The sequence below is a fragment of the Trachurus trachurus genome (assembly GCF_905171665.1).
Source record: "Trachurus trachurus genome assembly, chromosome: 3".
NCBI classification, from domain to species: Eukaryota; Metazoa; Chordata; class Actinopteri; order Carangiformes; family Carangidae; genus Trachurus; species Trachurus trachurus.
The window spans coordinates 14,706,337-14,773,477 of NC_139893.1; the positions used below are offsets into that span (position 1 = coordinate 14,706,337).

The 67,141-nt window shown below is 40.6% G+C and overlaps 6 protein-coding genes across 6 annotated transcripts in view; 5 read left to right on the top strand and 1 right to left on the bottom strand.

Moving 5' to 3' along the window:
• The first annotated feature begins 438 nt into the window (after positions 1 to 438).
• Positions 439 to 6,970, top strand: srgn (serglycin). Its single transcript, XM_083969355.1, has 4 exons — positions 439 to 666; positions 2,363 to 2,504; positions 6,456 to 6,679; positions 6,765 to 6,970. Exons 1-4 carry the CDS (start codon positions 612 to 614, stop codon positions 6,857 to 6,859), a joined length of 516 nt encoding a protein of 171 aa, XP_083825481.1. The 5' UTR covers positions 439 to 611; the 3' UTR covers positions 6,860 to 6,970.
• Positions 6,971 to 8,601: 1,631 nt separating this feature from the next.
• vps26a (VPS26, retromer complex component A) lies at positions 8,602 to 17,490 on the top strand. Its single transcript, XM_084001680.1, has 9 exons — positions 8,602 to 8,706; positions 9,996 to 10,145; positions 10,673 to 10,748; positions 12,449 to 12,605; positions 13,258 to 13,422; positions 13,543 to 13,649; positions 13,898 to 13,999; positions 14,104 to 14,213; positions 14,939 to 17,490. Exons 1-9 carry the CDS (start codon positions 8,704 to 8,706, stop codon positions 15,053 to 15,055), a joined length of 987 nt encoding a protein of 328 aa, XP_083857806.1. The 5' UTR covers positions 8,602 to 8,703; the 3' UTR covers positions 15,056 to 17,490.
• Positions 17,491 to 18,330: 840 nt separating this feature from the next.
• On the top strand, positions 18,331 to 26,134 carry supv3l1 (SUV3-like helicase). Its single transcript, XM_083994754.1, has 16 exons — positions 18,331 to 18,741; positions 18,953 to 19,030; positions 19,414 to 19,521; positions 19,611 to 19,725; positions 19,920 to 20,088; positions 20,236 to 20,347; positions 20,757 to 20,834; positions 21,073 to 21,164; positions 21,265 to 21,445; positions 21,748 to 21,841; positions 22,000 to 22,119; positions 22,230 to 22,329; positions 22,900 to 22,980; positions 23,558 to 23,734; positions 24,562 to 24,710; positions 24,911 to 26,134. Exons 1-16 carry the CDS (start codon positions 18,462 to 18,464, stop codon positions 25,341 to 25,343), a joined length of 2,367 nt encoding a protein of 788 aa, XP_083850880.1. The 5' UTR covers positions 18,331 to 18,461; the 3' UTR covers positions 25,344 to 26,134.
• Positions 26,135 to 26,554: 420 nt separating this feature from the next.
• On the top strand, positions 26,555 to 36,787 carry LOC310984123 (hexokinase HKDC1-like). Its single transcript, XM_083969249.1, has 21 exons — positions 26,555 to 26,738; positions 27,860 to 28,022; positions 28,142 to 28,299; positions 28,397 to 28,519; positions 28,608 to 28,703; positions 28,956 to 29,055; positions 30,451 to 30,634; positions 30,744 to 30,899; positions 30,981 to 31,214; positions 31,768 to 31,909; positions 32,214 to 32,370; positions 32,522 to 32,670; positions 32,831 to 32,950; positions 33,086 to 33,181; positions 33,425 to 33,524; positions 33,828 to 33,910; positions 34,028 to 34,191; positions 34,385 to 34,540; positions 34,641 to 34,728; positions 35,826 to 35,971; positions 36,065 to 36,787. Exons 1-21 carry the CDS (start codon positions 26,676 to 26,678, stop codon positions 36,198 to 36,200), a joined length of 2,814 nt encoding a protein of 937 aa, XP_083825375.1. The 5' UTR covers positions 26,555 to 26,675; the 3' UTR covers positions 36,201 to 36,787.
• Positions 36,788 to 41,479: 4,692 nt separating this feature from the next.
• Positions 41,480 to 62,241, top strand: LOC310984122 (hexokinase-1). The gene is made up of 21 exons (XM_083969248.1): positions 41,480 to 41,838; positions 48,833 to 48,995; positions 51,735 to 51,883; positions 52,001 to 52,120; positions 52,404 to 52,499; positions 52,668 to 52,767; positions 52,900 to 53,083; positions 54,316 to 54,471; positions 54,610 to 54,697; positions 54,979 to 55,124; positions 55,265 to 55,457; positions 55,560 to 55,671; positions 55,771 to 55,919; positions 56,530 to 56,649; positions 56,834 to 56,929; positions 57,484 to 57,583; positions 57,668 to 57,851; positions 57,974 to 58,129; positions 58,398 to 58,485; positions 59,128 to 59,273; positions 60,319 to 62,241. The coding sequence occupies exons 1-21, from the start codon at positions 41,776 to 41,778 to the stop codon at positions 60,464 to 60,466; spliced, it is 2,757 nt and encodes a 918-aa protein (XP_083825374.1). The 5' UTR covers positions 41,480 to 41,775; the 3' UTR covers positions 60,467 to 62,241.
• A 1,743-nt stretch (positions 62,242 to 63,984) lies between these two features.
• tacr2 (tachykinin receptor 2) overlaps positions 63,985 to 67,141 on the bottom strand; it is a gene marked incomplete at its 3' end in the record, with an annotated part of 7,723 nt that continues 4,566 nt past the window's right edge. The window contains exons 4-8 of the mRNA XM_084001536.1: positions 65,795 to 65,989; positions 64,751 to 64,901; positions 64,529 to 64,648; positions 64,376 to 64,452; positions 63,985 to 64,294 (exon numbers count right to left, since the gene is read on the bottom strand). Of these exons, the coding sequence (XP_083857662.1) occupies positions 63,985 to 64,294; positions 64,376 to 64,452; positions 64,529 to 64,648; positions 64,751 to 64,901; positions 65,795 to 65,989 (853 nt within the window). The remainder of the gene's footprint in view (positions 64,295 to 64,375; positions 64,453 to 64,528; positions 64,649 to 64,750; positions 64,902 to 65,794; positions 65,990 to 67,141) is intronic.

The following is a 67,141-nucleotide window of genomic DNA, read 5'->3' on the forward strand; positions in this document are numbered from 1 at the left end:
GTGACTTATGATGAGAGAAACAACTGAGTGAGGTCACTGAGCTATAATTTGTTATACAGCAGGTATCTCAGGAGAGGGGGCTGCTGACTCCCAAACCGGGTTCATCCACAGCCTCAGTGAATTACCTGCTTTTTTCAGCGGGGAATCAGCTTTATGCACGAGCTGAATAAAGTGAATAGGTCTGAAGTGAATTTAGCTGCAAGCAGACAAACACTGTCGTTTTCTTTTCGCGGCCAATTAAAACAAATTGTCTCTTCCTTCATTACATAAAAAAAAACATACAGATTGAATCTTAAACCGCTATCTTCTGGTATTTCCTCAGCCCAAATGCGCTGTTACGCAAACTCGGGAGTTGATATCGGATATTTAGAGTCAGCTAACGCAAAAGTTTCCACTGAGGATGTTCTGCACTTTCTACACCAGAAGACTTCAGGAAACCGTGACGCACTCTGAGGGCTGAGCTCTTCTAGGGGGAGTTTGACTCTCAGATACTTCACAGTCAGTATCTTCTTCCCCGCGTAAAGACGTGCACGCTTTGTGAAAGGAGATCCTTCATATTCACGGTATTATATATATAGCCTATATATTATTATCAGAGACGCATTTTGAGGATGAAGCTGCTTCTGCTCCTCGCCATCTCCTGCCTCGCCTTACATAACGGAATGGGTAAGTCCGGACTGTTTATGGTAGTGTGTGTTTTTGAGGTACAGGTAGTAGTAGATTACTTTTTACTCAGGTTATTATTTCATACAGAATAGCTAACACAAAAGTCAAACTGTGCTCCTATAGACTCCACCCATCTGAATGACCAGTAGTAACCAGGGGTTGTTATTGTATGCCTATTTGACTCTGTGTGTCATCATATACAGTAGTGATTCCCGACAGCTTCTGACTCATACAACTCCAACCTCAGAACTGTGTGTCCTAGTAGTTGGGTTGATGGCAGCTCAACATCCTCACACCTGTAGCTATACTCCTGGAACAGATTGTCAAAAACCCAAACCTTCAAAACATCTAAAATCACACAGCAGGTCATTGTTCTTTCTTCTGAGGTTGACTGAAGGTTCAGCTTCTCAAGGGGGGAAATATCTGAAAAAGTCCTGCCTTCTTTCAGATTGAACCAGAAAGAGCAAAGGCGTTTCAGTTCCGAATTAAGTTTCGATGTGCCTTGTTGAAAGCTTTGTACATGTAAAGGGGTTTTTTGGACTCTCAACCATGACATAGGGAGGTTAATGTCCCTTTGTTGATGTAGTGGGAGGAGATGACGAAGGGAAACTTTGGTACAGGTTAAAAGAATAACAACAATATTTTTGAAGTTTTAGAAAACACCCTTTTTTCAGTTTCTTTTGCAACAGGCTACCACCAGGGGATAATAAAGATAAGATCACCAAAAACTGAAAAATCACAAATTTCAATCAATAAGAATTTGGTCGACTTGCACTTTTTATGTGCTAACGGAAGTAGGATGCCTTTAAAGTTATTGTAATGCAAACAGTTCAAACAAGTTTCCCTGAATTAGATTTTTCATCACTTACATCACTTACAAATTTGTCTATCTGGGGTCTGTCTCTAGTATGCACTCATTTTTAAGACAATAATGCACAGGAGGAAGTTGTTGCTACTGTGGCGTATTGTATATTGCAATCAGAATGATGAGAAAAACACAAGCAGCAAAGGAAGGCAAAGCGGTTGGTCAGGGTTCATTCTACAGTGAGACAATGAGCCAAAACCAGTAGAAGAAAACAACCAGATGGCCGCTTCACATGATGGAAGAGCAGCACAGACTCTACACTTGAAGCTGGTTTTGTGATGAAGGAGACAGAAGGCGAAAGCAACAGTACACAGTGTAGACAAAACAGGAAATAGATTTTGATAACGGATTTGTACAAATGTGTGATGTGCGACTTATGCGACTAACACAAGTTTTTTTCATTGAAGTGCTTGCTTAATAAGTGCAATCTTCCTATTGTTAATTTTTACTTGCTGTTTTTGACTGTCATGATATTTATTGATTTAGTTTCCTTACGCAGTTTAGTTTCTTTACACAGCACCAGATACCCTTCATAATCAATTTCCTTTGCAGTCTCTTGAAAAAGTTTTGATATTGTAACACATTACTGAGGAGAATGAGAAGCTCTGAAGGCAACAGACCGCCTGTTACATTAACCTGTTGCAGAATCATGTTGTAATCTCCTGTAACTCTCCAAACATGGAACTAGTAAACCTTAATTATGGCTCTGAACTGATCCAGATGAGCAACCAGATGTTGCTCAAGAAAACTGACTGAAGTGAATTGTTGCGTAAAAAAAAACTACACGACAAAAAAAAGTGAACATCAATGACCCTGTTTCTCTCCCCCCAGGCGCACCGAGGACTGCTTCATACAAGTTTGTGAGATGTAACCCTGTGGGTGACCAGGCCAACTGTGTGACTCACCAAGGTCCAGAGATGGAGTGGAATCCAGACTTACCAGCCAAACTGCCTGCATCAGCTGCACAGTATCTGTATGTACCCATATGTTGTGTTACGTATATTTCTAAGAGAGTGCACATTAAGCTTGGGATGTAATGGTTTATTTTCTCTGCGAGTTGCTCAGCGTAAGAAAGACGAGTGTGTCTTAGTGGCAGCACGTTCACTTCAGTGTTGAATTGGGCCCAGAAAGGCAAAACAAAGTAAATCAACCAACTCTGTGATAGTGTAGTATACTAACTGTCAGATAAATGCAGACTTTAAATATAGAAATGCCGATTCTGCTTTGGATCTCTCACTTTTGGTCAACACAACTCCAGCAGCACGGCCTCTATCTGGGTGTATCTCTGTGTTTGAGAGAGAATGTGTAAGTGTGAGGTAGATGGCCAAGAAAAGCCAAAATAGGAGTCAGCGTGGAGGGAGACAGAGGGGACAACAGAGAGAGGAAGCGAGAGAAAGAGAAAAAGAAAGAGAGCAGGGTAGTTAGAGCTGGAATAGACCAGAGGAGCTCTTTGTCTATTCCACATTGTCCCAGAACACAGAGTTAGAGGTTTCTAAAAGTTAAAGCAGTAAACGGTGATCTGTGGCCAGTTTTGCTTCACTCCCTAGTAGTTAGGAATGACAGTGAGAAATGTTGATAGTTTCTCAGCAAAAAAGGGATGATATCATCCAGATTATGTCAGTTCATTCTGATTTTATTATCATTAAATTATTTAAACTCGATTTTTATATGGATGTCATGAAAAGATGTATAATGAGAAAGATGATGAAATTAGAGTGGTAATGTGCTGAAATCTGAACTATACTTTCAACATTTTTGAAATTAATTAAGCTGTAAAGAGTAGAATGATAATGAAAACTTACTTTTGGCCATGAATATCAATATATGAACTCACATACATTTCCTCTTAATGCTGGTCTGTGGGAAAGGGACTGGTCAGTTTAGAGTTCTTTGTGGAGGCATACTTACGCTCTGTGTACTGTAAACTAAAGTAAAGAGGGAGTGTATTTGTTTCGAGGCATCTTGCAGAGACAGCCAGAGATACCATGATGTGATGGTATGTGAACGATGTGGGTGCAAATTCACTCGCTGCATGACTCACTTTTATGTCTCTTGCAGGGTTCATTCTTACTCTGCTTCACGACGTGCAGATAAAGCACCTATGCAGTTTTACTTTTGAAATTGTAAATCCATTAGATGTTATGCTAGCTCAGTAGTTCATGCAATGATGGCATCTAAGTTTTAACATGACCAGACTTATACGGTGCTTTACATCGTTTCTGCTGGTGACTTAGCTCTAACATGCAAAAGTTGCCTCCTTTGTGTTTTAATAGAAGAAAAAAGATTGTGAATTAAGACAATTCTTATTTAATTTTAATAAATAGTTGCAGATCTTAACTTTAATCCCAATAGGAGTATCCTTAGGCAAATGCTTGAGGGAGTGAGTCACATTCACTTCAAATTTTAAAAATTAAGTCTATTTTTCATGGTAAGTTTTCATAGAAACTGAAGGAAATAGATTGCATTCAGCACAACTCGTATCTTTCAGGACCATGGAGCTGTCAACACAAGCTTCATGCTACAGTAGTTTGACATCATAAATAAATCTCCATTACTATTTTGTTCAGAGACACATATTTTCATCTTTCTGCCTTAAATAGTAAAGCATTTTTAGACACTTCTAACCATTTCAGTTCATTTGTTTGTGTGTTAAAGCAGCAGCCTGCGATTTCCTGTTGTTAAAGCTGACCATATTTCTGTTCTTTTGATATCTAGTAGGAAGGAGCTCAGAAGTTACCCTGTGTCTTAAGGGAACATACACATCTCACAGCCACCATAGACAAATTTTTTTATTTCCCAACTTCGTCAGTTTCACTTACTGCATAAAAACAAAACTCATCTATGTCTTCTTTAAGAAGACGTAGAAGTTGTGAAGGTATAGGAGATATTGTCATGCTGAATCAAAGAGGAATTCAGATCATCCTGTTTATTTAGACTCTTGGTCCAGATCGTTCCATTTAGATGAACTTCAAAACAGTGAACTTCTGGAAGTAATGAGCTGGTTAGGAAGCGCGTGTGTTCATGGGTTCGTGTGTGTGCGTGTGGCATATGGTTCGTGTAAAAGACCTTATGTTTTAATGCATGTGACTGCCGAGACGGTATCACAGTCTAGGTCTTAGCCCTCAGTTTCCTCTTTTAGAGTTCCTCTTAACTGATTTTGATCATATCAGGTAATGATGTTTTATTTTCAAAGAGGGAAAGTTTTCAGAAATGAATTCCTCAAATCATATTCAGTTCTTTCTCAATCAGATCCGAGGAAATCACACAGTGTCTTGGGTGTGTTGAAAAACGTACAGTACATAGATGTGTGCTGTATGTTTCTCCCCTGAGCCTCCCCGTATTTGATTTGACCAAAAAGATGAAGTCCATCTGAAAACGTACTGAGATGTTTGTGAGGCTTGAACAGATAATGCTGTAAATGAACAAGGATTGTTGAGCCTGAAAGCAACAAAATGCCGACACGAGCAGGTGACAAGTCTGGATGGTTAGAGACAGAGTAAAAGAAAGTGGATATTTGTTTTAAAGAAGGTCTGTGTTGTTAGTATGTGACTCTTTTTCGGCCTCCTTTATCACTTTGAGCTAGTTTGGAAACACCAGGGCCTCAGTACAAGCCCTATTTTTTGCAGCGCGCCTTGTACAGGAAGTCAGAGGGAAGTGTTGAGAGGAAGTGGGCTGTGACGCCTGGTGGGCCGCTGCTTCTGGTCTATTGTTTTATGTCTGCAAATGCAGCACACGAGTTTGAGAAGTACCAGATTACATGTAAGGACACTGTAACTGAGTAGTTAAAATGGGATTTCTTCCTTTACAATTATTTCAACAACCTTCAAAAGAAAGTCTGTCTAAATATTGTCAACGACTCAGGTTAAGTTTAAGCTGTTTCTGAAAGTGCTGAATACCTTAAAAACTAAGACATTCACTTGGCTTCTTTGACTTTTGTTTCTTTATTTTAAAACTAGTTGCAGGTCATGAGGCTTTATCAGAGGAGCCTCAGAGATTGATAAATTAACATGTTATCCTAAAAACTATTAATGGGCGACTATTGCTTGTTGAAGTTCAACTGAGCTATATTGAAATAAAACTATGAACCAATAAACATGTTAAATGAATGTGAATTGTCAGACAGATGTAGAAAGAGAAGTGTGAAAACAATCACACCTGTTGTCCTCCCACATACGTTTTCGCACAGTCTTTATCTTTAACCTAGTGACATGCATCTTTCTAGACATCGTCCTAGTCATGTATTTTCTATCACCGCTACCTGCCTCTGCTAACTGTTTCAAAGTCAAAAAGAAAAGAAAAGAAAAAGCCCTGTTTCGCAGCGATAGCTTCAACATGAATAGAATCATTAGCCTGGAAAAACATGGACATAACAACACCCATAAAGTCCACCTTCACCCACTAATGTGTTATCGTGGCTAATTGTTTCTGAAAGTGTGCGGAGTGATGTGACTTAATGGTGAAAGTTTCTCTGTGCCACCTTAAACAAGGTTAACGCACAGAGGAACTAATAGCTTACACAAGTGCAATGTGGAAACTTTGTACTGCTAAGAATGGACTGTACGCTTGTGAAGCAGGAGGCATCTTGCAGCTTGTTCTTGGTTTTAAATGATGAAGTAGTAGTTGTAGCAGTAGTAGTATAGTATGGTATGTTGTTACTTTTTGAGGAAAAACTTAATTCAGATGAATTTTTATTTCAAGTAATTTTGGTGAGATCTTCAGAGCTGAAATCCCAGTTCAAATACAGCAAATAGATAAGTTTGAGAAGGTGCATTCATTTGTTGTTGTATATCATGCAAATGAAAATGTCACATGACAATGAGTTAACAGTTTTATTTTCTGAAATGATGACAGCTTTTTCAAACAAACAGTTAATCTGCCAAACCCCACACCATTTCTCAATGCCTGCCTCTTTTCCTGTTTCCAGAGAGGCAGAGCCTGTGGAGGATGACAGTCCACTGATGGAGGAGGAAGAGATGGAGGAGGATATGGAGGAGGAGAACGGTGAAGAGACGATGTCCCCAGAGCTTTTCCCAGCCGAAGAAGGTTCTGGTGCTTATGAGGGATCTGGATTTGGATTCATGGAGGACCAGGCCACTGCAGCTGCAAGTGAGACAGGCTCTGGAGAGACAGACATGGACCTAAAGACTGGTAATTTTAGTTTCTAACTCCCAACTTAATGTAACCCACCCCCCTTTTTTATGTCCTATGTGAACTGACCTGTCCTTATTTTTAGGTGAAGATCTGAGAGGTCTGAGGCGATTGTTCCCCAGCAGGTCTGCAAAACCAGCAGAGCAGGACCTGAGAGACGACCACCTTCTGCAGCTGTAGACCCAACACCCTCCCACTGAAAGAGACACACACACACACACACACACACACACACACACACACACACACACACACACACACACACACACACACACACACACACACACACACACACACACACACACACACACACACACACACGGCTAAAATCTATTTTATTTCCACCTTGCCCACTCAATAGTAAAGCCAACATTGCATCACCACCTGGTGGTGGAAAAATGTGCTTACTCAGAGACCGATAAAGGTCATATTGTATTGTTAGATGGGAATAAAAAATAAAAAATCCACTGTAAACAATGTAAAAGTATCTGTCAAACAGTCCACACATATAACACAAACGCATACACTGTAATTCAGTTCATATACATAGTGACTTTTTTTTGTTTCCCTGAGATGCTGTTTAATATAAAATTTGAAATTTGCTTTCAAACATTTGTAAATACAAGTGCAATAAAATGATGCTGTTGTCCATGCATTACTCATTGTGGGGATTGTGGACATTGTGTTGTGTTTTGGGCCATGTGCTCCTTAAGGGCACACACACAAACAAACAAAGACTTATTTATATTATTTGATCCCATTTGTCTCAAATGTTGTGACACTTTACACTTACCCAGGAGGGTCGTGCAGCCAATCTTGGGAACTTCTGGTCTGCAAGGTTGAACAAGAGACTCTTGCTCGCCCAAACCCCTCAGGAATAGATTAATGCAATCTTAACCACTGTGAGCTGGAACATATACAACATGTATTATGCACATGCATACATTTCAACATGCTCTGTGTTGTCTAATTTGCATTTGATATACTTATATTAATAAAGGATTTATAACAACAGTATTCAGAAGTGTTTTCAGTTTACTATATCCTGACTCCTACTCTGTTTTCTGTTCTGCTACTGAATATCATGTCTTTTCTGTACAACATACTTGAGTTTTATACTTGCTAACAAGTATAACACATAGGCCTATTGTATTTTTTGATTGATAATATGTAATTTTCTAGAAAAATAGAATAGAATAGAATAGGCTACTTTATTAATCCCTTGCGGGAAATTCTTTTGTCACAGCGCTCCAGTGTACAAATGTGAAGAATATTATAGCAGAATAATACAATACAACAATGTAAGATACATTACAAATTAAATATTACAAAATTTACAAAGTTAAATACAGTATTACCAAATTACAAAAATTAAAAACTACAAGAATAAACCCAAAAATTTGCCCCTCCCCCTCTCCCCATCTTAACAGTGGGCTATATACAAAAGAAAATATAAGCATACAATAAATAAATCTCAGTTGAGGTGATATTGCGCCTAGAAATAAGCTGCTTCATTGTACAGGCCATAGTGAGCTGGTTTATTGCACCAAAGAATTGTATAGTTTAATGTTTAAACCAGAACTCTTGGGCTAAATAAATAAATAAATAATAATAATACATGGACTTCCTTTACTTTAAAACGTTTATTTTTAAAGGAGATAGATTGGACTATACTGGTTTTACTGTCGGACAACAGCAACACAAAAGTCAATATAATTTCAGGTTATTATGAAATAATGGGGGGGGGGGGGGGGGGGGGGGGGGGGGACTATACTAACTAAAACATTTTTTTTTAAAGATAAAAGATAAAGATAAAAAGTGATAATAAGTGTGCCTGTGTCCCATGATCCTGTACTAATCGGTGTACAGTGTCTCCCTCCCCTCCCCACCCCACCCCACCCCGGGCCACACACACACATGACCCGGGTCACATGACGGCTCTGCTCGGTTCTACCTCCTGGTTCAGGCGGACTGGCTACACGGAGCGAGGCTAGCTGTTAGCTTGGACTGTCTACACGGCCGAGATGGTGAGTTGTTAAAACAAGCATCGTGTGTACCGACTACACCGAAGTAAACTGGAGTGTTTATCCCTTAGAAAAAAAAGAAAAAGTCTAATATTAACACGGGCCTGCAGTTTGGGCTGACAGCAGCTGGTTAATAATGTAAAGCTGACAGGAAGGGTAAGGTAGCTGTGTTAGCATCAGTAACGTACGAGGCCCCAGTTGGTTGGCAGCAGCTCTGCTTGTGGCTAATAACAGTACTTACTAAAAGTGGCAATTTGCTTATAGCTGCGTCAAAATTAGCTTATTTATTTTAACGTTATTTAGAGCTATAAGTGGGCTAAACTACATGCGGGCGTTAGCTTATGTTGCTGCTTAGTTAAAGTTGTATTGTTGCTGTTAAGCAACAAAATCTTAAACTTGTATAGGCTAAATGGTTTTATGTTGTTGTTTTCAAAGATATTCAAGTTGGACACAGTTTTGTTAATTAATGTCCTAACTATCCAACTGCTACTGACTTTGATATAGTGTTATTGTGGTACTATGATGTATTTCTTTAAGTGTAAGTGCCTCTGCTGCGTCTTGGGACGTGATGAATTGAAGCATCCCAGTCGTTTCCAGCCAGTGACTGGTCTCACCTGACATCTTGATGATTGGGCTCGTTTCTCCGGATTTGCTGCTGCTGCTGCTGCTGCTGCTTGTTGGAGCATGTGTTTGTGACTTTGCTGCCAGCTCATTGTGAAATAATGTGGCCGCCTTGTAGCTGAGATGCATGATTGTGTTAGTATGGACATAGCACTGCAGATGTTGTTTTTCTTTCTCACTGGGTAATGGACACAGAGTAGGACTAGGAAGTGAAGTGAATGAGATTTATATGATGAAAACCACAGAATATGACTGTGTCAAGGACACACCCAAGTAACACCAGTGTCAGTGGTGTTGTGTGTCAATCTAATCTAATGGATTCATGTGGTTATAAATGATATAAGTATCAGCTTCACTGCAGTGGCAGTTTGCAAAATCTACCCAGTAATTAAAAACTGTGATTTCGTATTTCAGCAGCTTAGATCCTGAGAGTCATGTGCCATTTTTAGCCCCAGTTGTCCTATAAATTTTAATTTTCAGTGTTGGAAATGCAAAAGTTTTAACTGTCATTCAGCGTCATACAGTCCATGCACTTCATGATTAATATAAAAAGGGACCTTTTCTTCCATCACATGTACTGTTAATAAACGCTTTGCCAAATTATTATACAGATCCACCAGCTAGTAGCCTATGTAAAACCATGTCGTCTATCATGTGCATTGTTTTTTCAGAGTTTCCTAGGAGGTTTGTTTGGGCCGGTATGTGAAATAGACGTACTGCTGAACGATGCAGAGAGCAGAAAGACAGCTGAGCTGAAGACAGAAGATGGGAAAGTGGAAAAACACTACATGTTCTACGATGGAGAGTCTGTGTCTGGAAAGGTAAAGCAGAGAGCAGACCTGTTTTAATAAGGGAATTCTGCACACATAGCCTAGTGTATGTATGTATTATGTATGTTACGTATTATATTATATTATGTATTAACTCTATTTACATAATATGCACTGTCTATTTTGGGATTTTCTCTTTACCTGGGTTCTGTGGGAAACTAACATTGTTTTGATGTTTGTGCTCTGAATTTGAGAGGAGGTAAATCAGCTATGTGAAGGATGTATGAATGTAGAGATCTGTCAGTTTTATTAAGTAACACTGTGTATTTAATAGTACTCTCACTGGTCATTTTCAACTGATGGGCTGGGCAAAAATGTGTATTTTAGTACTAGCGATATGTAATATGAGAAGAGATAGGCCCCGGTAGAGATACATATTCTTTATGGTCTACAAAGAGAATATACCCCAGTCTTTCTTTGTCAAAGAAACATATAGTAATATAGATGCAAATTGGTGACATTGTTAAAGTATGACTGTGCTGGCATGCTTTTTGGTTCATCAACTCTTTCTTTTCCAGGTGAATCTAAATGTGAAGCAGGGAGGAAAGCGACTGGAGCATCAGGGCATCCGCATCGAGTTTGTTGGACAGATAGGTGAGCATGGTGCATTTATCATATTTCCTCTGTTCTCACTCTATCTTGCTGATAACAAATATTTATAAATATGATACTTTGCTAAAATAACCATTTATTTTGTTTGTTGTAAATAGGATACTACAGATGTGTATATTCTGTTAAACAGTCCAAACATCAAAATTTCCTTATGAAATTAGCTCTGTGAAAAATCAGAGGTGCTCATTGAATGCATCGTGTTTTATTGCTGGAAACCTACTTTTCAACAATAGGATTTCCTCACGTGACTCAAAGGTTTAACGGAGCATGTGGTCGTCATGCGCAGCCTGCAGTAGTAGAGCTGAACCTCATCCAACTGTATTGACGCTAAAGAGGGAGGGAGGGAGGGAGGGGGTGAGAGCAGTGTGCTGAAGGACAAGTGAATCCAGATGACGGAAAACTGTTTGAAGTTTAGGACAAAGTTTCCTTTTTTTTTAAAGTCTACACTGTTTTTTTTAGCTCATCCAGCAGTGTAGCAACCGAATCACGGTCCCCATTGTGAGATATAATGACGGGCCCTACACGCATGTTACTAGTTATAAGGCGTCACACACGCACACCCACACTATGTGGTCTATATAAACTTTTACCAACAGTGTGTTGGATTTTACAATGAAATTACTTGGGCTATTGTATTGGAAAAGTAAAGAGATCAAGAATACTTAGAGTCAAGACCACAGCTCTGACTCTCTGAACAACAGCCCGCAGGTCAGTGTGTGTAACAATCAGCATTGCATCAGACTGTAGGGGAGGAGCTGTCTAATCTATGGTGGTGCTGAAATGACTACAAAATAATTTTTCTTGCAACCTCACGAGTGCACTCCTACTTGATATAAGCCTTATGGCAAGAGGAGAGATGATGATAAAAATGAAGCCTATAGCACTACATGACAAGACAGAAGAGAGCTGTTGTTGGTTTTTTTTACACTTTATTTAGAGATCTTCTGACCAAATAGAAATATTGGAAAGATGTTCTTCAGCTATATTTTTTCTGCCACAGAGTAAAATGGCAAAGAAATTCTTCAGCAACTGTGTTATTCCAGACATGACCAAGAAAAAAATAAGTTACTCACATAAATCCCATCAAAAGATTTCACTGCTCACACATCAATCAGCCTTACTTCTGCCACATACGGCTTACTACATAAAATGAAACGAAACTACGCTACAAATATTTGAAAAGGCTTACAGCTTGCCTGCAGAGAACTGTGTGGATTGTGGTCACATCAGAAAGCCAAAAGAAAAAAGTCACCACATATCTATATCATTTATAGCGTCAGAGCAACGTAAGCTGCTTTTCTACCCCTCCACAACACCTGACTTCTCTTCTCTCATAGTTTCTTCACCCAGTAACAGCCACATAAGAAAAAAAAAAACACAGGCCTCGCGTGAAACAGGTCCAAACAGGGAAGGGTCAGGGCAGCCCACCACAGTCAAATTATTTAGGTTTTAGCTACCCCAAACCCCCTGGAAAATATTTGGCTAATGGAGGGGCATCATTGCAATGATTATGTTCCAACCATTGGACCTCTATGAGTCCGTTACTGCCGTATGGTACAGATAGGTTGACATAACTTTAGAATACATTTGGCCTAACTATGTCACCAATTGGGGAAACCATGACAAAGATAGGTTTGCTTCCAAACAATAATGCTAAACAATTCCACTCTGCTGTATTTCAGAGCTGTTCTCTGATAAGAGTAACACCCATGAGTTTGTGGACTTGGTGAAAGAGTTGGCTTTGCCCGGAGAACTCACCCAGAACAGAAGCTACGACTTTGAGTTCATGCAGGTGGAGAAGCCCTACGAGTCCTACACTGGAGCGAATGTCAGGCTAAGGTACACACACAGTGCACTTTGACATGAGGCAATGTGGAGCATCTGTTGTATTATTAATGTGTGTGTCTTGCATGTGACCGTGAACTCATTAGCTTTTGGACAGGCAGGAACTTTCAGCCTTCGGACCGCAAACCACATGCAGCCTTTTCTAGTTCTGTCTGTCCGTTAATACACTGGGGGGTAGGACGATCAATTAATATACTGCTGTTACTGGTACAGGTATCAATTGTGGTGAGATTACAATTATAATATCAATATCATAGTATTATTATTTGATTTATAGGGACTATATTGATAACAAAAGGATGCATTATTTTTATTATTTATTTTAACACTCTTATAATGTATTTATTTATTTATTTATTGATAGACAACTACAGTAATTGTTAGTTGCGACCTTATTATCAATAGCATATCTTAAAAACAGCGAAATTCTGACAAAAGTAGAATGAATGGTATGGGGGAAAATGTACTAATACTTGTGAAATAATACTATATACAAAAAAATTAAATCATACCAGCAAAACTTTAGGCCTGTTTTCATGAAGACCAATGCAGTGGTTAATTAGAACAGCATGTTCTGCATTGTTTTGGCCTTGGTCTTAAAGCTTCTCTGTTCTCAGCTTGCTGTGTCTGTGTGTTTTTCCTGTAGGTATTTCCTCAGGGTGACAATAGTTCGTCGTCTGTCTGACTTAGTGAAGGAATACGAGTTAATTGTCCACCAGTTAGCCACCTACCCAGATGTCAACAACTCGATCAAGATGGAAGTTGGAATAGAAGACTGTCTCCACATCGAGTTTGAATACAATAAATCCAAGTGAGATCAATATTGTTTTAACTTTTCTGCTGAAGCTGTTTTTGCTGCCATAGAAAACCTCAATTTCAAGGAAGACTTTGTGAGTCTGAGCAGCTTCTTCTTTATGTGTCTCTTTGCCAGGTACCACCTGAAGGATGTGATTGTTGGGAAGATCTACTTCCTGCTGGTCAGGATCAAGATCCAACACATGGAATTACAGCTCATCAAGAAGGAGATGACAGGCATTGGTAAGTATCCAGAGTAGCCGTGTGTTAAAAATAAACTACATTAAATGCCAGACATGTGAGTAATGAGTGTGTATGGACCTGTAGCTTCACACAAGATGATTACATTTGAGGTTTTGTAGCAGTAAATTGCTGCAGTTTACTCTTTATAAGACTAGTTTGGCGCCGGTAAGAGCAGAGACACTTCTGTCGGCCGTGCTCCACTTATTCTAACCTGCTCACTTACTAAAGCTGTTTGTCCTCATTTTTAGGTCCCAGCACTACCACTGAGACAGAGACGGTTGCAAAGTATGAGATCATGGATGGAGCTCCAGTTAAAGGAGAATCGATCCCCATCAGACTGTTCCTGGCAGGTGAGAGCTCCTCCCTCTCACCAGCTGACGTGATATAACCTCATATCACTACATTAGACATTTATTTTCACTGAGTGTGAATGACATCCTGTCTTATCTTACAGGATATGACCTGACACCCACCATGAGGGATGTCAACAAGAAGTTCTCTGTGCGCTACTTCCTTAATCTGGTTCTTGTGGATGAGGAGGACAGAAGATACTTTAAACAGCAGGTAAACACACTTGCACACTCAGCAGTAGCATCCTACATCAGTGAAGTAATATCTGTATGTTTCTGCAGCATACTGAGCCAAGTTGTGTCTGTATCAAACTGGGCTTTAAGTCTTGTTTACATCATATCTTGCCTCTGATCTTTCCAAGTAAAGACTGAAATATGGTTAATTTTTATTTCCATACAAATTCATACCGTAATTGTAATGGCACTGATATAGTTTAGTCTATTTAGTCTCCATTAAAGTTGTTGATTACAATGAGATAACACACAGATCACTTAAATGGATCACTCTTTCAGTTAGGCTGTAAATAAAACAGCACAATGTTTGTGGGAAATTATATGTGGATATATTGCTTGCTACTTACTTACATATTTTTATATTCTGTAATTTGTAACATTCATTTCTGTGCTTGCCATGTGTTTTCTGAGATAGAGCTCAGAGTTGATTACAGTGGTGTTTTATTAAGTACATGTGCACAAGGATCCACACCACATGGGCAGCTTTTGTTGGTTTCACGCTGTTCTGCTGATCAACAGTTGGTGGCAGTAGATAGTAATAAATAAGGAAGATAGTAAAGGGAAAGGGAAATTTACTTCTAAGCAAACTTGAATGTTAACAACATATGATTTACAATATTTAAAAAATTAATGTTTCAAACCTTGAGAGTATTGTATTTTTTATGTATTGTTTCCCTGCATTAATCCCTTTGCCTCCATGTGTAGGAGATTGTTTTGTGGAGAAAAGCCCCCGAGAAGGTGAGGAAAAGAAACTTCCATCAACGCTACGAGTCGCCCGAGCCCCGAAACCAGCCAGTTAGTGCGGAGCAGCCGGAGATGTGAGGACAACGCTATGAACTGAATATACACACAGACTGCCCCACAGACAGACACAGGCTGCCCCACTATCTCCCTGGACTCAGAAATGTCTGTATACATGACTACACATAACATATTTTCAGGCCATACAGTTTGTCGAGTGCGTATTGAGACAGGAAAAAACGATGGAAAAGAGGAGATGGCGACACACGATCACCACATCACTGATCTCCACCGCAGCTTCTTTTGGTTGCATAATGTTGCCAGCACTTCCACTTCCCCAGGACATTTCTCTGACATCCTCCATCCCGAACCTCCTACAAAATGACCGTTTCTCAAAATTTGGATAGGCTTGCAGGTATTTAAGATGCTGAGATATGAGTTGATGAGAGGTTTATATATAATACTTGAGTTTGAGATACGGTTACGCCACTGTGCTCTCCTTCATCCATCTTGCTGTTTTTGTTAGATACGTTTCAACAGTCCACAGAATGCTGTAAAATGTCTTTACTTTACTGAATTTAACATAAATCTAATCCTGTAATTCACCCTCAAATGTGGCTGGATTGTTCGACTACATGTTTCCTGTTCCAGTCAACTTTTCATTTCATACAAGGAAAAAGATCTGATTCAACATGGACAATGTCATTTATTCCATACAATTATTAGAATAATTTAAAATCATATAAGGCTGCAGCTAATCATTATTTTCATTTTCATTTAATTTAATTAGTTTAGTCTATAAAATGTCACCTTGGTACTTGTGCTCAAAGTGACATCCACAGCCATCAGTCTACAATCCCAAAAATTACACAACAGAAAAAAAACAAAACAGTTTATCAATCATCAAAACGGTTGCCAGTTGATTTAACCGACTGCTTATTGACTAGTTATTTCAGCTCTAAAAGCATCATATGTTCAGGTTCTCTTCTTGTTAAAGGTTCATGAGCTCAGTACAACTTTTTAATCTCTTGTTAAGATGAATATTTGATGCAGTTTTCACTGATGGGGTTTGGGACTTTGTTACAGGTTTGCCTCCGAATTTCAACATGTGTCTCTCTAGCATGCTGCATTTTGTTTGAATTTTATGGTGCTGTTTATTTAAGACTAACATTGAAGAATGGAAACCAGTTGTTGTTTGTTGTTCACAATCATTTTAAGGGCCAGCTCACCAAAATTCAAACGTTACGATGGTCGAACAGCAGAATTGAATTTCAGTGCTTTGGGCTGAACTGGTGAAAATTCACTAACTTCTATTTTATCGTGGTAGAGGAGGAAACCTTACAGAGATATGTTAAAATGTCTGCACATTTAATTTGGCTTATAGTAAATATGTTTATTGGTAATTTAAGTGAATTGAACCTTGAAGTTTCTGTACAGAGCTCACTATGACCACATCAGTCAGTCAGCGTAACACATACACCACGGTCAATCTCTGAAATTCAAAGGTTACTTTTTTTTCCTGTTATCACCACATGACTGATTGAATGATTCAGTGGAATAATGAAGCAATGCTATTCGCGGTCTGCAGACGGTTAGAGCCACTGTTCTTGTCACTTTCATCCGATTTTTCAGAGGGTGTGTCTGTTGTTTTTCTTTCTTTTTTTCTGTTCCTCTTGTTTTGGTTTAAGGAACCTGATGTAATGAACGGCTCATGTCTGCTGTTGTAAGCACTGGAAGTAATGCAGTACAATGTTCCACTGTGATGCTCAGACCCTGCTTTAAAAACACAATCTCATACACACACACAGTTTGGTGACCTTGCCAGTCCCGTGTGTAAGGTCTGTGGCCAGTTTTGCACTTTTCCCTCCAATGCTTAACTTTGTTCAAAGGGGCATGGAAGCTGAAATGAAACATCACTCAAGGACAAGTTCACCTCAGAGATCTCCTCTGTCTGTAATGGAAATGATACTGTCATTTATATATATCACTACCTATTTTAATTGGACTTGCCAAGTACAATATTATATTGCTTTTTGTCTCTTTAATGTGCAAGTCATGCTGCCATATAATGTTTCTTTCCCCATATGTCTGAATACCCAGCTCTACTACTCCTCTTTTTTTTTTCTTTGTTCCTTCACACGAGTGTTGAACTTGCATTTTGGTCTCCCTCTTTGTCTGGGAACAATGTAATTTATTTGCAAGTAACGCTTTGTTTCTCTCTGCCTGTCGGATATATTTTCTGTCTTTCTGAACACTGTACAGGTAGGGTGTGTTTGGTGTACTTTAAATACCTGTCAAGGTAATGAAGAAACACTTAAATGCCAAAACTCTCTGCCCTCGTCTTATCTACTGCATGTTAATCTCCACACAATGTTTAATCATGTCATCAATGTGTGTTTGTGTGCGTTTGTGTGCGGGTGTGTGTATGATATGATATGTGTATGATGTGTGTATATACACCAAACCCAAATATATAGCTTAAATGAATAGTGAATAAAGCAAATTTATACTGAAAATCTTGTGAGCAACACTCTTTAAAAACAATGTCGGAAGAGTTCAGTTTGATTCCCTATTGTGAACGAGTACATTTCACTGTATGTTAGTAAAAGTGAACAAGACAGTTAGAAGTTCAACTTTAATATCGATTCAGATGATGCCATCAGTCTGAAATATGTTTTCTTTACAGTGGACATTCAAAACCACTCAATGCATTGGTTCAATCTGTTGAATTATTATTTACCAATACTCTTCGGCAGAGGCTGGAAATGCCCAAAACATCCATATGCTCAAATTATAGACTAATGTATTTATGTTTAATTTTTTTATTGAAAAAGTGAATTCACAGTCTGTGGCAGCTTCTTCAGATTCTCTTTCTCTGGAGAAAAAATCATGAGAGACACAGGTTTATTTACTAGACCCTCATAATGGATAAAAATGACTTATTTTTTAAAATTAACTTATTATTATTTTGAAAAATTATTATTGCATAGTTCTGCCACAGACTGAACATTGACGATCCCAGCTTCCCTCCTGTCTTTTATCTGGTGGTGTTCACTTCAATTCTCTTTTTCATGAATGGCAAAGTGATCATCTTTACAGTATACACGATCTTCGGGTCCGGCTACATAGAAGTCCTAATTTCTGCCTGATTATAATTTGTTCAAGATAAAAATAAATTATCCGTCATATTAACATGTTTGTCAAAGACTTGATCGTGTTACAGTCTTGATGTGTAACTGAGTAGCTCTTGATGCGTTTTTGAGCGTGAATAATGTTGTGTGTAATTTTACTACAGGCACATTTGCAGGCAGCTACACGGAGACGGGGGTCCTGTCCCACGTTGTGTCAGCCAGGAAGAGGAGTGACCGTCCTCTGGCCGCTGTGTAATCCACATATTTACACCTGCTGACCGTCATGGAGCGACACTAATAACGCGGGTTTTGTTTTGTTCGCAGCCCACAGGAGGAGCTGACACCGCGGTCTCACTATGTCCGTGAACCGGTGTGTGTCGTTGTTTTCTCGGCTCCAGCGCCACATCAACAGCCGGGCAGCTCGCTCCGCCGCCGGCAGCCTTCACGTCTCTGCTAACGCTACTGGACCTGGTTCGTTACGAAAACAACATCAGACTGTTTGCAGCAGAAATGCTTCCTCTAGTAGCTCTCCCCCCAAAGCCCCGGACACCTCCCTGTTCGTCCCCGTGTCTCTGAAGGCGGACGCCCCGGTGGATGGGACTGTGGGGCTGGAGCTCAGCCAGCCCCTCGATAGAGGTCAGGAAATTCACTTTTACCTTCACAAACAGCATCTTATCTTTCATTTATGCTGCTGCTGCTGCTGCTGCTTCCTTCGGGTGCTGCTCCACTGCAGTCACTCTGTTTCTCTGTGTTTCTGGTGCTGTGTCATCGCTGAATGACGCACAGTATAGCTACTATACAGTATAGTAACTTTCTCATGTTTTCATTCATGTTTGTTCTCTGGCAGAGGAACTCCTGAAAGTTTTGAACCGGTTTTATAAGAGGAAGGAGATGCAGAAGCTGGCAGCAGATCAAGGCCTGGATGGTGAGGAAATAAACTGTCAAATCACCTGTCCATCATTATTCACTTGTCAACACATTGCCAATATACAGTATGTTATTTATCTACCTAATCTGTTTGCATTCAACACCATCAACAAAAATTGGCATTTCAGAAATGTGAAATACCACAGAGTTTGAATTGCTGTATCAGTAATGAGATCACAAGTTCATATTTAACAGAGAAATATAACACATATCCTAGTTACATAAGATATTATTATAGGCTGTTTAAGACCTGTTACCAAGTTTTGTTTCGTGCAGCTGTCTTGATCATCCAAACCAAGTTGGATGGAAATTTAACTAACGTTCATTTTACGTTTGATGTGATCTGTGTTGCCGCCCTCATGTGTCTTTTTGTCCGTACAGCTCGTCTGTTCCACCAGGCCTTCATCAGCTTCAGGAAGTACGCGCTGGAATCGACCTCCCTTCCCGCTGATCTGCACATCATCCTCAGCGACATCTGCTGTGGAGCAGGTTCGTCACCTCCTCAAGATAGCATGTATCAGTGGCGATTAATGAAAAAAAGGATGACTTAACTAACCCTCCTTTGTGCTGCTTTCAAGGTCACATAGATGACGTCTACCCATACTTCATGCGTCATGCCAAGCACATCTTTCCCATGCTGGACTGTATAGATGACCTGAGAAAGATCTCAGACCTCAGAGTCCCTGCCAACTGGTGCGTCTCATAAAACCTGAACCAGGAATCTAGGTGTTGTTGATACAATACATCTCCTATTGGATGTAACTCTCTGGCTCCCACAGTTATTTACACTTTAACTTCCATATAATCAGATTCAGGTTTCAGTCACTGTCTGTCTGTATGTGTCATAACTTGCACCTATAGTATATCTCTGGTTGTGTGTTCATCAGGTATCCGGAGGCTCGTGCCATCCAGAGGAAAGTGATTTTCCACGCTGGTCCCACTAACAGCGGTAAAACCTACCATGCCATCCAACGCTACCTGGCCGCAAAGTCTGGAGTCTATTGTGGCCCTTTGAAGCTACTGGCCCATGAGATCTTCGAGAAGAGCAACACTGCTGTGAGTCTCCACTGATTGATGCCCTCTGATTTTACACATTAAGTCTTTTTCTGACTCTTAAGATGCAAAACCAATGCATAAAGCCCCAAGCGACGTGAGAGGGAACTGCTCAAATCTGACAAATGTGTCACTGTGTGTTCCTCGCAGGGTGTGCCATGCGACCTGGTTACAGGGGAGGAGAGGACGTTTGTGGACTTGGATGGTCGGGCAGCTGATCATGTGGCCTGCACAATTGAGATGTGCAGTGTCAATACGCCCTGTGAGTTAACACACACATATTTCTGCACAGTAGCATGAATAGGTGTAATTACAGTACATGACATTTGCTCTGTTCAAACACAGTGAGTTGTCATTAGACTCTTTTTAAATTCAAAATTTGGTGTCACAAAAATGAATGAAATTATTCTTACATGTGGAAGTACAGTAAGGTGTATTTGTGTTATGGCTGAAATCACCAATGCTCAGATGCTTGTCTTGTTGTTTTAGTGATATTCACAGACTAATTCGTTAATTTCTGTGTTATTTCAAGTCACTAGCTCAGTTCTGTTGCCTTTTAGATGAATGGTCTCCCTGCAGAGGACTCGTCAGCCGATGATGAAAACTACTGAACAAGATGTTCGTTCAGTCTCACCTGGGATATTTAACATGGGATTGTTTTTTGTCTGTAGATGAGGTTGCTGTAATTGATGAAATTCAGATGATCAGAGATCCTTCCAGAGGCTGGGCCTGGACCAGAGCACTGCTGGGTTTGTAACACAGTCAACTTCATACACACACAGACGACATCTGCACCCTGTGATTCACGTGGCCTTAAGCTAAAATAATCTTCAAAAACGAATAAAAAACGTGCAGTTATTACTTGTTACGATGAACATTTATTTTCTGATTCTCTTGTTTATGAACACGTTCACCTGATGAAACTTTCTGTCTGTTATTTTGAATGATGGCCGCTCAACAGCTGACATTGTCTTTGTCACTGTGTAGGTCTCTGTGCAGAGGAGATCCATTTGTGTGGAGAACCTGCAGCTATAGACTTTGTCAGAGAGCTCATGTACACCACTGGAGAGGAGGTGGAGGTGAGGCTGTAGCATGTCAATGTATCACGTGTAAAAATGTATTTTTGGGCGCCGCTCACATTCCTCTTAACTTTCATCATGTCCCTTTATTCCTCTTTAGGTGCACAGCTACCAGCGTTTAACTCCATTCTCAATACTGGATCAGGCTGTGGAGTCGTTGGACAACCTGAGACCAGGAGACTGCATCGTCTGCTTCAGTAAAAATGACATTTACTCCATAAGCAGACAGATAGAGGCCAGAGGACAAGAGTGTGCTGTCATTTATGGGAGCTTACCTCCAGGTGAGTGTGGAAATTTGTTTATTAAAGAATTAGTCATAACGATGACAAAAAGTGAGCTGAGATATAAGAAGATAATTTTGTCCATCTGTAAATGTTTTTATTGTCAATGAAGTATTTACATGTGTGAGTAATGTGCAGAAAATCATCAACATCTTTGTGAACTCAACTTGCATAAATATTAACAAAACATAAACACGCTTATGATTTTTTTTTAAATAGAAACTATTGCAAATGAGGTTTGTGCTCTGCTTATCACTGTGTTTACAAAGACTAAGCCTAGTGGTTGTGTGTGTGGTTTACAGGGACCAAACTGTCACAGGCCAAGAAGTTCAATGACCCCGATGACCCCTGTAAGATCCTGGTTGCTACAGATGCCATTGGAATGGGCCTCAACCTGTAAGTACCATTATACACTGTAATAATACCAACATGTTATACACGTTAAAAGGCACAGAGACTTTAATAAGCTACAGTGGTAGAGTCCCACTAATACATGGTGTAGATTCCATCAACTGAGCTCACATCTCTTCATTTGTCTGTATGTCTCTCTGTAGGAGTATAAAACGCATCATCTTCAACAGTCTGGTGAAGCCGAATGTTAATGAGAAGGGGGAGAAACAGATGGAGACCATCAGCACATCACAGGCTCTGCAGATCTCAGGCCGAGCTGGAAGGTCGGTCTTATTTCTACTGACATCACGAGGGAGAAAAGATGCAACACTTATAAGTGAGGTAGTTAAAAAAACAACAACAACAACCTGTCTCCTCTGTCTCCTCCTCTCAGGTTCTCCTCCAAATTTACAGAGGGAGAAGTTACCACCTTGCACAGAGATGATCTGCCCGTCCTGAAGGAAATACTCAGCCAAGCAGTGGAGCCTATAGAGGTGAACACACACACACACATACTAGGGATGCACGTTTCGAATTTTTTTTTCTGACCGATAACCGACGCTCGTTAACCAATTATTAACCGTTAACCGATAAGATTATGACGCTGGTGGCGCACGTGTGTATTATTATTTTTTTTTTAAGTATATTTTTTGCCGTTTTTGCCTTTATTCGATAGCACAGTGAGATAGACAGGAAAGGGGAGGCAGAGAGAGGGGGAATGACATGCAGGAAAGGTCTGCCCGACGCGGGATTCGAACCGGGGACGCCTGTGTTGAGGACTGTAGCCTCTACATGGGGTGGCCGCCTTAACCACTGCGCCACGCACTGCCCGCACGTGTGTATTTAACGGCAAAAAATAAAAAAAAGATCGCTCCAATTTTTTTTTTTTCCCGTTAAATACACACGTGCGCTACAACAGCTGATCAGTGCCACATCCACTGTGCTCTATCTCATCTGATCATGCACATATGGAGGTTAGATCATCCAATGTAGAACTGTTTTTATACAATGTCCACACACCCAGCTCTCAGCACTGGATGTTGATCTGTCCTCCTCTGTCTCAGACTGCAGGTCTCCATCCCACAGCGGAGCAGATAGAGATGTTCGCCTATCACCTCCCTGATGCTACTCTGTCCAACCTTGTTGTGAGTCAAGCTGTATCTTATCAATTTATGCTTTGTATATAATCACTTATTTTATTTTATTACTGTATTTTGTTATTCCATTATTATTCCATCTCATTTTACATAATTTAGTGTTTTTCATTTTACATCAGTGCTTAACATGTTTTTATGTTCATTTTGTGTCTTTTCATGTGAAGCACTAGGTGCCGGTCATTACTTTGTTGTAAATCACTTTCTTATATGAAAGGTGCCTTACAGTTAAGATTATTATTATTATTATCATTTTATTATGATCCACATTTTCACCTTTTGTAAAGCATGATAATAATAGACTGAGGAAGACGTCACTCTGAGTCAGTGTGGGTTGCAGATATAGTTTGTTAAAAAGTTAAGTTAGGTTCCTCCCAAGCAGATTTCTTCCAGAGGTTTTAGCAAGATTACTGTGCGAGTTTAGCATCACTGTTGGACTAGACAGTTGAGAAAATGCTGCTAAAGTTTTGATGGTTTCATCCACAGTGAGTCCTGATAAATATTTGAAACTTTTCTTGCTCATCCTGTTAATCTTTGTGAATCCTATCACTCCCTCTTTTTTCCTCAGGACATATTTGTCAGCCTCTCTCAGGTGGATGGTCTCTACTTCGTCTGCAACATCGACGACTTCAAGTTTCTGGCTGATATGATTCAGCACATCCCACTGAACCTGAGGTCACGCTACGTCTTCTGCACTGCTCCCATCAACAAGAAACAACCTTTTGTCTGCACCTCCTTCCTGAAGGTAAGGATGAGTAGAAGGAAACAAGGGAAGGAGGCGTGAGATTTAAGGAGATAAATGGAGAGAGAACAGCACGTAAGAGTGGGCTGATGACAAACACTGATGTGGACAAACACCGTTGTGGAAATATGACAATAATTCATTTTTAACATCAGTGACTGGATTTATTGGGGCCATAATAATAAAACAGACACTTCAGACAACAGAGACCAATTCAGTGAGTCAATATTGTAAAAGAATAAAAAACAACTGTAAAATCACTGTACTATAAACTCACGTTATCACTGTGCCACACTGATAAAACTAGATTTGCTCCAGAATAAAATTCTCAAGAGACCTTTGAGATTGGGGCGGTGTTTAGCTCAGTTGGTTGAGGCTATAGTCCTCACTGCAGCCGGCCCCGGTTCAAATCCCGCGTCAAGCGGCCCTATCCTGCATGTCATTCCCACCCTCTCTGCCTCCCCATTTCCTGTCTCTCTCTCAACTCTCCTGTTCATTAAAGGCGAAAAAGCCCAAAAAAATATACCAGTACTTAAGAAGAAAAAAAAGAGAGACCTTTTAGATTCAAGATAAACTCTTTCTGTTTGTTCAGTATGAAGTAAAGTTTTTCATTAGTCCAATACAGTAATAATACACTTAAAAATGGTAATAGATGTGATGGTTTATTATTTTGCAATGATGATCATGTATTTCTCATTATTAGGTTAATGATAATGGTAGTCATTTAATGTTCAAGACACTGACTCATCTTTTTTCTTTCTATTTTCTTGATCGTTATGTCTTTCGTTCTGCCCCGTTCTTGCAGCATTGTGTTCTTGTTTCTCTTTCAGTTTGCTCGTCAGTTCAGTCGGGACGAACCGCTGACTTTTGACTGGGTCTGTCGCCATATCAGCTGGCCTCTGGCTCAGCCCAAAAACATTAAAGACCTGGTTCACTTAGAAGCTGTTCATGATGTGTTGGATCTTTACCTCTGGTTAAGGTACATCTCATTTTATCTCCTTTAAATTGGATCCTTTTGTGTACAGAGACCTACTACAGTAAATTCAGTGAGACCTTGATTGATAAAACAGGATTTATTATTATCTTCGTCTTTATACAACAGTTTTATTTTTAAAGGCAGCTCAGGTAATGACTGCTTATCACACTAATCCTTGTCTGTTGATGTCGGTCCGTCTGTAGCTACCGCTTCATGGACATGTTCCCAGACACTGCCGCCGTCCGAGAAATACAGCGGGAGCTTGATGACATCATCCAACAGGGCGTCCTAAACATCACCCGTCTCATCAGAGCCACCGACCCGACCATCACTAACCCACCACAGACACCGTTCAACAGGCGCGGACAGACCGGTGGTGGCAGTGGAACCGCCGATAGTAATAATTTGACTGGCAGCGGCGGTCAGCGGGGACAGAAAGGCCCAGGACAGATGATTGACAGCACTCTGGCCAGTCGGCTGGTGAGAGACGGGCTGCTGACCCCCGACCTGCTGCGGCAGCTGCAGAAGGAGTGGTCCAAAAATCAGAAGCAGGATCCCACCAAACAGCACCCGCTCGACACAGAACCCCACAACAACAACAACAACAAAGGGAAAAAGAAAAAGAAGAAGAAATGAAGTGGAAGACAACTGTGTGTTGCTCTAGGTCAGGATTGTTCCCATGGAGATCAATGACTGATACAAGCCTTGAACAATATCTGGTGAATCATGATTTTAGTCATTTAAAGGGGATCTATGAGCCTCATACAGCGTGAGCTGTACAAATAAACACTGATGTGTAGCTGAAACACAGGACCTGTGTTGTATGGTCTGACATGTTCTCCAGAAAACTCTTCTTTTTTTAACTGTGCTTCACGTTCTCTCTGTTCCTTCAACCTACAGATATATAAACTGTAACTAGTGATGGAAAATGTCTCCAGTTCAGGATCCTGTGAAGTACTTGGTAGCACCAGAGTTCATTCATCTAAATCAACAGGTACCCAGTCAGAGACTCTCCCTTACTCACAGAATCACCATGAAACTAATTCAAAAGAGACAAGTTAGCCCAACAATTTAACGATCCCAAGTTTTGTCTTATAAGAAACAGACCTATCATTGTGGATCATTGTGGGAGACGCCAGGTGGTGGAGTAACCACTGACCCACTGCTCCAACTAAGAAACTCTCTTAGCTGAAACATTATGATGCTAAAGGTCAAACACTCATGACCACGTTATGACCAGGAAATAGTTTAAAATGCACTGTGTGCGAGATAAGCACGTCTGCAGAAAGCTTTGGTCAGATCTTGCAGTGAAGTCAAACGTAGCGCTTCAGAGCTGCTTATTTGGGAATACATTAGGCATTTGTTTAAAATTTCTCTCAAATGAGTAGTATTTCCTGTGAGAGTACAGTCAACATTTTGAATAGATTGATTTGAATGCCGCCCTGTAAGTGTCTGTCTACAGATGAGATGTCATATTTTTCTTATTTGTATATAAACTGTTGACATCAGTCAATAAAAAAAGACCTGAACTACTCTTTTAACGGTATTGATTTTTGGTTTTTATGTGTCACACACCCCAAATTAAACAATTATGAAATATTAAAAAACTACTGGTACTTCAAAGTAAAAGCAAAAACCAATGTTTAGAGCTAGGGGAAATTATTGAATGGCAGTTTGCACAAAATCAAACCTTCATGTAAAATTTCAATAGAACAAGACAGAAGGAGAGAGGAGGGTGTGATAGTAGAAAGGGGGTTTGGCTTTTTGTTAATCATTGAGATAGTGTGGAGGCTGATCTCTGTTCAGTGGACTGAGAGGACACAAGACCATCAGACAGGAAGGGAAAATCTGAACATGTTCTTGTTTTTCTGACGTTTTCCCTGAACTTAAACTCAGAAACCAACCTAGAAACAAACCAAACCTCACAGGAGTTTTCATGGTGGTAGACAGTCATTAAGACACATCAAGATGTTTGCTGTTCATCTTGTTTCCTTCTTCTTCTCCAAACTCCAGGAGGACCCCACAAAGAAGGTAAGACATACTAACTGTGTTAACTTTGCGTTACATGCAGATTTACCCAAGCTTGTGTTGCAGTAGCTGTAATGCTCAGCTTGACACAGAATACTTTAAGTATCTCAGTCACTACAGCTCAGGTGTTGTGAGGCTGACAAAGACTTTTTGGTGGAGGAAAAGGTGATTATCTAAACAGTTCAGGTAAAAAGAATGTGTTGCTTGTTGAAGTATTTGTAATAATGCACTATTTTCTGCTTGAAGTAATCTCTTCTGACCACTGAGGACAGTCTTGTTCAGTTTGCACTGTATCAAATACAAAGAAGTCACCACACAGTATCTTAAGCTTAGCAGCTGTTGAAAGTATGAAATCTCCCTATGAATGAAATACTTTGTCAAAGATGTATTCAACTTCATTGTTCTGTCACTGACAGTGCCTGATGTAACTGACACTACCATACTGGACCTTTACAAAGTCTAAAAGATAATTCAGTATTACTGTAGTAGTATTGATACTGTAATAAGTGGATCAGTGTGCTGTTATCGATAGTTAATGTGTGACCGTTTGTCTTTTCCTAAGAAATGATTAACATCCTCTCCTGGCAGCGTCACTATCCTCTCATAGTGTAAATGAGATCAACACACTCACTGGGACAAAGTATTGACACTCCCATTAACAATGTTGCACAGACTCACACAGACGGTGCGCAGCCAGAGGGACCTTGAACTTGTGAACTTGTTGCCTCAGTGACACTGGCTGAGTGATCAGGGTGGGACTGGGTGGGAAGGATGTATTTATTTATTTATCTATTTATTTATAGCTCTACATTAATGTGACACTCCCTGGATTAAGTTACCTTTGGTAGTACAGAGGTGAATCTGATTGGATTTGCTCAGACTTGTCTTGAACGACTCTTTTTCACACATGCAAACCAACATAATGCCAGATCAGATATGAATTTTTACATTTGCAACATTATAGAAAAACAGTGATGAAATACAGTTGCTAGAGCCCCAGATAGTGTGTTATAGTAATGAATGATGTTGAAAATAGTCTCTGGCTCCTCCTTCCAAGTCCAGTCAGTGGTGGATAAATCAATATGGCTTTGTTATTGTTTTCTCTGTCCTATAATCTTTCTTAGGTGGACAGGTTTCTGTATGCAATGCGTCTCCATGACGACCAGCTAAGGGACATCTCGGCTCGTTTCCAGGCTGAGATGAAGAAGGGGCTCTCATCTGAAAGTAACGCAGCTGCAGCAGTGAAGATGCTGCCGACACATGTCCGCTCCACTCCTGTTGGATCAGGTCACTGTCACATTAAGAGTTTTTTTTCCATACTTATCTATAAATACAAACAAATGCATAGATACAGTACAGTACAGTTCAGATCATAATATCTTCTTCCCTCTCCTTCACTTCTGCAGAGAAAGGACAGTTTCTGGCATTGGATCTCGGAGGCTCCAAGTTTAAAGTGCTCCAAGTTAAAGTGAGAGAGGGAATGGGGATCAGGAGGGGAGGAGTGGAGCTGGAGGAGAAGACTTACCCGATACCTAGAGAGCTGCTTATGGGTAAAGGAGCAGAGGTGAGAGGGTGAAGCAGAAATGCAAAGTGAAAAGGGAAACAGCACAAGGAGAAGGATCAATAATATCAACTTGGCTTGTCTTTCTGATTGTGTGTAGTTATTCGACCATGTATCAGAGTCTCTGAAGGACTTCATGCATGAGAAGAACATCAGCTTAGAGAAGAAACACCCTCTGGCCTTCACTTTCTCTTTCCCCTGTGAACAGGCCACACTGGATCAGGTAATGTCTGTTTATCTGCAGTAAATCCTTTTTTCTTTTTACATTTAAATTCCTAAAAGCCTCCCGACCTTTTCTCTCTTCTCTGCAGGGAAAGCTGTTAAACTGGAGTAAGAACTACCGGGTGCGAGGCTTCCAGGGGAAGGATGTGGTCCAGGCCCTCAGAGAGGCTATTGACAGAACTGGGGTATGAACTATTTTTCAGTCATGAGGCTTTCAAAGGAACTGAGATATGACTCATAACGGGTTTATTTCACACATTTACCACTCATAGCTGACATTATCAAAACAGATGCCACCAATAACAGACTGAAATCAGAAGAAGAATTTGTGCCAGATCGTGTACTTTGTGTTTTAGTGAGTGTAATGTACATTAGCCCTGTAGAAATATTACAAAAATGTAACTGCTCTGTTTCTAACCTGTTGCATCACTCTGCAGGGGATGGACATGGAGGTCTTAGCTATGGTTAATGACACCGTAGCGACCATGATGACCTGTGGTTTTGATGACGATTACTGTGAAGTAGGACTCATCATTGGTGAGTAAACTCAGATGAATCATACTGTTTATCTATAGTAAGTTAATTTATTCTAGTGCTGAATTTGAGTGCAAGATTAATTTCTTGCTACTTTATGCTTTAACACAGAGTGAAATAATTTACTTTTCACTACATGTATTTGATAATGTAAATAAAATTGATCTGACAACTTCTGAAGTGTAAAAAAAAATAGTGAGAGAGTAAAATCCACATACCGTAACATTGCATTGTTACGTAACTATACAACTACTATAAACATCATAGTTATTACCAAGTTAATGACAGTGACATAATCCACAAGTCTTCTTGCAACATGGGACAACTGACCATTGACATTTGAGATACAGATACATCATATGTTAATGTGTTTATGTGTTTATTAAAGACTCCCATTAGCTGCTGGACTTTCCAGCAGCTACTCTCCCTGGGGTCTTGATCACTGAAATTATAATACATTTTCATTAATACATTGACATACATATTCACACCCATTAAAATACATTACATACAGTACACACACACACACACACACACAAACACACAAACATCTCAACACAAGACAAAAACAATCTCACAACACAATTCAAAATACACTGACATAGACACTCTAGACTACGAAAACACAAGAACACAAAGACACTTGCTCAAAAGACAGTTCTAAAGACAAAAACAAAGAAAGGCACTACAGCCAACATTATGGCACCTCTTCATACTCAAGGAGCAGTAGTTCAGATTTATCCTTCCTGGGTAAACAAAAACAATTTTAGCTTCTTCTTAAAGCATGCAATGTTATTATCCAAGACCAAAAAAAGTGGTAATTTGTTCCATGCCGCCATTGCCCTGTAGTTCAATGTCTTCTGTTTTAAGTTTGTTCTACATAATGGTAACAAGAACCGACATTCAGTCATTTGCCTCGTAAAATGATTGTGTGTGTCTGAAAAAAAAGCAAATTAAATAATATTGTTTTTAAATCTAAATTAAGGAGCAAAATGTATTGTAGGCCTCCCATCTTTGTAATGTAGTTACAATTACCTTAATTACTTAACTGTGAAAGTTATTATGGGCTGTTAGTTAAGTTGTTGCTCTCTCTAGTGGTTCACTGTGTTATTGCACATGTGGGAGTTTGTGTGTGTTCAGTGTGTATATAGACTTGTTCCCTGTGCTATACCACTTTACCAGCAAACATTCACAAACTGGGTGAAGAGTTACCAATTTAAAATGGGATTTGGTATCAGTGTTTAGGTTAGACGTAGTATTAGGATTAAGGATTAAGCCTTTTCATTTTAAGGAAATCTTACATTAGATATCTTCTTAAGAGAGGATAACAAATAGAAAATTACAAGAAAAAAATGCAAGTACAAGTTTATTTCAATTCCTGTGTGATTTTGTGTTCAGGTACGGGCACCAATGCGTGCTACATGGAGGAGCTGCGTCACGTTGACCTGGTGGAGGGAGATGAGGGCAGGATGTGTGTGAACACCGAGTGGGGAGGCTTTGGAGATGACGGGGCTCTGAATGACTACATAACTGAATTTGACAAGGATGTTGATGCAGCCTCCAACAACCCTGGGAAACAAATGTAAGGAAAAAAAGCTTTTCTACGACATGTAATGGCCGCCCAGCCTGAATGACACAATATCAAAGTGTTGTTTGTTTGTTTCATCTGTTCCATCACGTCCTTGTTGCAGTTTTGAGAAGATGGTCAGTGGGATGTATCTGGGTGAGTTGGTGAGGCTGGTTGTGTTAAAGATGGCTAAACAGGGACTGCTGTTTGATGGGCAAGTGTCAAATGCCCTAAGGACCAAAGGACAAATAACCACAGCAGATGTGGCTGCCATGGAGCAGTAAGTCATCTCATCCTGATGAGTCACACCGCCGCTGCCTGAAAACCAAAATCAGATATTGCAAATGTTGATCTTTCACAGGTACAAAAATGGTCTGGAGAACACCAATAAAATTCTCACGGGCCTCGGCTTGACCCCCTCACCTGATGACTGCGTCGCTGTCCAGCATGTCAGCACCATTGTTTCCTTCAGGTCCTCAAATCTGGTTACTGCAGCACTGGTCGCCATCTTGACTCGAATCAAGCAAAATAGGAATTTGAGGTCATTAAGGATCACTGTAGGTGTGGATGGAACAGTGTACAGGACCCACCCGCAGTAAGTTATTATGGAAAGTCTGTTTCATGGGAGGTTATTTTGACCTGTCGCAATAGGAAAAGCACTGGTATAAAAAATGAAATGAATGATGTATGAATTATGTTGCCTCAGTTTCAAAGTCCTGCTGATTCACACTGTCCAAGTATTATTATTTATTTACCTATGCTTTTATTACAGTTGGTAGAAAAGTCTGCTATGAAAAAGGCCTATTGGAAAACTAATAGAAAACTTCACATACAGAGATCATATGCTGCTAGAAAATATTTTTTCTCATCCTAATGTAATTAGAGATATCTTAAATGTTTATTTGTATTTATTTGTATCATAAATTCTTCCAATCTAGCAATCTAATTGATAGTAACCATCTGAATAAGACCCATTAAAGCACACTTGGGAATTTCAAAACTTCACAGGTCTCATTGTAAATACCTTGAATTTTCCTCTGCCTTTATGTGCCAGACCTCCGTACTTGTACAGTAGCAGTGGTATTGCAGCTGCTACAGATAGCCAATAGAGGTCACAAATGTTAAACGTTGGACTACTTCCATTTCAGGTATCCTAAACGTCTCCACAAAGTGGTGCGCCGGTTGCTCCCTGACTGCCATGTCAGATTCGTTTTGTCCGACAGCGGCAGCAGCAAAGGAGCTGCCTTGGTAACAGCAGTCGCCCAAAGACTGGCATCGCAGAAACGAAAGGTTAGGGTGTGTGTGTGTGTGTATGTGTGTACCTCATCTCAGTTAATAAAACAGGGTCTGATATACAGTTTGACTAAGAGGAAAAAAGTGAAGTCCGCACACTGTGTAAAGCTCCTCGAGTGTTTATTATATTAGATCAACGTTTCGATCCCAGTGGACACAGTGTGCGGACTTCACTCTTTTCTTCTTAGTCAGTTTTGTTTTCTAGTCCTGCACCTGTTACACGTTTGGATGTGCTTGCTTTACCTCACTTTTGTGTTCTAACTTCTCAGCTGATATAAAGTTTCTCTTACTTGTGGTGCAGGTGGATGAGACACTATCTCCCTTCAGACTGACACATGAACAGCTGCAGTTGGTGAAGGCGAGGATGAGGACGGGGCTGGAGGCGGGGCTGAAGGCGAGAGGCCCCTCAGAAATCAAGATGCTGCCTTCGTTTGTGTACCGTATACCTGACGGCAGAGGTCAGAGTGTCTTTTCCCAAAACTAAAATTACATTTACACTTGGTTAAAGAAACGCTGATCAACGTCATTTAACTGAATCAAACTGAATGAGATAATCAGCAAGCTTCCTTTCCATATTTTTTTAAATTTCATTTTATTTTTTTATTGAAGAGAGTGGAAAATACCTTGCCCTTGATCTGGGAGGAACCAACTTCCGAGCTCTGCTGGTGAAGTTTAAGAGAGGTCTTCAACACAGCACAAGACTCTATCATAAGATCTACACCATCCCTCTGGAGATAATGCAGGGAACTGGAGAAGATGTAAGACCGATGAGTCAGCAAGTCAATGTTTTATTCACTAAATGAACACATTAGATGCAGGATTGTTGAAAAAGAGAAATCAAATTACCAGCACACCCACAGATTTGAAAGATTTTCATCAAAACGTTTTATTTCTTTCTCCCACTCTCTCTGCGTTTAGTTGTTTGATCACATAGTGGAATGTATCAGTGACTTCCTGGACTACATGGGGTTGAAAAACGCTCATCTTCCTGCGGGCTTCACCTTCTCTTTCCCCTGTGAGCAGACGGCCATTGACACAGTAAGTGTGGAAATCAAAGAGTGGCTTCAGTTCAGTTATGGAATAACACTGAGTGATCAAATGAGCAGCTTTATAATTTCATCTTCTCAAAACATACATATCTGTAACCTTTTCCTACCTTGGTATGTTCTGTAGGGCACATTGGTGAGCTGGACCAAAGGCTACAAGGCCACAGACTGTGAAGGTCAGGATGTTGTCAGCTTGCTGCGGGACGCCATCAAGAGACGCAACGTGAGTCCTAACACAACACAGAAGATCTTTTCAATTACAGATGATCATTATTATTATCAGACGAGGTGAAAAAACAATGAATCTGTAAGATGCACAGAACAGTTTTTCTCCCCTAAATAAATTGTATGATAGGATATGATAGGACATTCCCTTAAACACAAGTCTGTGGGATCTGTGCAAATGACATACTCATTGTATATATTTCTGTTTGTGTTTTTTTTGACACATATTGTGCATATTCAGGAGTTTGACCTGGACATAGCAGCTGTAATCAATGACACAGTTGGGACCATGATGAGCTGCGCCTATGAAGACCCTCAGTGTGAAATAGGGCTGATCGCTGGTATGTGATCTTAAGAGTGAGATATACAGTATTTACACTGTGGTGGGTCCACACTCTTCTTGCTGACTGACACTTGCTTTGAAATTAACGCAAAAGGAATGGATCAGAGAAAGTATTCACTAATTGGGGTCCTCACGATCACTGTGACAATAATTCTTGTTTGCTGTGTTTTCACCAAAGACTTGTTGCTCAGTTGACTGAATTTTCTCATTAAACACTGGGTTTGACATTATATGTATTTTGGATTTCGGCTGTATTGTAAATGTGATGTTCAGGAATCAACCATGCGATGCTGTTTCACAGGAACTGGCACTAATCTTTGTTACATGGAGGAACTGAAGAACATTGAGAAGACACAACAACAGACAGGAAAAAAGGAAAATGAGGTAGATGAACTCTTCAATATACAGTATCAGTGTTTAGTTTGTCAGTGACCTGCAATGATGTTATTTTTTAATATTTATATAATATACCTACTCATTACTTGTATCTGCACTCAGCAGGGCGATAGGATGAATGGAGAGAAAAAGGTGGGGGATGCCAACATAGAGAAGATGTGTATAAACACAGAATGGGGAGGTCTAGGTGATGATGGATGTCTGGATGATATCATCACACCGTATGATGTGGAGGTCGACAAAAACTCTGTCAACACCGGAAAACAAAGGTTAGAAACTCTCACTGTGTGTGTGTGTATAAGAATATGTAGCCATATAAGGACAGCACTGTCACTTTTGTGTTGACTATGTGGTTGTGTGCTCATGTGTTCATACTTGCATTCTCAGTATCTAACCTTTAATATGGTTACGTGCTCTCCCAGTCCTACTGGATTTAACAAGTGCTGTGTTTGTTTTGTTCAGGTTTGAAAAGCTGACCAGTGGGATGTATCTGGGTGAAATCGTCCGACAGGTATTACTGGATTTAACACGCGGGAGCTTGCTGTTCAGAGGACACGTCACTGAACCTTTGAAAAAAACTGGGATATTTGAAACCAAATACCTGTCACAAATAGAGAGGTAGGACACACACACACACCTTTGTGACGGTATGTGCCTGTAGACTTGTGTTTGTACTCTATTCTGCTACATTGTGTGTAACTGTGTTGTCTCCCTCTAGTGACCGCCTGGCTCTACTGCAGGTCAGATCTATTCTCCAGGGCCTGGGCCTCGACAGCACCTGTGATGACAGCATCATTGTAAAAGAGGTAAAGGATAGAAAACGATGAGCAGGAGCTGGAGCCCAGACACTAACAGACGCCAGATGTCTTATTTATTAGTGATCAGCTGTGCCAGTGCCATGGATGTTTGTTAGGCCACTGTGTTTTTGAAGTTGAATCACAAACATTGACATTTACATGATAATTATTAGCTTTTATTGTTACCTTCCCCACAAAGTCAGATGACATCAAGTCTAAATTAATTTAACCCAACATACACAATATAGAGGACAAGCAGAAAAACAGATTATACTTGTTAGCTATATTCTTTATCTCATTTGTGAGGAGTTAACTAGTAAGGCAACACACACTGAAAATGTAACAGCAAGACAGATGAACCCAAGTGCAAATACAGCGGGTCAGGAAGACAGGAACTGAATCGGGGGATTGAGCATGCAGAGGGAAAGACGGAAGCAGAGATTTGTCTGGTGACTTGTCAGCAGAGCAGGGAGGAAACTGGGGCTGAGCTGATGGATGTCCTGGCTGTACTGTAAGTAGCTGAGATGGGGTTCGGGGCCACAGGGGGCTGGAGGAAGGGGCCAGAGCTGAGCAGACAGACTTGTGCACTGTCAAACAACCTGGTAGGGCAGTAGAGGCAAAGCTCTGGGTATTTGTAGATGTCTCGATACTATAGCAGGATTCGATGCAGCTGGTGGGGCTCTGCTCAAACGCCAGCACACCTGTCTCCACTTAAACACACTCACAGACACACAGGAAGAACAGGGGCGAAGGAGAGACTGCAGGAGGTGCAACAAGGAAGTCCTTGAAACAACCACACATACAAATGAAATATTTGATAATATGACATGTCAAAATATCAATTAATTAATAAAAAAAAAAATAGCACAATACTGTAACTGTCTCAGGTTCGTCCTAAATTTCAGGGAGAGGTTAATAGTTAAAAGTATGACCTGCTGCAATCCTTAAAAAATCATGTTCTCTCTGTTGCAACATCAGTTTGGGCTTGAGTAAGAGTTTTACCAACCATTGTTCTGTGAAGTTGATTTGACTTTGTCTGGCTCAGCAAACTGTGGCATCAACAGGCTGTTAACTGTTGCAATAATGATAACGGTTTCCATTGTTAGGTCTGTGGAGCGGTGTCACGTCGTGCCGCTCAGCTGTGTGGGGCAGGAATGGCGGCTGTGGTCGATAAGATCAGAGAGAACCGAGGACTGGACCACCTCAACATCACCGTGGGGGTAGATGGGGCACTTTACAAACTACATCCACAGTAAGTTATTTGTTGTGGACATGATTCGGTTGAATTTAAAATGTTGCTGTCTGTAATTCAACAGCTAATTTTTACTCTTTATTTTGTTCCTAGTTTCGCTGGAGTGCTCCAAGAGACTGCAAGAGACTTGGCTCCCCAGTGTAACGTGACTTTCCTCCCATCAGAGGAGGGCAGCGGGAAAGGTGCAGCACTCATCACAGCTGTGGCCAGGCAGAAGGAGGAGATGTAACTTGACATGAAAATTAAAAACATACTGATGGACTCAACAGCCAAAACGTTTAACCTGGCAGCAAAGAGCTTCATCGCGAGGTTCTTGAACTCAAACAGGCTTTCCCAAACTATCAGTGCTTCAATGTGCATCAAGCAAAGGGATTCAATTGTTGCTCCTAATAACATTTAAAGGTCCAAATTCGAATTAATGAACTAATTTTTTCTTCATAATGGCACCGAAGCTTGCCAACCTGCTTCTGCCTGTCCATCAGAGCCCTTCCTCTGTTGTTGGCTCTATTACACATTCATGATATAGCAAATATATGTAGTTCTTCAGCCATATATCAGTACTTGAACATGTTAAACCTCAACCTTTCACTTGTTGTGTGTGTCACACACACACCGTTGCATGGTGACAGGTTAATGTCGGTCACGCGCTTCTTACACTCCTCCAGACAAGCAGACAAACTTCAGTTGTTAAAATGTGATTGTGCTGTGCTCGTGATGTGAGTCTGTGAAGATAAGAACTGAACAGTTTCTTTCCTTCTGTTCATCTATTCACTGTGTTCCCATCAGCTGAATGTTTGTTATCCTTTAGTGTGTGTTTTACTGTGTTGAAGTCTATTTTTACTGCCATAATTTGTATCAGTGATTGGGTTTTTTTTTTAGCTTTTGAGTTGAGTTTTTCTGTGAGCAAAATTACATTGATTTAATAAATTATAGTTTTTTCTATATTTGATGTGATAGAAAATATGCTATATGTGTGAAAGGCCAAGTGTGTGTGTGTGTGTGTGTGTGTGTGTGTGTGTGTGTGTGTGTGTGTGTGTGTGTGTGTGTGTGTGTGTGTGTGTGTGTGTGTGTGTGTGTGTGTGTGTGTGTGTGTGTGTGTGTGTGTGTGTGTGTGTGTGTGTGTGTGTGTGTGTGTGTGTGTGTGCGTGCGTGCGTGCGTGCGTGCGTGCGTGTGTGTGTGTGTGTGTGTTAGTCATCAGCACTTCAGTATTGATGAAAGGCAGGAGGAGGAGAGGAATGCTGCTGACCATATTTCCCAACAATAACAACAACTGCTGCTCTGTTCAGTCATTTTGGACTGACTCTGTGTCCTTGTGATCGCCAATCTGTCTGTCTGTCTCTCGGCTCTGTCTGTTTGCCAGTCTGTCTGTGCCATTTTGGTCATTCTGGCCGGCCGTGCGCTTTATCGGTCTGGCTGGATCATTGCCCATCTATCTGCCTGTGTCTTTATCTGTTGGTCTGCATGGTATGGCACACTAAAACATCCATACAGGCAGAAACATGGTTAAACCCACTGAGAGACCTCAAAGTTTGAGTTGTTGTCTGTCACAAGTTAGATGAAAATAGGATGTTGAATCATACAACCTGAATTGCCGGGTCAGGTGTAGAATAGGATGTCTTTGTGACTGGTTAGATGTTTTTAGCAATGTTTGCTTGCACAAAAAGAATTATAACCTGTGTTTGCATTTAGTTGCATTGTAATCTCGAACTACTGATCTAACAATACAGGGGAGGGAATGAGCAGTGCAATGATCAGTGTACTTATCATAATCCATTCATGACAGATTAGATGATGTGTTGAAAATGAAGGCGGATAGGAGGGAAGCAGCAAATCGCAGGGAATAAAGAAACTTAAAACTAAATGAAACCAAAGCATGAAGGGAAGGAAAATAAAGAAAGGGAACAAATGTATTAGTATAGAGGAAGGACGCAAGAGAATCTGTCAGGAAGGGCGGCGTGCCAACAGGAGTGAAACAGTAGCTAATCTGTCAGGGATTAACATGTTAGAATACGGCCAGATGAGGGCTACGTCACACATGTAGACAGTCCCACCCACCCACACACACAAACACACCCACACACACACGGCACAGTAATCCCACACTGTCCTAGTAGCGAGCTAATAGCTTCACCACACATGCACTAACGCTGCGGCTTCGATGCAGCAACACACACTCACACAGCTGGACTGCTGAATCTGCAGCTCCTGCAGCACAATGACGCGGAGGCTGACATGCTTTCTTTCCCCCCCACGTTCTTCTATGTCCTTTCTATGTCCTTTCTATGTCCTCTTTCTGCTTTATTCTTTAATTCTGCGTCAGATCCTCTATAATCTACACTTTCTCCCAATCTTACTGTCCTTGTAGCTTTAATTTTAATATCACTGACCTCAAATACCCCTCACATCTTACAGATTTTCCCTGAATGGACATTCCTCAGGGAACAAGGTGTGTGAGTGTTATTATATATTCACTTTTTCTGTGTGTGTGGCTTTGAGTCTTCATGAATGTGTGAGTGTGTGTCTTTGTCTCCCCTACGAAGCAACAATAAGAGCTTTGACACACACACATGCATACACAAACTCAGAAATGGTCGCCAGTAGATGGGCAGAGATGAGACGCTGGTTCCTCAGGACCTACAAAAGGGGCGAACATTCAGGTTTTCCATTTTATTTGACACCCGTATAGTATCTCCAATGGTACAATGAATCAAAACTTGAAGCTGGGAACTGAACCTCTGTGTGGGCTGGACAGTAGGAGAGTGAAACACCGCAATGCCCCAAAACATCACTGTGGTGACAACTGTTGGATAGCTGCTCCTGGAGATGATGGGAAAACTTTATCAGTGAAGGTAATACAATTATTTAGACCGCATTTGAGGAAGCTAATACAACTGAGACTAGTATTAGGATCAATGACAAATAAGGGTTGGCAAGATAAGCAATTAGAAATATCTTTTGTTGTATTTCTATATTTAGATTTTTATGCATTTTGGCAATACTGAGCAGGACTTATCCAAAAATCACCACTGTTTTCTGAATGAAGTGCGACAAATTATGTAAAATTTACAAAAGTGAATTACATTCATTCCACATTTAAGTCCAGATTTATTTTCCTGTATATTTTTAGATTTTTATTAAAAAAATACCAGTTATACTACTTGACATTGGGTTGCATCACGTCATTGACCCATTATACACAAAAAACGTTGTGTTGTGTGAAATCAAAGGCTACAGAGATGGATAGTGGAGTGATGATGAAATCCTAAATGAGTAGGTAAACTTGAACTAATTAAGTTGGAAATACTGGGGGGCTGTCACGTGACAATTATGTGGCAGCTGGTTTTTCTGTACTGTCTTGCACTTATTTACTTCCTGTCATGTCTTAGCCTGTAGCTGTGGGGCTAAACATAGCTGCTGTGGATTAATATGCCTTATTAACTTTTCTGGCACAGATGAGTGGTCAGATTAATATGATCTTTACAATGACTGACTGACATGCTACGAGGTGTTCTCACAGAAGTTTGTGGTAAAGCAATATGCAAATGGTACATAGGCCGACACCAGAAAACAAACTGGGACCATTAAAATTAATAACAAGAGAATTGACCAAAGAATTAAGAGCATGCGTCATACACACCTATAAATTGTTTAACCACAAAGACGTATGAAAAACTGCAGTGATGAACCTTCGAGAGACGACATTTGTCAAATTAGTGCTGATAATTGGCCAAATGTAGATGATGAAGTGACAACTGCTTTCATTGCTGCCTAGGCAGCTTATGTTTTGTTTAAGCAGCACAAATGTTCACTGCTCACTGCACATGAAGGCAACAAGTCCAGGCAGGTTGGCAGACAGGCATCGTAGTAAAGGAGGAGATCGCTGCACTAGAAAATGTGTGTGTTTTAGACTGAGCAGCAGATATTGCAGATTTGGATGTGGCAATGATTTTTATTGTGCTCTGGCAGCACCGGGTGATACATTGAAGTTCAATCTGCTGCATTTCACAACAGTTTCCATTTGAGTATTTCTACTGAATCTTATATTTACTTAAACCTTTCCACTGTGGATCTAGAAGTCAGACAGTACAAAGGTTAATCTGTAGACTGTTTTCTGGAGGACACTTCCACTGGTTGCTCTCACTGACAGCTTTTAGATACATCATTACAGTGGAAATTAACCTCAGTTTGTTCCACAGTGAGTATATGAAGGGTTACAGCTCCTCTGCGCCCGTTGTTCTCCACAGAGTCCAGACAACAGACAGCTGTTGTTGTGATGGTGAGGTCACGCCTGTCTGAAAGGACACTGGAGCCAGAGAGAGCGACTGTCTGATGGGCTGACTGTCTTTGCTTCTTCCTACTTAAGTTATGGAAGAGTAGGTGGAGTGAACATTAAAAGTGACAGGTAAATGCTGCACTGTTGGACTAGTCAGGATTTCAAGAAGCAGGAAGGAAATGTAAGGAAGTCACACTATCTGCACCTTTTAGCTCATAGTTAGCTTTCAGTCACTATTCGTCTATTATTATATGGAAATATGCTTTTTAAATTTGTATATTTTAAGATATTAAAGCAGAAGTAAGCGATCTGGTCGTTTTGGCTAACTTCCTGTCAGCCGATGGAGTTAGCAGTCCCCGCCCTCGTCCCTACGTCACCACATTCACGCGCATCCCTTGGCTGCACACACAGAGAGGACCGCCCCTTTATGCCGTTCTCTCTCCTCATTGGATAAAGGTTGTAGGATACAAGGAAAGTTTTCTCCTCTGCTTACAGCAGAGCAGAGTGACTGACAGACCCGTGTTTCAGACCAAACACTCTATATAAGTGATTGCTGTCGGAAGATATAACTATTTAAGACTTATATTAACACAAATATTTCCCTGACTTCTCAGACAGAGGGGGTTTGCACAATATCCTCCTCCTGAACACTGCCCCCAAGGTAAAACATCCACTGATGCTCCCTGACCTCCTTACAGTCATGTTCCTGAACTTTACCAGAGCTTTGTGTTTCCACCTTGCGAAGTTCCCCCCACAGGCTCAAAGAACTGAATGGCTTTGGATCCTCTCTGCCTCCTAAGCCATTCTACAACTTACTCAAAGGCTTTAAAATGTTGAGGGTGTGACTCATTTTCTCACTGAACGCGTACTGAATGGAATCTAAGTTTATTACTTCCTTGAAACAGTAAAACCCAAACGCCCTCCTCCTCACTGTACTTCCCTCTTCCTTTATCCCTCCCCCTCCCTGCCTGTCCTCCACCCTCATTAGCGCCCCCCCCCTTTTCCTCCTCCATCCCTGAGTTGGCCTTCAAGGCATCAGCATACCAGCCAATGGTAGAAAAGAGGATGTGGCACTAACCCCCGCCTAGATCACTCACACTCCAACCAATGAGTTTACACAAAGTGGGCAGGGCTCACGCTCGGCTCCTCCCTGCACCTTCTCTCTCTTTCTCCTCCTCTCTGCCTCCTGCGGCTAAACTTGCTGTCTCACTCATGCTTCCTGGCTTCACTCACATGCACAGAGAAAGAAGAGCTGTAGAGTCTTAGCGGCACATGGAGAAGCTCTGTCTATTTTAAACCACACCGGATTGAACTCGGGATATTTTTATATCTCTTGCAGCGTGTGAGAGAGTTTATGTTCAAAGCAGAGCCAGAGCAGAGTTTCTCTGTCTTTTTGTTACCTTTTTATTTTTGGATTTTTATCCATCTGGCTGTAGGTGAACGTGTGTGACAGAGAGGGAGAAAGAGAGAGAGTGTGTGTGTGTGTTCAAGTGAGTCTGCATGTGTGTGTGAGAGACAAGAAGGACCAGGATGATTGCGGCCCAGCTTCTAGCATATTACTTCACTGAACTGAAGGATGATCAGGTTAAAAAGGTGAGTGCCTTCTGTTTCTTCCGCATCTGTCTTAGCTGCTGTTTTTGTCTGTGTGTGTATGTGTGTGAGACACAGAGAGAAAGAGACTGGAGAGAAGAAAAAGTTACAAGTAGTGAAGAGAGAGGAGCATGTTTCCTAGAGGTCATTGAGTTCATTCACATGCCATCATGAAAACTTTGCTGTAAAGCTGTAGTTGTGTTGAGAAGTGTTCACAGATCCTTTTTCAGGAAGTGAATAAAACACTGGTCATGTGCAGAGAGCAGTGTAAGACATCACTGAGATGTTCTTGTAGTAATGGGTGATGGATCCGAATCAGCCTGGTCCAGTGAGACGTGACTAACTGCACAGGCGTGGGTTTGTGTAGTAAGATGTGAAAGTAGACACGACGCGTGTGTGGCTGGCTGATGCCATGATGTAAGTTTTAAGAGGTGTGGCAAAGAGGAGAGGAGGAAGTCAGAGGCAAGCATGATAAGACAGAGGGGCAGAAGGATGACGGTCGAGGAACTTGACATGAAGGAGCAAAGACATTTGGGGGGTCACTGACTTTCCTTTATGATCCTGTTAAAATGATACTCTTAAGTTTTCTTCGCCGGTGTAGAAAGAGACCAATCTTTCACCATATCTGCACTTACACATCATCCATATCAAGCAAGAAGCAAGATTTTTATACAACTGAGAAAATGTAGCTTGAGAGAGGAGGAGAATGACATGAGGTGAAGTCCATGAATGTGCCTCTTTCATAACTCTTCAGCTGAGCGGCCCCCACTGTAAGACTCCAGGGACAACACACTGACTGGACCACTCAGAGTGGAGAGTGTGTGAGCGCAGCTTTTTCCAGTCACAGACCTCCACACCTCCCAGTCCCACTGATCAACTGTGCCATATAATACCACGTTGCCAGGAAACAACCTCATTTATTTGTATTCTGTAATCAAACATAGTCCCTTAACGTAAAACCGAGTCAGGACGTTACAATGCTTCCTGACTCTTTGGGAATGTGATCCTCACATTTTGTCCGAATTTGAAATCCCGGCCCAACATGTGCTTTTAATTCACATATTGTGCAAGGGCCCTTTAAGGTCTCCTGCTGATGATGTCACACGTGATTACTGACTGCAGATTATGCATAAAACCAAATGCTGCGTTTTTTTTCCTGTGTCGATGGAAAAAAAATGCCACATTTTCTCTTTTGTTTTTCTCAGTCAAGTTAAATTATGCACTCTTTATTCATCTAAGACAAGACACAAAGCTGTCATACCCAGGTGTGCCTGCTGCGCCGGCGTCAGATCACAGACTGTTATGTTAAAATACATTCATCAGCAGCAAGGATCTGCTGTAATACAACACATCTCCCTCCTGCTTTACTCCTGCTCTCTTCCTCTCCCTGCCTCCCTAAAATAGGCCAGCTTTGAACCATGTGACCACAGGTGACGGGAGGAGAAGGCTTACACACAAATACACCCACACGCTCACATACAGTGCCAGGTGTGTTGCTATTGTGTGGCTTTTTCAAAGAGCAGGGTTAGTCTATAGGCCTCAACCACAGCTCAGGATTTAAATGGCCGTAAAGAAGTGAAAGTGTGAAGATAATTTCGAATCTGCCGTTGACTGGGTTGTGTCTGGGGTTGTCAAAGAGGCCCAATCAGCTGAGTGCATCTCCACTCCGCTCAGCCCACTGCACTGTCCTTGACTTTAATCCCTGATACACTGTCAGCAGTGTTTTGATGTGTGTGTATGTGTGTCTGGGTGAGGTTGAAGAAGGTTTGGTGCAGGAGAGGGCAACGTAGAGGACGGTATTTTTCCACATGGCGAGGCTGTGCGTGCACAACACCGCGGACACGCACATGCACAATGGAGTCAGGTTTCAGTGGTTCCCTGAAGCACCTCACAGTGACAAGGAGAACGGGGCATTGTTTGGAGGAATGCAAACAGAAAGGAGACAGAGAAGGAGTGAGACTGGAGAAGAAAAAGGGAGGGAAGGGAGGGAGAGGTGGAGAGAGTAATCTTTTCCTTCCTGAAACTCAAACAGTTTGAGAGAAAGTTGTGTGTCAGAGGTGTGTTTAAGGGGAAACATGGCCTTTACAGCCTCATGCGTGCAAACCACAGAGGCCTCGTGCAACCTCACCGGGGGGGTGTCACTTTACTCGACAGTGGTGAAAAAAACAGACACTCCTTTTTTAGTCAGAAATTTCACTGATAAACTAAGAAGGTGTGTAATTGTGATGAAGACAGTGGTGTCTTTTATTCGTGCTTGGTGTAAAGCCCACACTAAAGATGTTTATCTGAATTGAGTGAGATCAGATGATGCCCCGCTGCTACCAAATAAAGTGCTTAGACATGGTTTCCAGCTGCAGAGTGCTGAGTCATAGTACAGTGATGCTAATGTCTTTCCTGCAGCATGAACTGAATTTAACCTGTAGTTCAACGGATGTCTCTTAGTTTCATGTGGAGACAGTGTGGACAATGCCTGCTTTTAATCCTCTCTTTTGCAACAACGACCTGGCAGCTCAAGCTAGGAACACATTGTTATTTATGTGGACTGGCTAAGAATGCATTCTCATTCAATTAGCTGATTAGGAACACATGCCTAATTTAACCACCCATTTGAATAACAGCCCAAGTCAGTTGAGTTCACATATATTATAATATTATATATTATTATATATTATGCGAGTTACCGAGAACACAGCCAAAAACACCACTATTTATGAAATATAAAACATTATATTCTGTATTTGGTTGTGCAATTTGTATCATTGGCAATGATCAATGTGGAACCAGAAGAGGAAGAGGCGACATAGTGATAAGAGTAATATAACAGTAAGTGCAGTAGCAGTGTTTAGCAGCAGCTGGCATGAGCAGAATGATCTGGCAGTAGATCGACGTGTTGAAGTGCCAAACATGAATGGATCTGTTTACATCAGCTGACACCTAGAATAGTGCACATGATCTACACTAAACTTGTACAGGCTTAATTTCTTCATTCACAGAAACAAATGCACACGTGTTTTCCAGCATGTTCAACAGAGTCGTACCACAACTTAGTACTGTATGTGTTCCTCTAACATTGAATGGAAAATATTTGAACACTTGGTTAACTCATGCTTCGCTGATCCATGTGTAGCCCAAAACTTGGACAGGACTGAATTGAACACCACTGGACAACTGTATGCATTATGTATAATGTGTTTTTATCTGGAACAGAACTGTGAAAATGAATTTCCCCTCGGGGACAATAAATTATGAATCTGAATCTGAATCTAATAATAATAAATTGTATTTAGAAAGCACCTTTCAAGCCACTCAATGACACTTTAGCGAGGAGTGCATAAGATAAAATCATCAATAAACAACATCCAAACACAAGAAACATACAGTAAACAACATTATTTTGAATGTTGCTTATTGTATGTTTCTTGTGTAAATCATCAGTAAAAATAAATACATAAAAAGAGCAAATATTAATGTACAACAATGCATTAAACTGTGCAAAATGAAGGGAGTGTTGGAGTTATGGGTGCAATAAAAGTGTAATAAAAGTGCAATATACTCTTTCAGTGATTAATCATATAGTAGTCCGAACAGTTCTTCAGTAACAGGCTGTCTGCGCTGTGAAGTTAAAAAAACAACAACTTTATTTTCCCTGAATCCAAATTAATATAGGATGTTTCTGTACATGCTGGAAACTCCAGACATTTTTGGTGCAGTGGCTCTTTCTACATCTGCTTTCCTCATGTTCAACAGAGAACCTGGGTCAAACAGACTGAATGCAAATATACATGAACATGTACACAACAACAAACTCTTAGTAACAGATATTTTTAAACAGTTTTAATGTCTTATCATAAGGACAAATACCCATCGTGACATGAGGTTTAATCAGCAGGATGTCAGTGTAGTTGACTTTTAATTGCTCTCCTTTAAACTGTTCAATCTGAGTTGGATTGTTGATTTGTCACATGAGTGATTTGGAAATTCTGCTGGAATATATACAGTATGTTTATTATATAGCAACTATAGTGGCATTAAGTTTGCATGTGCATTGTTAATTTTTGTAGGTGTCTCTGTGGTTGTGACAGCTGAAGAGTGTAGTATTTGTGTGTAGTCACAAAAAGCCAGTGGGGGGTTTGTTTACTGTGTAATTGGTATAACAGATGCTGAGGGCCTGCAGCAGGGCCTTGAGGGGAGGGCGTTGACAGGCACCAACATGTCACTGCTGTGAAAATGTCTTGTCAAAATTCAGAGTAGACCTCAGTGTAAAATATAACGATGCTGTCCAGAAGCTTAACAGCACTGATTATAAATAATAATAAAATTGAGAGGTTACATTTTCTCAGCTGTGTCTGACAAGAGCATGTGCTAATGAGCTTTCATCCCAGAGACTCCACATTTAGACACATTATAGGGAATGTAACACCTACAGAGTTGTTAAAGTTGGACAATACTGGCCCCATGTAGGTGACTCTCCAGCCTTGTTGGCTCACAGCCTGTTTGTATTATTCAAAACCTGTTAACGTCCATCTGTTGTGTGACAAAAGCTAGACTGACCACTTAAAATCTCAAATCTCATCACAGCTGATTCTGTTATCATATTCTATGTCACCCTGTATACTGTCTTTTGTTGTCCTTTTCAAATCATCAAAATCAAACTATATTTATATGTTGAACTGGATTTTTTCTACTGTAAAGTCCATTTCTGTGGCCAGCACGTATTATTTCCTGTCAATCCTCTCACTCCCGAAACTGGAAATTGTTCTGCACCAGTTACCAAAGACCAGCGCTATACAGGAAATGCAGTTAATGTGTGACTCCTTAAACAGGAAGTTACTCAATTCCTTTCTAATGCCTGTTACAATGCATAATGCTAGTAAATTATACACAGAGCCATAACAAACGTCATAGTACATACAGGAATAGTTGGTTTGTGAATACTGAATCATGTGTGCACTAGTCTGACCCTGAACCACTGGGAATCACCTGTTTTTCTGCACTGATTGATCATGAAATGTGAAATGATTTTAATCTAAACCACGAATACAGAGAATCACGGTGTCTTTAAACTAATATCACACAAACAATTAAAATATCTTGTGTCTTTATTGAACACATCCTCAGCTGAGTAAGTGTAGTATTTAAGTAGTGTTTAATACATATTTAATCATGGGTCAAACCTCCTTTGGCATCAGATACCTCAGACCAGCTCCTTTAGAAGCTGCTGATGAGATATTTATAATGATAATTCAGAGATTCATATAGTGTTGAACTCTTTGGGACAGTCAACATAATCTCTACTGGATAATGGTCTAGGCCAGAAAGGTGGATTTTCTTTGTTGCATTCTTTCTGTTGTAGATTTATTTAGATTTTTAGTCTCATTATCCAACAGCAACACTCAACACCCATCTACTGTGCTTCAGCAGGTGGACAGCCACACTGATGTCATCCTATAAGATACCTTGATAAATATGGAGACATATGGAGACCATGCATGTTCTTCGTGAATAATTCAACCTTAGTTTCATCAGCCCATAAAACACTTTCCCAGTTGTGTTGTAGACAGTCAAGCTGCTCTCTGGTGCTTTTTCGGCGAGCTGCTGGTTCTTCCGTGATGTTGATGGCAGGATACCATCCTCCATGACTTGTGTATGGTACAGAGACTAAATACAGTTACAATGGAGCTGATTGGAGTCATAAATCATCTCCATACTCTAGTCTAATGGTCGATTAATGAATATCTAAACTCTTTGAGGAGATTTTATAATCTTTTCAGTGTTATTTATGAGTCGGTGCTGCTGTAACCCACACCTCCTCTCCACGAAAGAAAACCCCTGACTCTAATTAGCTCTTTTTAATGTCATTAGCTGAGGGCTTCACATACTACGCATACTACACGTACTACACATACTACATGTACTACACTATGAATGGTGGAATTATATTTTTAGTGTTGGCCAAGGACAGTACTCTAATTTGGGAGTTGATAAGATAGTGTTTGTTTATAATTATGACTGTATCTGACTGTATTGATATGCAGATGGACTTAATTTAAAGGGTTAATTGATTTTTTTTCTTGCCTCTGTTGCAAAGATTCTGGGAGTGAGTTATGAAACAGACTGGTGATAATCCAGTTATGAGTCCTACTGACAACTGGAAGAGTTAATCCTTCTTAGCTTCACCGTCATTTTACAGAGCAGGTCACAATGAACATGACACTTAACCAGAGTTATGTGTGACTAATATTGTGCTCGTGGTTTGCCACACTGTCAGATCATAGAGCAGGTCTTTGCTTCACCACACTGTGTGATGCAACAGTAGATTTCACCAGCATTGTTAAACATCCTGTTCCCTGAAAGGCCACAGCCTACAGCTGTTGTGTCTGTGACATTTTACACACTGGGTTTCAACGGGTAATGAAACTGCTCAAGATGTGTGATTCCCAGACCTGTGCTCTATCTGCAGATATTGTATTTCTGACATGAACTATTCAAACGTTTTCATAAAGTCATAAAATGTCATCAATTTGAAGTTTGTTGTTGTTGTTTCAATGCGTTTTTCCTTATCTTACTTTGTGTTACACTGATGACGCTGTGTTTTTTATTATACACTGACTGCACAGATGCATTTAAAAACTTTTAACGATCGTTTAACGATCTTGCAATAAAGAAATATAAAAGTATTTTTTATGTTATATGGCTGTGATTCATGTAAGGGTTAAGCAAGCTATGATTAAAGATTTCAGTCAATCAGGGAGTGGATTATCTTCACGGGTGACTAAAACGTTATGGGATGAGGAGTTATTCATGTTTACTGCATCGTTGTGCTTACAGTAACTGTGATTAGTAAAGCCAGTAAATCTCTGTTACTTCAGTTGGAACTTATAAGTTAATTAGCAGAAGTGTGACAGGAAGATGTTGCGTATACTGCATTTGTGGTTGATTCATTGTCAAGATTAAGGAGACTGATGCTTTGTTTTGTTTGTTTAATGTTTCATTTCAGATCGATAAGTACTTGTACTCTATGCGTTTCTCTGATGAGACGTTACTGGACATCATGCAACGGTTTCGGAGGGAGCTGTCCAAAGGACTGGGACGGGACACTAACCCCACCGCTACACTAAAGATGCTGCCAACATTTGTGCGATCGATCCCCGATGGCTCAGGTGAGTTCCTCTGACCCTCACTGAATGGGTATCCACAAAGGCCGCCCACAGTGTTTGTGAATGTGAAGCCCACATTTGGAGAATCCTATAAAGAAGGAAGAAACTGAAATTGAAAAGTATATTTTGACCAACACCACTCAGCTCTGTGAAGTTACAGTATTGTGATGAAGAAGAGGCCTGACAACCATGAGGTGTGTCCAGATCTACACGTGTTTGGCATAATGGGAGGAAATGAACTATAACCATAAAGACAGGAAATGTGCTGTGATGTTAGCCAAGGTTGTTCTAGCTGTGAGTCAACAGTGCTATAACAAATAGAGTGTTTGTAGATAGATTAGATTAGTAGGAGAACCACTCACGACAGTTGGCGATGACGACAATTGAAGGTGTTTATCTGATTGAATAACTATACAATCCTGGAAACTGTGCTGATTGTTAATTCTGTCGTACAGAGAAATGATCATTCATGACACTTTCCACTCCTCATCCGGCACATCCGCTCTCTTGTGTACATTATTATAACATGAATTTGAGATCAAAATGTTTCCTCTTGTAATGCTTGCTCCCCTCTCTCTCCCTGTCTATACGTCACTATGCGTATGCTGTCTAATCCTAATTTACTGCAGTCCCGCTGCCCTTGTGATGCACGTGAAAGTGACTCAGAGTTTGTCACATAATGTACGTGATGTACTTGGGGAAGAGAGTGTGTGTGTGTGTGTGTGTGTGTGTGTCGGTCTGTCCTCCTCTTGAACTGAGAAGCAGATTCTATTACCTAAACATCATTGAAACAAAAGCTATTTCCTCTCTCTCTGTTTTTCCCTCTCCTTTGCCCACAAGCAAACACAGGTCGATACAAAGGGAATCTTAAATCTACTTTAGTCCACAACATAACAGCACGTCCAGACACACACACACATACACTTAAAAGATTAGCACTAATCTTGCCACCATTGTTAGTGAGGACAGTGACAGTGAAAGTCCTAAAGTTACACCAATGCACATACAGTTGTATTACACTGTGTTTTTCTAAATACTATATGTACCTGACTTCATGTAGACTTAATGCTGCTGCTGTTCTGCTGATGCTTGTGTCCTTCTCTGGGCAAATGTAGAACTAAGTATTACAATGGCTTTTTCAATGCTACTGCACACATTCATGGATAAAAGTGAATTTGTTGAAGCAACAGCAGCAGTGTTTAGTGTCTAGTAAGAGAGAGCCGGAGTTAACCTATGAGTTGTGGCAACATTTAATGTTTCGCCATCATTAGATGTGCACACATGAAGCTGAACAGCATGTTCACTTTAAGACTTGAATATCGAAGACCTATGTTTTCTCATTATCTTGTAACTATGATTGCAATCTGCTATGGTGTTGTGTTTCCTAGTTTGAAAACAGGTTCCTGCTCTTCTCTGCTGCATTTACATTCCTTCCTGATAAATTATCAGTCACTCTGCCGAACGTAAACTGCACTGACCTGACCTTGCATTCTGATCTGTGCAAAAAGTTGCACCACAAGACAGTAGTAATGTGAAGTTACACTGCTCAGTTAAGTGTTTCTAAAATCTTTTCTCAGAAACAATATTTAATGTGGCTAACAATCTCAGAAAGCCGGTTAAAGATGGAACACTACAAAATAATCAATGGAGCTTCTTTACTCTAAACTCTGTTTGCAGCTGCACCAGGAACTTTCTGACAAGTAGCAGCACGTCTCGTTTGTGCTTTATGTGTGTACCGTGAGATGAAGCTTTACAGTTTGTACTGAATCACGGAGTAACAAGAAGGGAGTAGACTATATCTCTATCGAGTTAGGTGGCACTGCCTGAATTATCCGCTTTTATCAGTGGTCAGTACGCTCTCTGACTTGGCTCTTTGAAGGCTTTCGCTACCCACTTAATTACAACAAGTTCATCTAAAGGTAAAGCTATAACCAACCAAAGCCAACATGCAACAGAATAAACTACTATCATCACTTATCGCCAAGTGACTACTGACTTAATGTGCATCTGATTTCCATTGGGTTTAATGGGCTAAATATGTAGTGCTCTTACATTTAACACACTGGTATTATTTACTGAACAAAACAGCTGCTCACTCTTTGTTGTTTACACAACAGTGTCAGTTTGAATTTGCTTGTTTCCCTGCTGGATAATAACAAGTTTACTCATGATAATTAACCGACGAAGCATCACCTCTGGTAAAATCTCTCGACAGCTACCACTGGTAGTGTTTTCTAATCAGTAACCAACATACAGGAAGTAGATTTTTTACACCAGTAGGCTATACACATATGATGATAGTTACATATAAGTATGCAATAAGTATGCAAGTTTGACTTTATGTCTGTTTTGGCCCAAAGAGAAAACATAACTTCAGATAAAAGCTTTCTTTCCATACACTACTTATTCCTCATAGCTTTCTTTCCATACACTACTTATTCCTCATGTTGAGTGTAAGTTTCACATTGTGTGACATTAATTCAATGCAGAGTAAAAGTGAGAAGTGTGTCAGTTTGCGAAGCTGACAGAGGAAAGATGTGATATTGCATGTCTTCCTGTTGTGTAAATATCTATTTCAGAGCTGTCTTTATTAGCTGTGTGTTCATAAGTGATGTCAGCAATACTTTATACAGGAAACCAAAGGACTAATGCTGGAAAGGAGCTTTATGAAACCATCAGTGTATAAGTGCATGTACCGCAAAATGACATTTCTCTCCCTCTTTTCTCTTTCTGTCCCAACAGAGAAAGGAGACTTCATTGCGCTGGATCTGGGAGGCAGTAACTTCAGGATCCTCCATGTCAAAGTGAGCAGTGAGAAGAAACAGACGGTTCAGATGGAGAGTCAAATCTACGACACACCAGAGGACATTATACACGGCAGCGGAACCAGGGTAAATCTATACTGAAAAACCCAACACAAGCACACACACACACACACTCACACACACACTCACACTCTCCTCAGCTCAACCTGAAACAACCGCTCCCTCTTTCCACCTCTGTTCCAGCTGTTCGACCATGTGGCGGAGTGTCTTGGGGACTTCATGGAAAAACACAGCATCAAAGACAAGAAACTCCCAGTTGGTTTTACCTTCTCCTTCCCCTGCCAGCAGACCAAACTAGATGAGGTAAAACAAAATCAGATCAATCAACCAGTACTTTTCTTGCTTATGTAATTTACTGTCTAGCTGACTTCCCTGTGACGCACAACATTTTCCAGGTATTATCTTTCATTCAAATACATGCGGATTACCATACAAGTCATTTACATTAAACGTTGCCGTAGCTGTGATGGAGGTCCACAGTTAATACATGATTCAGGCTGTGTCCAGCGAAACCAAGTTAACCATTAAGTTTTAAACCTTCCTGTGTGGTTTCTCATTTTCCGTCTGGTTGTGTCTGTGTCTCCAGAGCTATCTGATAACATGGACAAAGCGTTTCAAGGCCGGTGGAGTGGAGGGGATGGATGTCGTCAAGCTGCTCAACAAAGCTATTAAGAAACGAGGAGTGAGTCTCATATTTTCTCTCATTTGCTCCCATTTGATGCAGCACTTCACTCCTGCAGTTCTAGGTTATCAGTTGGTTTATCCTAATGGATTTGGCAGGGATGCAAAATGGCACAGATGACAGTAAATTGAATTTGGTTTTCCTCCTCATGTGTGTTGATTATTTCAGGACTATGAAGCTGACATCATGGCTGTGGTAAATGATACAGTTGGAACAATGATGACCTGCGGTTTTGATGATCAGCGCTGTGAAGTCGGCATCATCATCGGTGTGTGACTTTAGATAGTCTCTGCCATTATTACACCTCTTAAATAAATAAATAATACATTTTAAAGATAAATCAAACATGTAGAAGAGAAATGAGATCAAGCTTAAAGAGTGTATATGTCTGTGTGTTTAGGCACAGGCACCAATGCGTGCTACATGGAGGAGCTGCGTCACATCGACCTGGTGGAGGGAGATGAGGGCAGGATGTGTGTGAACACGGAGTGGGGAGCCTTCGGAGACGACGGCAGACTGGAGGACATCAGGACAGAGTTTGACAGAGAGATAGACCGAGGCTCTCTGAACCCTGGCAAACAGCTGTATGTCAAAACAAAACCACCACATCCTTATTCATCCCTAAGAGAAGCTAGATGAGCCACTACTCAATCGCAGGGGAAACACAGCATCATATGATGATTAGCTGTCAGTTACTAATAATACTGCACTTAAATAACGCTGAAGTTTGTTCTATTTTGGGTAGAGAGAAACATCATTTCAGAAAAATGTTTAAAAAAATCTGAATCAGAATTGCATTTAACCCTAGAACACTAACGTCGGGTGATTTTCACCCATGAAATTATTGTTTCATAATTTTCATTATGTTGCTGTTGTCTGAGTTTCATGGGTCCCTGGGTAGCTTCATACTGCTCACTGACGTCATTGAAGGTCGGCATGTTACCCTGCTCCCATCCCTAGTTTTTTCAGCAGGTACATGTTCGGGTGGATTTCACCCGACGTTAGTGTTTATGTATCTAAATCTGGCGACCATTTCTGGTGATGCTGAAAATGTTTCTTTTTTCTTTTAACTCCACCAAATAAGTCTCAAATGTCCCAGAAATGGGTGGTCTGAAGGACAAAGTCCCAGCTCCATTAGTTTTTTTTTAAAAAGAATTTTTTGTTAAAAAAAACAAAAAAAATCACAAATTTGGGACATTTTTTCATAGGGTCACAATGATACCTTTTTTTCATTTTGTGAAACATTGTGTAGTGGAAAATTAAGGAAGTGTACTTCAATTTGCCATGTATTGTTGTATTTTAATATACTTTGGTGAGAAATATATTTTTTATGGATATATTATATCGGGTAAAAAATACCCGGCGTTAGTGATGATGTTACTTTTTGTAACGTTAGTGTTCTAGGTAGTAATGTTTTTAAAGTAATGAGTAGAAACTTTCAGTGTGTTTTAGACTAGTGTAGCTGACTTATGATGCAGTGCTTTAAAATCTAAGTTATCCTGCATGTCTGTTATTTAAACAAGTTGTCACAGACAACTCAGAGAAAGAGGCGGTGCTCTGTGTTGGCACACTGCCCTGCCCTTGTAACATGAGAGTACTGTACTAACAATGTGAGATGCCTTTAGCCCCACCATGAGGCGAGTGGCATCTGCACATTGAAAGCTTCCTCTGAATTATGAAGTAGAAGAAATAAGTTGCCAAAAACACAAATAGCGGCATCTTTAGCTATTCTAGAAGATTCATCTGTTTGGAAAAAGACTCAGGATGTCGAGGAGGACTGTTTTACTAACTTCTCTTTTCTTTCACCGTGTCACAGATTTGAGAAGATGGTCAGTGGTATGTACATGGGTGAGCTGGTGCGTCTCATTCTGGTGAAAATGGCCAGAGAGGGCATGCTGTTTGAGGGGAGGATCACTCCTGAGCTGCTCACCAAAGGAAAGTTTGAGACCAAACACATCTCAGCCATAGAGAAGTAAGTCAAACAACATAGTCACAAACAGTAGATTTATTTTCTCATTTGAAGTGGATCCAAAACTGAGTCGCTCGGTCGTGTTATTTTCTGGTCAGTCATTGTGTCTCTTCCTCCTCTCTGTGCTTCTGTCCTTTTTAGGAGTAAGGAAGGACTGTCCAAATGCAGAGAGATTTTAACCAGACTTGGTGTGGAGCCCTCAACTGAAGACTGCATTGCTGTGCAGCATGTGTGTAGCGTACTGATGTTGAAATAACACTTGAATCATCTGAATTCTTTCGCCAGAAAAGGAATTTAAAATAGTGTTTATTTCTAAAAACTTTCAAACAATCACAGCATTTACACTTAGATGCATTAAAACCCATGTAAAATGCAACAGATGTTTAACAACATAATCACAGACATGTTAAAAAAAAACACTTATAATTACTTATAATCTTGTTCTGTCATTCATCAAGGTTGGATCTGCTGCTTGATGTCTGTCTCCTCTCACCCCTGCTTTTCCCTCAGGTTTGCACCATTGTGTCTTTCCGCTCTGCCAACCTTATAGCTTCCACCCTGGCTGCCATCCTGCTGAGGCTAAAGGAGAACAAAGGCGTGTCACGACTTCGAACCACCGTGGGCATCGATGGATCCCTCTACAAGATGCACCCACAGTGAGTTAGAGTACAATATCAACATCTATGTATTTGTATAGGCTCAGGAATGGGTTACAAACTTGTGTTTCATGAGTCTATTTACTATCTGAAGATGGCAAAATTAAGATTTCAGCACTTCAACTCTTCAACTATTTCAGGTATGCCCGTCGCCTTCACAAGGCAGTCCGTCGTTTGGTCCCGGACTCCGATGTCCGATTCCTCCTGTCAGAGAGCGGCAGTGGAAAGGGCGCTGCCATGGTGACAGCTGTGGCCTACAGACTCGCCGACCAATCGCGACAAATCGCCCAAACACTGACTGAGTTCCGCCTGACGAAGGAACAGCTGCTGGAGGTGAGGACAGGGATAAAACTGTAGTGTGTGTGTGTGTGTTTGTGTCTTTAAGTCTTTGACTATGTGTGTTTTAATGAATTCAAATATCATTTATTTCTGCAGGTGAAGAAGCGAATGAGGATAGAGATCCAAAATGGCCTTTCGAAGAGCACTCAGGATTCTGCTACTGTTAAAATGCTGCCAACATTTGTACGAAGCACTCCCGATGGCACAGGTAATACACACATACACATGCACATACTCAAGCTGGTATAAACTAAAAACAATCACAATCCTTAACTGTTTAATTGATCTTTGTCTTTTTGTCTGCCAGAGAATGGAGACTTCCTAGCTTTGGATTTAGGAGGAACCAACTTCAGAGTCTTGTTAGTCAAGATCCGTTCTGGCAAGAGGAGGACAGTGGAGATGCACAACAAGATCTATGCCATTCCTCTAGAAGTGATGCAAGGCACAGGAGAGGAGGTGAGGTCTATCGGTCATTTGACCCAATAATCCATGTCAGACTGACATAATTAAGACAGACAGAGCGCTAGAGAGACACAAGCGTGGGTTAAAGGCTTTGAACTTAACCGCCCGTTGCCATGGTGGCACAGCTACAGTAGGAGGTTGGTGCAGTGACGGTTGTTATGGCTTAGAGTAAAGAAAATAGGATAGAAGCAGAGAGAGTTGATAGGTTGGAGGAAGACGGATAGAAAGGTTGACTGGTCAAGATTAGCACTGAGTTGACAGTCTTTTAAAACATAGACATAACCCCCTTGGTTTAGGTTAATCCTGTCTGTCACCTTTTGGCCTTTTCACCCTCTGCCACCACTTCTCTTCCTGTCACTGTCTTTTAGTAACATGTAACAGGTGTTTTAATCTTGTTTTGCCTAGTTTGACTTCTGCTTACTCTCCTATTGCACAACTTTCTTCTTTTATCAGATTTATTCACAAGTGCAGTTCAGTGAAGTTACATAAAATCTAATATTTAAGGTTGCTCAAGTACTAGATTGATCAGTAGAGGCTGAAAAAATGTGCACATGAAATATATGCTATGGTATCACACATTGATGTATCTTCTCTCTGCCTCCAGTTGTTTGACCACATCGTGCAGTGCATCAGTGACTTCCTGGACTACATGGGGATGAAGAACGCCCGCCTGCCTTTGGGCTTCACCTTCTCGTTCCCCTGTCGACAGACCAGCCTGGACGCAGTGAGTGCAATCCTCCTCCTTCCTTTGAGTTGCACTGTGGTGTCACTCACTCTCACTGAGATAATGTGAACTTTCAAGCAGCATTGATGCAGTTACCTTGACAGCATTGTGTGTTTCATGAGCCCACAGAAAGGCACCGACCCTACTGTATGCAAGATATGACAATGATAATTTGTCTGTGCAGGGCATCCTGGTGACATGGACGAAAGGCTTCAAGGCAACAGACTGTGAAGGAGAAGATGTGGTGGGACTGCTGAGGGATGCCATTAAGAGGAGAGAGGTAGGAGAGGCAGCGTCATTCAGTGAAACATAATAATGTAATGTCCGGTTTGGTAGTGATGTAGATTTGAGTGTCGTCAGCATAACAGTTGATACCAAAATTATGGAAAATATTGCCAGGAGGGAGGATATAGATGATAAAGAGTAGGGGGCCGAGGACAGAACCTTGTGGGACACCGTGAGGGAGTGGTGAGGGTGACGATCTGGTGTTTTCTCCTTGGATGAACTGAGAACGGAGACCCCAGTGCCGGCCAAGCGATCTAAGAGGATAGCGTGAGAGACATTTTGTCGAAGGCGGCACTGAGGTCTAGGAGTATGAGGATGGTGATTAGGCCAGAATCTGCTGCTAAAATAAGGTCATTTGTTATTTGAGTGAGAGCTGTTTCTGTGCTGTGATTGGGACGGAAACCAGACTGGAAAGGCTCAAAGAGGTTATTTTTTGATAGATGATCTTGAAGTTGGCAGGCTACTCTACGTTCAATAACTATTGAAAGTAATGGGAGGTTTGGTATTTGATATAGTGATACAACATTAACTTGTTTGTTTCCTCTTTAGGAGTTTGACCTGGATGTGGTGGCTGTGGTCAACGATACAGTGGGAACAATGATGACTTGTGCCTATGAGGAACCCACCTGTGAGATTGGACTGATCGCTGGTTAGTTTACCTGAATTATGACTCTTTTTGATAAATGTCCAGTTTTCGTTGCTCCGTCCATCTAATGCGTCCGTCTGATCACAGGCACTGGCAGCAACGCCTGTTACATGGAGGAGATGAAGAACATCGATCTGGTCGATGGAGACGAGGGACAGATGTGTGTCAACATGGAGTGGGGGGCTTTTGGAGACAATGGATGCCTTGACGACATTAGGACTGAGTACGACCGCTCTGTGGATGACTTCTCGCTCAATCCGGGCAAACAAAGGTCAAAATCTCCCTCTCTCACACACACACATACACACATTATTCATATTCATATATCGTATCATATCTGTAGTTGTGTGTGTTTATGTCTATTTAATATTTGGCCTTGTATGGATTTTACAGATACGAGAAAATGTGCAGCGGCATGTACCTCGGTGAAATCGCGCGAAACATCCTCATAGACATGACCAAGAGAGGATTCCTGTTCAGAGGACAGATTTCTGAGACACTGAAGACTAGAGGCATCTTTGAGACAAAGTTCCTCTCACAGATAGAGAGGTAAGAAAAAAAAGAGCACTGGTTTTGTTTTTGTTTATTTGCATAAATATAAAATGCATTAGTCAAGGAGATGAACAGTAACATCATCTCCTGTGAACGTGGCCTGTACACTGCACTCAATTAGCATCTGTTGTATAACAGCATCTGCATCAAATTATCACTATTTCACTACCAGGCTTCTGATGTTCTTATCCTTTAAACTTGTATTTGCATTTTGTTGAGTTAATTTCCTTTCTGCTGCTGACTCAGTCTGTGTGTGTGTTTCCAGTGACAGACTGGCTTTGCTGCAGGTCAGATCCATCCTGCAACACTTAGGACTAGACAGCACCTGTGATGACAGTATCATAGTCAAAGAGGTAAGAAACCATGCAGAACAATTATTATTTTCCCTGACTTTTTATTCTTTTTTTCTTGCTTTTAATTGTATGTTTAATGTTTGCAATTTTTACTTTTCTGGGTTTCATTTTAATATTTAAATATTGTATGTTTATGTTTGTGTTTTTTTTTTTTCCTTTTCCTTTTCCAATTCTTACTGTTTAATGTTTTGTTTTTATGTAAAGCACATTGAGTTGCCCCTTGGTATGAAGTGCATTATATAAACAAAGCTGCCTTGCCTCACCTTGCCTTGTCTTGTGTTACGGTCAACCCTTGATAATACCACGAAAGCAGCTATCAACCCTTGTCCCTTGTTTCACCACACATGGCATTTGCAGAGAATACAGCATTCATATGCAAAGCTACATCAGTTGTGTACCTAATAAAATAGCAGCCGAGTGTAAATACTGCACAGTGAACACAGTGAAAGAGTCTAAGACACATAATACATTGTTATCAGGCTTGTTTTGTGAAAGAGCCAGGCATATGAGGCGATACAGGAGTCAACATTAAGCAAAGGTTGAGTTACATTTGTTATATTTGTGGAGCTCTGACTGGGCAAACTGTTGCATTTACAGTTAGTTGACTGTTGCAATAATGATGATAACGGTTTTCTTTTTCAGGTTTGTGGAGCAGTGTCACATCGTGCTGCTCAGCTGTGTGGGGCAGGAATGGCGGCTGTGGTCGATAAGATCAGAGAGAACCGAGGACTGGACCACCTCAACATCACCGTGGGGGTGGATGGGACGCTCTACAAGCTGCACCCACAGTGAGTTTATTTCATCAATAACTGATCAGACAAACTTATTTACCGTCTACTGAAGTGCATAAAAAATCAAGGTGAGATGTGACCTATGACGACCAGGCCATGTGCTACTCAGTACGGACACATTCACCTTATTTACATTTCATTTGTGTTTGAGTACTGGGGTGGAAAGGACTACAGTACGCAGGAGACAAAAACAAATAGAAACAAGGACAGGCTGCACCTGTTGTAGGCGATGACAAGAAGAGCTACAGGCTATAACGTCACAAACACGTCCTTGTTTGCTATTTTAACAACTTTAACTGGAAGCTGAATTGTATTTAACCATGTGGCTTCTTACTACACTTTGGGAACAGTGGTAACATACTGTTCACTGGTCTGATACACTGAAGTGGTGCACAGCTAATATAATGACAAACCAAAGGCCTTGTGATCATTTTAGTAACAATGAGCCAGTTCATGGCACGCAGAGTACAAGTCAGTGGGTTACATTAATTTAGCTGACTCATGTCTCATGCTTTATTGCACTCAGGTCATGTTGAATCATAATCAAATAAAACACATTTTGCCGGTTGCACTATACAAGAGAGACGCCTGAGTTCAGGTGGATTCTCTCACATAATTAAACACAATTATTTATGAGGTTATTGTTATGGGTCATGTCAATTGATCACGTGTCATGGACAAAGTTCTTAATCCTTTCAGTTTGCAGTCAGTGAACAAGAAACTGCCTGTCCTGGCCATGTTAGCTTATAGTAACATAAACAAAGTCTTAATTCCTCCTTTAGCCAGACAGGAGAGCTCTGGCTGTTTGGCACCAGCAACTCAGTTTCCAAACTGCTGTTAAACTTGTTAAACAGGCACGTTTTCAGGCCTCTGACCTGCAGGCTGATTCAGGCCAACTCTGGTAAAACAGGATCTCTCTTCCTGAGGCGTTGGTGCCGTACACTGCTTCACCTAAAAACATACATTTAGACTCTCTCTGTTTTTCAAATTTTGTTCAGTGTAGTAACACTGTGTCAAATCTTTTCTCTCTCTCTCTCTTTAGCTTCTCCCGGATCATGCATCAAACAGTCAATGAACTGGCTCCTCAGTGTAATGTCAACTTCTTGCTGTCAGAGGACGGCAGCGGGAAAGGAGCTGCACTCATCACAGCCGTGGGCTGTCGGCTGAGAGAAGAGCTGAACAATAAATAGAACATATCTCCTGTCTCACTCTTATCTCCCCACTTTTCTGGGTTCCCCTCGTACTCTTGTCTTTCACTATCTGCTCACCCATTGTCTCCTTTTCCTCCTAAATCAAATCAAACCAGTCCAGTCAATGCGCCATGCTCCAGTAGCTGCTTTAGTCTATGTGACAGAGTGAGAAAGAGATAGCTTTCTCTGCTTTGTTAAGTAGCAGAGAGTCAGGCACTGTGTTGTAGTTAGATCATGATTGATTAACCATTGTAACAATAGCCAAAATTCTTATTGTCTTTGTATTTTTATGATTTCTGAGGTTAAACTCATCTTAGTGATAAAGCATGCACACTCAGCTCCTGAGAAACTGTGCAAGTCAGAAAAAGAAAAAAAAAACTTCACACACAAAGACCATACACAATGCTTCAATGTCGCCATCTGGAGGATTCCTCTGATAACTGAAGTCTGTTGAAAAACAGCAAATACGGCTGCTTCAGGGCCATTTTAACAAAACATTGCAGTACCAAACAAAAAAACAAAAAAACAAAACTTGGATCCTTGCAACATGTTTAGTAGAGGCAGGGACATAAAGAAAAACACTGGTCCAGTCCAAAGTCACCAAAGTGTGTCTGCTGTAGGCTACTCACATATTTTAAAAGGGAATTAAGTGATAGGCATATAATAGTACATATATGTGTGTGTAATGACATGAATGGGAATATTTTTGTTTTAAGTTTTTAATATCTTACCCAGATATAATACAATATGTTATACATACAATGATGCTATTTATTTTATTTTTATATCGGGAGATGTTGAAAAATGTTACTGTTGCAATAATGATGCACTCAGACGAAGCCGTCGTCCAAAATGCCCTCAGACGGCACCTGCGCTGTAAACGAGGCCATGACACAATGACAGAAGAGGGACTTGATCTACAGGGAAAAACCATGTCACATGTTCATCGAATGTGCAGATTGGTTCTAATTTGAGACAACAATCCTACTCTGCTCTAATGTACTCTACTGTAAAATACGTCCAAAGAGCACTTGTATTTTACCAAGTAGAAATCCTGTTGTTGGTACTGATCACAGCTGCTGATAGTTTGTTGTTGTCTTAAGAGGTGTTGGCTGCCCTCATCACCACAGGGGGGCCTATACCTGTCACCTATAGTAACAGTCATGAACATGAATGTGGTGCTAACATTGATGCCAGAGGAACAACAATGGCCAAACTGTGTGTAAGCAGAGTGTTACAGTAGCTAAAAACGTTACGGGGTATTTAAACCCTCCGGAAATAAAGCTCCTTCCCACACTCCCTGTTCTCCATGTGCTCCTAAAGGCTCAGAAGTGAACTACTGTATGACTAGCAGCACAATTCTTACAAATTCAATATTTATTTTTGCTCTTTTTTTTGAAGAGAAATGATCATATTGATGACTGCTACTCTTGATACTCACTGAAGGATTTGTATTTATAAAGATTTATTTGATCATTCAGGTCTCTGAGATATTTTTATTTTAGGCTGGCCTTTTTAATCTCACATAAAGATACCCCTGACTATATTTTTAACATGTAATATATGTATACATACAGATTACCACCAGTTAAACCTGAAGCAATCAAAGTGCAAACTAGTTTAATGTCCATTCCCACTTACTGCCAAGCTAAAGAAGGCCAGCCTCTCCAGCAGGTCCTCAGCTACCCTGCCCTCGGAGGTCATATCAGTCGAAAAGCCGTCCCCATCACACGAAACACTTAATCTCTTTGCCTCTGTTCACGAAACCCAGACTGTATCTGTCCAACACTGTCAATCAACTAGTGACTAAATAAAACCAAACCTGTGTCAATCTGACGTTGTAGTTCTTTACACCACAGACTTTGCAGAAGAAGAGGAAGAATCTCAGACCCAAATGTCTGTTATCATTATTCCCAACGCACTAACTCCACTGCATTTGTATCACTGCAATCACATTTATTAAGCTTAGTACTTTTCACAGCATCACTGTGTGTGTTTTAAAGTGAAAAGTTTGTTACAATGAATCAAAAGTCTGTTTTGTTGTTGTTGTTTTTTACTACATTCTGAAATGTTAACGCTACATGCTCCAATTTGTACAACACTGTCGACTCAACTGTAAATGTGCAACCATCACACAAGCTATTTACATTTGAACTTCATGAGAACATTTTACATGAAACTACTCAATAGATGTTCAAGTTTAATTTCACATCAGATTCTTCTAAGTATAGCAGCACTTTGACTTTTCTTTAATCTGGACTCTACTGTACACACTGACCATGAAAAATTATTACAGTTGCATGAACCAGTGAGATCACAACAAATGACAGACCACATGACTGCACACCATGTGACAGACATTTCAAAGAAAACCATACTATACAGCAATAGAGATATGCTAACAATATAGTTCATGTTAGAGATATTCAGCAGGTTCTGTGAAATGAAGTCAACTCAAGGATGATGATTCTTCATTAGTGTTGATGTTGTAGGCTATAGAAACAGGAAGTGCTTCCTCCACTGCTTCCACTGTCACACAGGATGTCCTGTCTTATGATTAGAAAACGCTGAGGTTGCTCCTGTCGCTACATATTAATTTAAACACTCATGCTGTTTCAGTCACTTCCTACTTTTTGCTAGTATGGCATTTGTTATGTGGTCTCCAAAACAGCCAATCCCAGAGTAGCTATAAAGTTACTGTAATTTGCACTATGGGTTTAATTATGAATGATGCCAAGGTTGGGGGCACAACTCCACAAATAAAGGCAAAAAAGGCCAAAAATATACTTAAAAAATAAATGAAAAGAGTAGTAATGATTTTAATTATTAAAATGTCGCATTAAGTTTGAAGTCCTGTGTCCTGTAGCAGACAAAGGGGGAAAAAAGCGTTAAGGCTCAGTGCTGATGCCAGTGGACAGTTCATCCATTTTATGCACTTGAAATCCACAGATTAGAGACTCCACAATTACATTAAAACAGAAAGGATTTACAATATGGAGAAAGATAAGTAGCTTCATCTTCAGACTTTACCCCAGGCAGCAAATGCTAATAATGCCAGAGTAAGTTGTTGTTTTTCTTGCATTTATAGCTGTAGTATTTTTTTATGTGGTCACTTTTGACCAGTCTTGGTGTTGGCAGAAAAACATCCATCAGCTTTATAGATACATTCATTCATTCACTGTCACAAAGAAGGTTCAAGGTCCCAAGTCAGGTCTAATGCAGATTTCCTTCCCTTTCCTCTGATTGGCTGTTGGCTCATGTATCTTTGTCTTCATCCAAAATCTTTTCTTTTTCTTTTAGGGTGACTTTTAACATCAGTCCAGGGACAACAGATGCAAAATAGCCTTTTGGCTAATTCTGGCATGTTTACATTTGTTTAAATGTTTTTATTAATGTGCAATGTCCCTGATCCTTAAACCTTTAAATAAATAAAAAATAAAATTAACTGCAGTCTTTATTTTAGTCACCTGTCTCCTTCCCATACAGGATGACGTGCTCACCATGAATTGTTTCAGCTGTCAGTGGCTGTGCTCCATGAGTTTGGCAGCTTGTAATTTTGTATCATCTGGCCTCCTCACCACATGTGTTTTTGACGGCGTGCAGCCTTTCAGCTGGATGCAGGTGCTTAGCTCGTTTTTGACAGCCAGGCTTGAGTCGTAGCAGGTGTTGTTTGTTTTGATGGAGGTGTGTGCGTACGGGGCGTCATTGCGGTGGCTGCGTGTCATGGTGACTCTGAAAGTGTGCGTGTGCTGCAGTTCCATCTTGTCCTCCTCCGACACTTTGATGAAGGGACACCAAGAAAATGCATGACGGAAACCAGCACGAAACCTGCAGAGCGAAGAGAGAGTTGGTTTTTTGCTTCATGTTTTGGAACACGAGAGGTGAGGATTTCTTTTTCTTTTTTCTTACCTTTGGTTTAGACAGCAGTAAATGATGGGATTGTACATGGTTGAACTCATTGCTAACCAGAATATGGTCAGGTACACCTGAAAGAGGAAGGAAACGTGATGTGAGTAGATAATTCAGACCAATAATAAATTACATACAGAGGAAGCTGCTCACCTGTTGAATGTAATGCTGTTTATAAATGTCACTGTTAAACGATCCCAGTATGAAGTACATGTGGTAAGGCAGCCAGCAGAGGGCAAAGGTCACCACCACGACAACCATCATCTTTACCACCTATGGGAAATCACAGACAGTTCGACCACTCTGATAATACTGCGCCTGACACATGAAACGACCAGAGCTGTGTATGATGGTGTAGATGTACTGTAGTGTGACCTTTCTCTTGGCTGTTATCTGGCTGTGGTAATGTTCTGTGGCTTCTCCAGGGATGTGTCCGCCCCACAGCGACCGTCCAACCAAGCTGTAGGTCACCAGCATCACCAACAGGGGGAGCAAGTAGCTCAGCAATATCACTGCAAATTGGTAACTGCACAGAAAAAAGGAGAGGGAGGTTCTCTATTGAAGGGTTAGGGTTAGGGTTACCTCAAATGCTTTTAAGCCTGCTATTACGGATGTTAGTAAGTCAGTCATAAATATATGGGTAACCCTTTAATTTACACCGCTAATTACATGGTAATGTCAAGAAATAGCCGAGAAATAACAATTAATTGAAGAATATACCCAGAGATAACGGTCAATTTCATAGAAATGTCATGTTTTTCATAAAGGTAAAAGATTACACGTTATGCTTTGAGTTTTTTGGAAAAGGCCATAACTTTTCTCCACCACCAAGTCTTTGCAATTGACCGTTATTTCTGGGCTATTTCTACGCAGTCAATCGTTATTTCTTGGCTATACTGTGTTTCTTGACATTACTATGAAACTGACTGTTATTTCTAGGCTATTTCTACACATTATGACAAAATGAATTGTTATTTCTTGGCTATTTCCTGACATTATCACGTAATAAGTGGACTGTAAATTAAAGGGTTACCGATGAAATGAACTAAATTTATGGATCCCTCACATAAATGTAGTCTCAGAGATCTTTAACAAAATTGCTGTATACTGATCTGCGAGCCACTGGTGTCATGTTACAACAAGGGTTTTTATAGTAAATACTGTATGCCCTTTTTGTGTGTATAAAAATGCATATATGTACTGTATATATGTGGTAGACTGTGCAACCTGTCCAGGGTGTACCCCTGCCTTCACCCTGGGATTGGCTACAGCCCCATGTGACCCAATGGATGGATGAATGTGTATGTAGTCAACCACCTGTTGCACTATATTATTGATCTGCCTTGCTGTAAATGTCACTGTCTCATTACATTCATGTTTTTTCTTTCTTTTTTTTAATCAATTAAATTCTCCTTTCACCTTAGTTGATGTTTTCCTCCATAATCGTCTGGCCAGTCAACCATGCACACAGTTCTAGGGTAATAAAATCTTGTCACGCTGTAGTAGCACTGAGGGAAAGCCAATAAAATCGCTACAATCCAAATGAGGGCGATCACGACCTTTGTAGAGGTGGAGGACAGACGGGGCTTCAGAGGATGGATGATGGCCATGTACCTACAAAAGGGAGAAAAGGTTGTATGAATATGTATGAATATCTGATTTTCAACTATCTATGACAAGCTCTTTAAGTACACCTGTGCCACAGAGGGTTGAAGGATGAGTTCTGTAATATAACCACTTATTCACTAACTCAGGTTATTAAAGTGTCTGAATTTTGAATTACTGATATAAACACATAGTGATTATACAGAAGACTGGAGAAAGGAGAGAAAAGGGAGAAAAGTACTTCAGCCATCAACCTGAACAGGTCATCTTCAACCTAATAAGTTTTAAGCTATAGATGACACGTGAAGGCTCTTTTACTGTTGATTCATTGAGTATTGTGAGATGGAAGATTAACAAAAATGTCACCATTTGCTCTGTGAAATGAAATGACTACATTGATTCTTCAAGTGGGAGATCAGCTTAATAAAAACAAGTCTACACTGCAGAGATACCACACTGCAAAAAGATCAGCAGCTCTACATTTTGTGTGGTGTTCAGAATTATCTTAAAGCAGAAGTGAGTGATATATTTGTGTTAATATAAGTCTTAAATAGTTATATCTTCCGACAGCAATCACTTACATAGAGTGTTTGGACCGAAACACGGGTCTCTCAGTCCCTCTGCTCTGCTCTGAGCCGAGGAGAAAACATTTATCGTATCCTACAGTTTTTATCCAATGAGGAGAGAGAACGGCATGCAGGGCTGTGTGTGCAGCCAAGGGACGCCGTGAATGTGGCGACGTAGGGACGAGGACTGTTATGGTGCGTTCAAGGAAACTCGTATTTTTCCGACCGTGAAGTCGTACCAGTTCGATCTGGTACGAGTTCACCGGTCGGAAGTTACGAGTGGCCGTCATAGTGACTTTCACCAGTAAAACAGGTCGGAAAAACACGAGTGGGTTGCCTGGAACGCTACAAAGTCGTAAGTTGTGACTTGAAGCTGTAATTTACGATTTCAAAAGCCTGCCTGGAACGCAGCATTAGCGAAAACGACCGGACCACTTACTTCTGCTTTAATTATATTTAAATACACTTTGAAAGTCATATGGACAATAGGCAGAGACACATTTGTCTATAAATCTACATTTGTATAAACATCAAGAAGATGTATACTATGCCTGTATGCTTGTCACTGTGTGTCTGTGATTGTGTTCTGGCCATC

Bases quoted from the DNA above. Each gene is read 5' to 3' on its own strand.
- srgn (XM_083969355.1), top strand. From the start codon at position 612: ATGAAGCTGCTTCTGCTCCTCGCCATCTCCTGCCTCGCCTTACATAAC. The intron at 667-2,362 runs GTAAGTCCGGAC...CTCTCCCCCCAG, and splicing joins CGCCTTACATAACGGAATGG to GCGCACCGAGGACTGCTTCA. The intron at 6,680-6,764 runs GTAATTTTAGTT...CCTTATTTTTAG, and splicing joins AGACATGGACCTAAAGACTG to GTGAAGATCTGAGAGGTCTG.
- vps26a (XM_084001680.1), top strand. The intron at 13,650-13,897 runs GTAAGTATCCAG...CCTCATTTTTAG, and splicing joins GAAGGAGATGACAGGCATTG to GTCCCAGCACTACCACTGAG. The intron at 14,214-14,938 runs GTAAACACACTT...CTCCATGTGTAG, and splicing joins GAAGATACTTTAAACAGCAG to GAGATTGTTTTGTGGAGAAA.
- supv3l1 (XM_083994754.1), top strand. From the start codon at position 18,462: ATGTCCGTGAACCGGTGTGTGTCGTTGTTTTCTCGGCTCCAGCGCCAC. The intron at 18,742-18,952 runs GTCAGGAAATTC...GTTCTCTGGCAG, and splicing joins CAGCCAGCCCCTCGATAGAG to AGGAACTCCTGAAAGTTTTG. The intron at 20,835-21,072 runs GTTTGTAACACA...GTCACTGTGTAG, and splicing joins CTGGACCAGAGCACTGCTGG to GTCTCTGTGCAGAGGAGATC.
- LOC310984123 (XM_083969249.1), top strand. From the start codon at position 26,676: ATGTTTGCTGTTCATCTTGTTTCCTTCTTCTTCTCCAAACTCCAGGAG. The intron at 30,635-30,743 runs GTAAGGAAAAAA...TCCTTGTTGCAG, and splicing joins AACAACCCTGGGAAACAAAT to TTTTGAGAAGATGGTCAGTG. The intron at 30,900-30,980 runs GTAAGTCATCTC...GATCTTTCACAG, and splicing joins GATGTGGCTGCCATGGAGCA to GTACAAAAATGGTCTGGAGA.
- LOC310984122 (XM_083969248.1), top strand. From the start codon at position 41,776: ATGATTGCGGCCCAGCTTCTAGCATATTACTTCACTGAACTGAAGGAT. The intron at 55,458-55,559 runs GTGAGGACAGGG...TTATTTCTGCAG, and splicing joins CGAAGGAACAGCTGCTGGAG to GTGAAGAAGCGAATGAGGAT. The intron at 57,852-57,973 runs GTCAAAATCTCC...TGGATTTTACAG, and splicing joins CTCAATCCGGGCAAACAAAG to ATACGAGAAAATGTGCAGCG.